The sequence below is a fragment of the Elaeis guineensis genome, chromosome 1 (genome assembly GCF_000442705.2).
Source record: "Elaeis guineensis isolate ETL-2024a chromosome 1, EG11, whole genome shotgun sequence".
Classification (NCBI taxonomy): domain Eukaryota; kingdom Viridiplantae; phylum Streptophyta; class Magnoliopsida; order Arecales; family Arecaceae; genus Elaeis; species Elaeis guineensis.
In genome coordinates this window covers 163936294-164006387 of record NC_025993.2, presented here as the reverse complement: position 1 = coordinate 164006387, position 70094 = coordinate 163936294, and the positions used below count along the sequence as shown (strand labels likewise).

The 70094-nt window shown below is 36.9% G+C and overlaps 4 protein-coding genes across 7 annotated transcripts in view; 1 reads left to right on the top strand and 3 right to left on the bottom strand.

The window, feature by feature from the left end:
- Positions 1–3076, bottom strand: part of LOC105039542 (probable WRKY transcription factor 2) — a 4814-nt gene extending 1738 nt beyond the window's left edge. Inside the window, exons 1-4 of the mRNA XM_073250878.1 lie at positions 2811–3076; positions 2177–2690; positions 969–1154; positions 1–295 (exon numbers count right to left, since the gene is read on the bottom strand). The exon at positions 1–295 is cut by the window's left edge and continues 562 nt beyond it. Of these exons, the coding sequence (XP_073106979.1) occupies positions 1–295; positions 969–1154; positions 2177–2635 (940 nt within the window). The 5' untranslated portion in view covers positions 2636–2690; positions 2811–3076. The remainder of the gene's footprint in view (positions 296–968; positions 1155–2176; positions 2691–2810) is intronic.
- A 6496-nt stretch (positions 3077–9572) lies between these two features.
- LOC105039514 (brassinosteroid LRR receptor kinase BRL1) lies at positions 9573–14139 on the bottom strand. 3 transcript variants are annotated; one of them, XM_073246650.1, is made up of 3 exons: positions 13916–14139; positions 13716–13815; positions 9573–13632 (listed from the first exon to the last, which is right to left on the bottom strand). In XM_073246650.1, exon 3 carries the CDS (start codon positions 13499–13501, stop codon positions 9866–9868), a length of 3636 nt encoding a protein of 1211 aa, XP_073102751.1. In that variant the 5' UTR covers positions 13502–13632; positions 13716–13815; positions 13916–14139; the 3' UTR covers positions 9573–9865. The 3 variants fall into 3 exon arrangements, with proteins under 3 accessions (XP_073102751.1, XP_073102754.1, XP_010913986.1); XM_073246653.1 differs by having other exon boundaries at positions 9573–13503; XM_010915684.4 differs by having other exon boundaries at positions 13716–14139.
- A 12585-nt stretch (positions 14140–26724) lies between these two features.
- On the top strand, positions 26725–28296 carry LOC105039513 (putative 4-hydroxy-4-methyl-2-oxoglutarate aldolase 3). The gene is made up of 2 exons (XM_010915683.4): positions 26725–26864; positions 27526–28296. The coding sequence occupies exon 2, from the start codon at positions 27526–27528 to the stop codon at positions 28024–28026; it is 501 nt and encodes a 166-aa protein (XP_010913985.1). The 5' UTR covers positions 26725–26864; the 3' UTR covers positions 28027–28296.
- A 7195-nt stretch (positions 28297–35491) lies between these two features.
- LOC105039512 (bifunctional aspartokinase/homoserine dehydrogenase 1, chloroplastic) lies at positions 35492–52662 on the bottom strand. 2 transcript variants are annotated; one of them, XM_073246644.1, is made up of 19 exons: positions 52415–52662; positions 51947–52012; positions 51375–51442; positions 50365–50739; positions 47509–47597; positions 47118–47421; positions 46721–46773; positions 46577–46629; positions 45333–45420; positions 45141–45254; positions 41458–41556; positions 41114–41308; positions 39822–39904; positions 37819–38044; positions 36826–36971; positions 36464–36599; positions 36156–36239; positions 35987–36079; positions 35492–35900 (listed from the first exon to the last, which is right to left on the bottom strand). In XM_073246644.1, the coding sequence occupies exons 1-19, from the start codon at positions 52516–52518 to the stop codon at positions 35655–35657; spliced, it is 2622 nt and encodes an 873-aa protein (XP_073102745.1). In that variant the 5' UTR covers positions 52519–52662; the 3' UTR covers positions 35492–35654. The 2 variants fall into 2 exon arrangements, with proteins under 2 accessions (XP_073102745.1, XP_010913984.1); XM_010915682.4 differs by having other exon boundaries at positions 46415–46629; positions 52415–52628.
- Positions 52663–70094: the final 17432 nt, after the last annotated feature.

The following is a 70094-nucleotide window of genomic DNA, read 5'->3' as shown; positions in this document are numbered from 1 at the left end:
TTGTGTCAACTCCTCCATCCTGTGGGTCATCAGGAGCTGGAGGGTGTTCCCTACCCATGACAGGATAAGTTGTGCTCTGGTGGAGCAGAGTTTTCTCAGTGGTATCTCTCTGGTTGGTTGAATCATATAAGCCATCTTTTCTTAAAAGAGAGTCATGTAAGCCATCCTGAAGTTTGAAATCTTGCTGAGGTTGGCATTGCAAACTTGGTTCAACACCTTTGGTTTGAGCAGGACAATCTGATTGAGCCAGTTCCTTGATATTTGACGAATGCTGGTGATTAGTTTTTGGGTCTGCCTGGAGATAGAATGAATCATTAAACTGATGGATCATGTGATGGAAATAATTGGAAAGTCAACTAAAATCTTTATCAAAAAAAGGCTGCATTTTGACATATCTAGGTATTTCATGAAGAGCAGGCAATAATTTGAGATCCAAATGGGTCCAGGAAAATTCTATTTTTGTTCAGGTATTTAACATGATGGTTTCGCTATAAAAATGATTAAAGAGGAGCATAAAACCAACACCAACTACAAAAGGGTATCTGTTTAGATAATTCGTTCAAGCACATGTTGATGGGAAGAACATAATACAAGCCTGCATATGCTTTCCTTTAACAAAATTCAAACAGGGTCACCATATCATGAGCAATCCTGACTCTAAACACCTCAAACGAACAGAAGGAAAAGGAAGTTAAGATGATCCATGCGAACATTTGGCATACTCCTTTCTGATAGAATACACCAATATTTTCAAAATTTTGCAATCTACTGACAGAACTAAGATGAAATGTACATGTTTTGCCTTTTGAGATACAAGAATGGCCAGAGAAGTTTTGGGGCCTTGTTATTTTGTAGCTTCATCAACTATTTCTCATGTTATATGTACTATCATCAACCACCATCTTTTACAGATAAAAGGGTAAAAGAAAATCTTATAACAACAACACAAAATGATCAAGGCACATTACTTTGTTTTCTGCACATGAAGTATAACGAGAGCTTGATCCAAGCTGAGGCTTGAAGGCAAATAACTGAGGATCCATGTCTTCAACTGTGTGACTATCTCTTTTATCAGGAGTGGTCCAGTCAGACATTGAGCAGTTATTAGTGCATTGTGTGAAAGGAAATTTGCCCCTAGTCGGTGAAGATTCAGCCTGAAAAAGAAAATAACAGAATTTATATGGAAAAACATTGAAAATAAATGGTCTAATCAGGCAGTTATAATGATCAGGTCTACTGGATTCGACAAATGAAATCATGAGTTTTGACTTTAGAAGAATAAATGTGAACTTACAGATTCACACATCAATCCTGGAGAAATATCTAATGCAAAAAAAGAATAGAAACTATGAACTAACATGGATGACTGTAACTAAAATCAAAAGACAAATTAGGTTCATGAGTTAAATTTAATTCTTCCAACAGTGCGAGTTTTGATAATACTGTTTCCATTAAGATTTCTGACGGATGAAAACGTTGGAAGTTGACACAACAAAATACTGATCTATGGTATTTGTTGTTCATTAAATTTGTTTAAAAGTTGAACTCAGGATGTACAGGGTATATGTAGTAATCGAAATTAATTATTTCATGAAAACTGTACCTCTCAAATCCTATGGATATGTAACTTAAGTTTAGTAATATGCACTCCTGCAGAAATCACCCCTCCAGAAAAGAAAAGAAAGAGAAACAAGAACTGTCAGTGGAGTACAACTTTAATCAAGCATATGCATGCCAATGTTCATGTGGATAAAATTTTCATAGCTTGGTAGAAACCTGCTAAATATGTTAGTAAATGCCAAATAATATACTCCAGTAAACAGAATGGTTTCACAATAAGTAGGGAGAGTGATTTTCTTTATAAAAAAAAAAGAAGGAAACCTTGAACAAGGATGATTTTCTACATTTTATTAATGAGCGTATATATATACATTAATATGTTAACATATAATCAAGTAAGCTCTCCATTCTAGAAAATTACTTCAGAAAACTGCAGGGATAGGTTCCACGACTCAAAAAAAAAAAAAAAGAAAAAGAAAAATCAGAACCTAAACATTATAGAGAGGGTGCTAGATTACAACCCGAACTCATCCAAATTAACTATTAACTAAATCTTCTTACATAATATTGCATATATCACAGTCTCAAAGCGAGATTGCCATGAAACCAACTTTACCATAGAATTAGAAAGAAAGACTGGAGAATTCAACAATGCTGCTGGACTAAGACCAGGAGGAATCGTGATATAAAGAGGACAGACATCTGTGGTTGAGGAAGAGAAGATCGCTTGTCTTATCTCAGCTGTATTAAGCCTTAAAGAACTAAAACCAGCTCTTGCTGCTATCCTTTCAGCAAGACCTCCTCGCATGCTTGATTTTTGAACATCCAACGAGCTCAGTTCTGATGAAGAGTCACTTGGGAATTGAATTCTAGTCTCACTCTCTTCATCCTTAGAATTCATAATCACATCCTGCTTGTCGGATGTCGAAACTTTTGCCTGATTTCCATTTTGCATCGAGTCTGAGGACTGAGTACCAAATTCATCAGACTTGAAATCTGAAAGAAATGATCTATGACTGGGAGTCCATGGCATCATCTCTCCAATTACGACAGCATTGTCATCCAATCCAGCCATGATGAGGAACAAATCCTTATCTAAACTCAGTGGAGCAAGTCTTGCTGGATTTACACTGGAAATCAAAAGTAAAATTAATGACACAAGCTACTATCTTCTTCACAAGATACTGTTTGTTAAATCAATAATGAATCGTATCAATTTTCCATGAAGGATGAAGAAATCATTAACCTACTTCAAGTCTTCTTTTTCCAGTTAAGATCAAGCGCGACAAGCTTTCTAGCCGATCCAAGAAGCTCTTCTTTTCCTTTTTGGAGATGATTGTTAAGAGGAAATGATGGAGACGCGCAAGGCCTGAATATTTGAAAATATAAAGGAAGAACAAAATTAAAAATAATTTAAAAAAAAAACAAAATACGCTCAAGAGACGACCAAAGTCTTATTGTCCAAAAGCTACTTAAATGAAATGGAGGTAAAACAAGTCCACCAACCGGGGAATGGAGCAGCATCCAATTGAAACAAATAAACCATAAGCGACCCAAAAAAAAAAAAAAAATCTTTTAAATGTAGACCGTTGTACCAAATGGAGTCAAAAAAAGGAAGAAGATTACCATCCAACAAAAAATAAAAGAAAAACCAGAAACACTTATATAAGTAAACCAAACCAAAACAAAATCAGTTAAAAACCAACTTAGAATAACAAAACCATCAAGAAAACGGAAGAATATAGAATTAAAATAGAAATATATAAAAGCTAAATTAAACAAACATATCACATCGAGGACGGAAGATACCAATGATTGGATATTCTCAGTCCAAGCGAGAAATATAAGAAAATATGAGGAAAGTTAGACAGACAGTGAAACTTATGTCATCGAGTCTTTTCAAATTTTATCAAAGAAAATAGTCCTTCCATACTTTTGCTCTGCAACGGGGGAGAAAGAGAGAGAGAGAGGAAATGGAGGAGGACAGTTTGACCGATTGACCGAGAAATGCGAAGGATTTGTTGGAACTTGGAAGGGCATTGATGAGGAGGTTTTTCTTAACTGACCTCATTTTTCTCACCTTCCTTTTTTTTTTTTCTCTCAATTTTTTAATGATGTCATCATTAATTTTACTTTTTATTTATTTTTTAATTGAAAACAGATTCGAGCTTCATATCCTGCGCGGCTTTGGACGGGGACGGCCGTTGATGACCAATCCAATAGACCAAAGTGTGTGAGGATCTATATGCGCCTTTATTTAGTCTGACTACACTTACATGTTTGAAAAAATTTTAATATTTTTATATATCTTAAAAATCTAAATAAACTTTGAAGACTGTTTTTAGATGAAGTCGTAAATTATTATGAGTGGTATGGTAATGAATTTGAATCGTAGTCCGATGATATTGCGGTATGATCTATTTAACATTGATAGTTAGATGATCGTGATGTTTATGATTGCACTCGATGCAATATAACATTTTATTGATAATGACTTAATAATATCATTGCCCAACGACTATCATTATTATTAAAAAAAGAACCAAATTAGATTTAGAGAAATAATAAAAACTACTTCATGACGGTTTTTTAGGGTTTGTTGCAACAGGATAACCGCTATATTGGAAGCTTGGAAGTTAGCATAGGGTGGGATTAACCAAAGTAAGGGCAGGATTTTTCATTTTTGGCTTGGAGCAAACGAGAATGTTCGGGGTGGGTATTGGTGTCAGCGTTTAGATGATGGTATCGGGGTGCTTTCTGCTATGTACCTTGGGTTAAGAGCTATCTGTCGCATGTCTCCAAGCTCTTCTTCCGACTCAATAGACATGGAATCTGATTTGAAAGTACTCCCATGTCTCTTTTCTTGTCTTGAATAGCTTCAGCATGATTCTTCTGGTCAAAAAGTGTTGTTGGTCAAAAAATTTTCACTTTAACTACGAACAAATCAGCTAATTCATAATTGTTTTTATTATCAAATGGGTATTTTAGAAGTTTCAGGTTAAGTTTCCAGGCCCTTTCGCCCCTTTTAAGATGAGCATTACTGAGCTGGGCTTTATATTTTGGTTGGTGTAACATGATATGGTGCCATATATCCTGACAGCTTAGCTCACACAACTCGTTGCTTGACCAAGTCGGAACACGCTTGTATGTAATGGCACCACACCTGGATAAAAAGCATACCCTGCACCACCACGAAAGAAGCGATGAATGATGGTCCGGATCAAAAACCAAACAAGTGAAGAAGCCAAGAAGACCAACTATTTCTTGTTCTACGTGACACAAACCAAGTACACGAAAGCTGAGAACGGACACTGAAATCCCTGCGCCTTCTAGTGAAACTTACACCAGCTAGAAATCCGGAAGACCAGACAAGCGGCGCGCCTATTGGTGAATCAAAATCAGTAATTATATAACACGTAATAATAGTAGTGCCGTTGCTGTTGGTGCGGATATATATAGCTGTTGTGTCTCCGAACCGATCCCTGCCGACGTGAACATATCAATCAATAGGAGTTTGCCGCATGAGCTTCATTAAGAGTGTCATAAAAGATATTTAAATCTTCCTTAACGGCTTAGATTGGCCTATGATTGTGTGCAGTTAAACTGATATATATATAATGAGCAGGCAATTCTCATGCAATTAGGGGGCACATTAGTCTTATTGGGTAACAAACGTCGACCCTTGTCTATATAGATAGTGTATGGGAGATCTCTAGATATATACTCTCTTGATTCTTTTCTCCTTGGTGCCATTCTTTTTTTTTTTTTCAAGTCTCCACTCTTATCTGAATTGGACAAATTCTGATAAACGAACTTTCTTTTCTTTATTTCTTACTGAAAATAAAATATTTAATAATTGTACTAAACGATCTGCTACTTCAGGATTGAGATATTTAAAGGAGAGCAATCCCCTATCGTGTAGCTCATACCTTTTTTACAAGAATGCTCAAAAAAAAAAAAGAAGAAGAAGAAGAAAGGCCAGAGTTTAAGTGCCACCAAAGATTGCACACCAAAAAGACGTGAGCTCTTAGTAAAAAAGAACATAATATTCTTCGTAAACATTTAATTAGCATTAGTACGAAACAGGAATATCAAAATAATGCAGTGTCAAGTATAACCTTGATAACACCATAAGCACAGAAAATTCACAAAGCTATCAGTTGCCTTTTAAGTATTGATCCTTGCTCTCCAAGCCTTCTTTCCTTCGTATCACTCGAAAGCAATCACGAATGTATAGCCAATAATGAACTAAATCAGGAAAAGGATTTGAGAGAAAGTGACGCAAATATTTTATTCGGAAAACTCAGAAGAAGTACACCGCCCTCGGACCATGAGATCATATGGTCCATAGTGTCTATTGTTTCAGTTTTCAAAATTTATGGTCATGTAATCTATGAGCAGTGTCGGTATGTGTTACGAACAACTTGAAAGCCAAAATATATCACCCTCCTTTAAAGTGGAAATATACGATTGTCTGGTAAATCATACTACATTCTGCAGGCCTTCACATTCATAGCAAAGAGACAGCCCTCTGGCCCAGACACAGTCAGCCGATGATGTACAATCTCCGTAAGTTTGTTAATTTGATTAAGTGCATCTCATTTGGGTAGGAATTAGGCCCCAGCGGCCAACCTCAGTCTACAGATCAGATTAGGGTTTAAATATAGAGGCTTTATGTTTCTTGGACTGGGTTTAAATATATTATTAGTCTTGCTCCACCTGAATGACGTTTAGAATGGAGCCCAAATTTAAGCTCGAAATAGAGTTCAAACTTAAACTCTTATTTATAAACTACTTAGAAAATAGGAATACCATTTTCAATTATGTTATCCATTTGATTTTCTGATAAACATGTTTCTGATTATTAGATGATTGCTAATGTGGAGCTATCGTATTTCATCAAAAAAATGTAAATCTATAATACAAAAGATGAGAAAATTAAGCTTCAATTGGGTTCAGATTAGTCCGAGTTTTAGCTTAAATGTATAATTCAGACTGATCCAATCATATTCGGTCAGATTTAGATTAAAATTTTGTAAAAATTTTTCTGCCCCACCGCCTCCAAAATATATATATATATATATATATATATATATATATATATATATATATATATATATATATATATATATATATATATATATATTTGGAGCCAGGCTTGAATAGGGAAGTGGCCCAGCCTATTTCGAGCCCTACAGCTCATCAACCTTCCTATGAACCAAATTCCTAGGTTGCAACTGCCAGATCTCCTCTTGTCAATCAGATGTCATAGTCTAACAATGAAAGATATGGTGAATACCTGAGAACTATATAATTCCACTACGAAAATACTAATCTCACAGTGATCATGTTGAAGGAATTCGTATGCAGACCTAAACAGGTGTAAGCCATTTCTACCATGACAATCAAAAAAGGTCGGCAATGCCAGCAATCGCGAATCGGCAATGCAACAAAAATGTTGAAGAATATCCAATGTGGAAATAGAGCTCGTTCAAGAATACCATGTAGAGGGGTTACTGTTCGAAGACGGGGGTTAGCATACAGAGATCATAACTGGAGTATCGATCTGAATGACTCGATGATCGTGGCATGGGGACCCCTCGAGAGGGAAGACAAGAATGAAGGGATTGGAGTGAAATATATATATATAGATAGATAGATAGATTCAGGTTAAGAGAGACAGGGCAATTATTTGGAATAGCACGGTAACGGCGTTAAACGACGAATAGAAAACTTTTAAAACCAGACATGATCAGAACGTAATTTATCCTAAATTTTTGATGTACTTGGTTGGCCCATTAGCCTATGCGAAGATGGGCTGGGCCATGTGAGGCCTTATATCCATTGACCTACGTGGCAAAGGAATGAAGGACTATTGCAACAAGCTCATGAAATCTGTTATGTATCCATCCCTTCAATTCCAGCGTTTCTGGAACCAGACTGCGGCCTTGTTAAGCTAGGATACGGTAATTCCAAGTGTTTTTTTGCCCTCCCACGTATTCTCTCCATTTTATTTCAGTTCTGTCAAACAGAGGCTCATTCAGAATAAATCTACCTGAAAGAAAGAGTCGTCTTCGCTGAGACACCAGCTTTCCACCTCTGATAGCTACCGGGCGTAATTGCATTCAAAAATAACGATCTGTAAGGACCTGTTGTTAGGATTTGATCAGGATCATTAGGACTCACTCCATGGAAACATGCTATAAAAGAATCCGACGAGTTGACCATAGAGGTTTTCCTTCCACTTGTCTTCATGGGGTTTTGTTTTATATATGAAAGTAGATCAGTGAATAAAACCCCCGTATAAAGAGATGGCAAATCCTTATCATTTCCCTGTCATTGTGGTGGTGTTTCTTCTAAACTCCATTTTCAAAAAGATCGAGTCTTTGTCTAACAAGGGACCACTTAATTAGAAGGAGGGTCATAGTCTTTGGGGTCCCTCCCCAAATTGCCTAAATAAAAGCGTGTACACATCTCCAATCTAGTCTCCTTGATTCTAAAGTAACCCTCTTCCATCCCCAAGCATTGGATGGCCTTACTTGACTCAAGGAAAAAGTACCACTGTTTTGTCCTTGGCTGGATGCTTCTCGATCATTTTTAGCTCATGTGTATGTCATGATGCGCACATGCACATAGCCACCACCATGGCCGATGGAGGCATCTTGGTCACCCAATACCTAACCTGTTGATAAAAACTATATACACGTCCCCATTTATGAATTGTGGTATAGATAGCGATAGTTTCCCTTCCTATTTCCTTGTCTAAAGTTTACTTTATGGAATAATGCCAATGATAATTATTAGTTTGGTTGCAGTTGTCTATAGATTATGAATCAATTGGGCAGTAAAGTATTCGTTTAATGTTGCGTGCATTAGATGGACTTCTTGGTGAGAGTGTACAGAAAGAATCGCATAAAGAACAATAAATATGCGGCAGCTTCCGGCAGGTGGGCTTTTGTTTGATAATTTTAAAATGCTGGTGCGTGTATACTGAATGCTGTATCTGCTTGCACAATAGAAGAAGAACGGGAACATGAGACCCAATGGATGGCGTTATGATCCTCCAGTTTTATAGTACAAAAAATATTTATTAAATATTCAAGATCTATCCGATGTACTGTGAATATGAGATTAAATCCATTCAAATCTAATCATGAGCATTATGATCAGCTTCAATGGGCTGTCTCTTAATTCACATAGTCTATAAGTCGGATTTGCTCAGATATTATGACAACATAACAACTCATTCAAAAAAACTAGTTGGAAACTATTTTGAGTTCTTTGATCCTATACAACTGTCTAAGATTTATCCAATGCATAGCTGATGTGGTAGACTAAATACGTACCCACACAAATTCTCACGAAATCATTTCTATTCTACATTTTGAGTTCCTTATAAAAACCAAGAACATCAAAACCTGTTTTTCCCAGGATATGTAAAAGAAAAACTATATTTTGCAGCATAAAATGACGGGATTCCAGATTACCTTTGGTTCCTTAATTAGCTCAAAAAAAGGGACAGGTATCAGTTAAAAGAACCGTTTAAACATTCAATACTAACGAGGTCTCAGTAGAATAATAGAAGTAAAAATTTTACTCGCAGATAAAAGTGAACTTTCAAATCCTCTGGACCTTTCAAGGGAACAAACTGCATCATAGATTTTGCAGCCCATCGGTGACTCATACTGTCAGGAAAATGCCTTTTTTTACAAGTAAAGCAATCTAAGTGGTCTGCAATCCAGGATTTCATTTGATTGATTACCTCCTATATATTTAGGCCAAGTCCATCCTTGTTCTGCAAAGAAATACCAAAGTAGAGATGTTCTAAATATTTTAAGTCAGTTGCCAATACAACTTCACCATTTCTTTCAGAAAAAAACTTTCATCACTTCCAAAAAAAAAAAAAAAAAGGACACGCACACATGGCCAAATTTGTGTCTTAGAAAAAGCATCCTTGTGGCAGGCATTCAATTTATCACATACACATACATGATGAACAAGATGGACATATAAGCCACAAAAAACTGTAATTTAACATATATAAGAATAAAAGAAAAGTGTACATGGGACTATGAAGTAATCCAAGATACCTTTCCTTCCTCCCTCTCCCATTGAACAACAAAGGATTTTTCTCTGATTTAGTCTACAAACTTTTCTTTCTCCTAAACATTCTTGTGCTATTTACAGTAATCAAAATGCTGTAATCACATGCTTAAAGACTAATTAAATGACTCTGGAATGGCAGCAACCAACACTCACCATTCCAAATGGAACAAAATTTGTGGCAGCACTATGTCATGCAGGTTTAAGGTGCTCTCTCTCTTGATTCATCAATGATGGTCCTCCCAATGGAAAATCCATCGAGGAAATCACTGTCGGTGTCGATCTGAAGCTCTCTAAACATCGCCATCACCTGAATCATGGTCGGCCTCCGGAGCGGTCGGTCATCCAAGCACTCGCAAGCAATCTTTAGATACTGGTATAGCTCGGCCTCCCCGGACTTGTTCCCCAGCAATTCAGGGTCAAAGATCTCACTACTTCTGTTCTCCTTCACCATCTGCTTAGCCCAACCAACAAGATTGTTGTCACCAAACTCCAATGGGTCTATTGGCTTCTTCCCCGATAGAAGCTCCAAGAGAACCACTCCATAGCTATAGACATCACCCTTGGTGGTGCATCGGAAGCTCTGATAATACTCAGGGGGCACATAGCCTGGTGTTCCTGCAAGGGTGCTTACGCTGAGGTGGGTGTCCAGAGCATTCATAAGTCTTGCCATCCCAAAATCAGACAACCGGGCCTCCAAATTCTCGTCTAACAGAACATTGCTGGACTTCATGTCTCTGTGTATGATGTGAGGAATGCAGCTGTGGTGAAGGAAAGCCAGCCCCCTCGCCGAGCCGATCGCAATCTTCTTCCTCGCTGCCCAATCCAGTCTGGTAGTATCCCCCTTGCCCTTGTCATGAAGAAGAACGTCTAAGCTCCCAAATTTCATGTACTCATAGACTAGAAGCCTCTCGTCGCCGATCTTGCAGTAGCCCAACAGGGGTACGAGGTTCCGGTGCTTGATCTTACCAATGGTCTCCATTTCAGCCATGAATTCCCGGTCCCCCTGGCCTGTGACATGGATCAGCTTCTTGATCGCGACGATGCTCCCATCCCTGAGTCGAGCCTTGTAGACCTCTCCAAACCCACCAGAGCCGATCAAGCTATCAGCACTGAAGCCATTGGTGGCCTCGAGGAGGTGGGCGAATGTTAGCTTCCTCAGAGGCTTCTCGAAGGTGGCCACATTGATGCTGAGAGGCTCGAGAACACCCGACAGCTTCCAGCTTGCAGTCCCGGAGGTCGGGAGGCTTTCGACATAGGAACCTCTCAGCTCCTTGGTCTTTTGGTGCTGCTTCATTTTGTACAGAGCCAGTATGAGTGACAAAATGATGAGCAGAGACAGAGCAATCCCGATCATCATGCTCCCGCCCAACAATCGCCTCCGACCACCCGAATTGGAATGGGGACCACGGTTATCACCGTTAGCCCCGCAAGGGGGCAGAGGGAGCCCACAGAGGCCGGAATTGTTCTCATACCGTGCAGCTGGGAATGTTGTGAGCTGCCCTGATGTTGGGATTGGACCGGTGAGGTTGTTGTTGGAGACATCCAAGTCGCTGAGGAATGTCAGCGTGCCAAGAGCCCCCGGGATGTTACCACTGAGATTGTTGTGGGAGAGGTCGAGTGCTCCGATTATTCGCAGACCTCGGAAGCTCTCCGGTATAATCCCCGTCAGCCGGTTGTGTCCCAAGTTCAGAACCTGGAGATAATCCATGCCCCCCAAGTTCTCCGGTATCGTCCCCGAGAGCAAATTGTAGGAGAGATCAAGGTAGATCATGCTTCCATTGCTCGTGAAAGAGTAGACCGTTGTTCCAGTGTATATCCTTGTAGAGGGACAGGAATGCACCGATGAGAAGTTTGCAAGCCTGTCAGGGCGGATGCTTTCGAACTCGAACAGCGCGCCGGCACCGGGGCAAATGTTCCCACCCTCATTCCTCAAGAATGCGAAGTGTTTGCCGGACACAATGCCAGGGACTATAAGCCCTGTTTGTGAGGCCAGGGCAGGCGGGATGGAGCCAGTTAGTCCATTGCTGTTGAGGTCGAGCCATATGAGACTCTGGCAGCTGCCGAGCTCCGGTGGTATCTCTCCGGAGAGCAAGTTGTCGCCCAATTGGAGGATCGCCAGGTTCTGGAGGTTGCCCATGCCACTGGGGATACTCCCCACGAGGCGGTTGCCGGAGAATGACACCCATATAAGATTCACACACTTGGTGAGAGATGAAGGGATGCTCCCACTGATGATGTTGTAGCTGAGGATTAGTGTCCCCAAGCTCACACTATTTGAACAGAGGTCTTGAGGTATCTCACCGGAGAGATTGTTAGCCCAGATAACCAAGTCGGAGAGATTCGGAAGCGACCATATTTCCGAAGGGATCGGGCCACTCAAGAAATTGAAGCTCAGGTCGATGGTCCGGAGACTAGTACAGTTTCCCAACTCCGGTGGCACCGATCCTCTCAACAAATTGTTGGGCAGCAGGATCCTCTGGAGAGAAGGGAGAGATGAACAGAAACCAGCTGGGATTTCGATATCACCGGCGAACTCATTGGAGCCAAAGTCAACTTCTTCGAGCAATGTACAGTTGGTCAGCGCCAGCAATGGCACCTGACCGGTGATGTTGTTGAAAGGAAGATGGAGACGCTTCAGAGCAGGCAGAGTACCGATCACTTTCTCGACGAAATCACCGGAGAGCTGGTTATTGGCGAGGTCTAGTATCTGAAGAGAAGAGCAGGAGACAAAGGTTGGCGGTAGCCCACCGGTGAGCTTATTCCCGGACAGGTTGAGCTCGACGACAGTCCCACAAATCTGGCCTAGCTCCGGTGGCATTTGCCCTGTAAAACCATTGTTAGCCAGAGATAGGTGCTTCAGATTGGCGAAGTTCCGCCAGAATGTTGGGATTTCATTTACAAAACGATTGCCGGAGAGATCGAGCCTCTCAAGCTGCCAGCAATTCGCCAAGCTCGGCGGCAGGCCGCTGCCGTTTAGGCCATTGTCGGACAAATCGAGCGCCTTGAGTCCACCACAGGTCCCAAATTTGAAGCTTGAGAAATCACCAGAAAGGTTGTTGTTGGAGAGGTCTAATTGCTTCAGCGAGGCCGGCGACTTCGATATGAAGTCCGCCGGAATCTCCCCGGAGATAGTATTGTATGAGAGGTCAAGCACAGTGAGATTAGTGCACGAGGAGACGCCCTTCAGACCCCCGGTGAGCTTGTTGTCGGACAAGTTGAGATAGTTCAGATTGCCGCAGCTCGAAAGCGAGTAGTTGAACAGCCCCTGGTTGGAAATCTGGTTGTGGGACAGATCAAGCACCAGGATGGAAGATCCGAATGGAAAAATGCCGCCAGGGATCAAGTTTCTCGATAGGTTGAGCGAGACCAGGCGCCGGCAAGAGGCCAGGAAGGACCCCGGAATGGTTTCGTTGAAGTGGTTCGACGAAAAGTCCACGGTCTCGAAGCCGCAGGGAAGAGAGGAAGCTCTGCTACTGTAAGAGAGATTGCCGTAGAAGGAATTGCCATGGAGATCGACGTCATGAAGGTCCGGCAACGCCATGAGCTCATCGATGCTGAGCCGGCCAATCAGGCCCATGTTGCTTAGGTTGAGGCCCCGGACCCGGCCGCCGGCCGGCGAGCAGATCACACCAGTCCACGAGCACGGGGCGTCCGAATTCGGATTGTTGGCGCTGCTATTAGCAGTCCAGTTCTGCAAGAAGCCATGGGGATCGAGCTCGACCGACGAAAACTTGAATGAGATCAAAGCGGAGACTTCGTCGGTCGCCGCCATGGAAGAAGGGGAACTACACAAGAGCATCAGTAGGAGGACGAAGAAGGCGAATAGGCTTTCCATGGCTGAAAATAATAAGTGGAAAAGAGCTCAGAAGAAGGGAATAAAAGGCGCTCTTTCACAGCTGCTGCTTTCTTTCTCCTTGGCTACCAAGACTCTCACATCCCGGAGGCCTCCAATGGAAACAGAGAGCTCTGTTGATTCCAAAAAGGAAATTTTTTTTTTATAAACAATCTGATTAGGATGCACCAAAGGATGAAGAGGATCGGATACTTACCAAAGTCTTGATCGACTAGACTCCGAATCTCCGTTGTTGAAGAAGAAAGATCAAATTTTGATACGAGCCCAGTTTTATTGTTTGCCCAAGAAATCAAAATCTACTGACAAAACCCCCGATAAACCAAAATTAAAAAAAAAAAAATCGAATTTTTAGAGGGAAATAGATGGAAAGCCGGCATCTTTGAAGCCACAACAGACCTTTGTGAGCTCTGGGCGGCCATAAAATGAGAATTTTGGAAAGAAACGGGGTGTGGGAACTTTCTAAACCTCTCAAAGAGGGTTTTTGATGGAAGGGTTTGAAGAAGACATGGATTCACAGAGCGTGGATGGAGAAAGACGGGGGAAGAGAGAGAGAGAGAGAGAGAGAGAGGGGAAGGGGAGAAGGTGAGGGAATCCAATAAACCCAGGTGGAAGAAAAGCGAATGGTAGGAATCGAGGGAGGATTTAGTTTTTAATCATGGGGTTTAAGGGGGTTTGTTTGCTTCTTACTTCAATGATCAAAAAGTAAAAAAATGCAGTTTAATTACCATAGATAAAAAATTTTTATTTTTTCAATCGATATCTCAAATACCGAGTCCGGTCAAACTCGGGATTTGATTCTCCCGAGCCCGCCCTTTTGGCCCTCTCTTTCTCGAATATATCCTACGTGCCATTTCACCTCTTTTTTTTCCTTTTTTTCTCATCCTTCACCACGATGAATTTTTAATTGCAAACTTTGTTATTAAGCCCTCACACTATTTAGTATCCGTTGCACCAAAGAACGATCGATTGCACTGTAAATAAATCTTAAAGCACTCCAAACATTTCCATTCTTCCACTCTATGTGGATCTTGAAGCAACCATCGCACGTTCTAATGGTAGATGTGTATGAAGGAAGATAATAAACCCTTCTTTCCAGTGAAAGAAACAATCTTGTTCTTTTGGTGCATCAGTTTCAAATCATAAATCTTATTTTAAGTTAGGACCGATGAGAGAGCATTTTATATTATTATATTCTTTAAGTAGTACAGGGTTGATATATAGATGGATCAGCTTAATATTTTGCAACTGCCATGAAGTTGGAAATTTCTTTGTTGAATTATGGAGAAGGTGGGGGATGCATGACATAAGACTAGATTGTCATTATTATTAGAAGTGTATGATAAGAAACTTTATAGATAAAGGCAACAACCTCGCAAGCAAAAGAGGTGCCACATCTTCTCTCACGGAGAACATCGAACAGTGCGTGGGAAGCTTTGTTATAGCTCTACTTTGGCCTGGGATGCTAAAGGAGAAAAAAAAAAAGCATGAAAGTTCTATCTCGGCTCGTGAACTTGTTTTCACGTACGTGGAATTCCTGTCTCGGTGAGACTCAGACATTTCTCAAATTGGTTCGGTGGTCCCTCTGTGCCTTGTAGGATAATAAAAGATTAAAGGGCATCACTAAATAGATAGTGAATAATAATTAGCCTTGTTAATTATATATAAAGTCCCACAAAATTTCTTCAGCTAAATATGCTGCAACTCTAATTATATTGATCTAATGCTACATTTTCTAAAGTTGATTTTAAAACAAAGCAATTATGAGGCTATACAGACATTATTCTCTAACTATTTTTTTTAAAAAAAATGCAATGAAGAAAACATGAACAATTTAATGCATTATAAATTAAATAGGGCAAACCAATTAGTTTTCTAATTACTCGATAAAATTTTAAAAATAAAAAAAAAAAATCAGTAAATTTCATTTAAAATGCAATGTCAACAAATAAAATACATACACATGAAATCAAGTGGAAAATTATTAAGAGACCACATCCTAGTAATTTCTCATTTGTGTCCCCTATGTTTCTCCATGGTTTCCTTTGAAAAGGTTGCTATAAAAAATGTTTTCTAGAGTTATTCCAGGTGAGCTATTAGAAACTTTGATAAATACCTGCCTTAACCGATAAGCATTGCTTATTGCCTCGGAAAAAAAGACTAGCATGCAATGCTCCACACATAGGTAGAGCTGTGAAGGGATCGGGATTTGGGTTGGACCATGCTGTATCCGCTTCCAAATTTGATAAGAAAAATTGAGCTTAGATGCAGGCTTGGTTCCATGAAAATGAGTACATTTTAGCAGCAATTATGCCTATGGCTAATAGAATACCCTTGTAATAATAGTTTATTTATCTTTTAGCCATAGTTGGGAAACATAGACTAAACAAGGTGGTGAGCCAGATCCTATCAGGTTCAAGTTTGTAACTGGATTGGTTGGATCGGTTTTTACAAATTTTTACTGTTGGACTGCAAAATAGAACCTTGGATCCATGTTGTGATTAGAACCCTCTAAACCACCAAGATATGTATATATCTTATCATTTTTTTTATTGTCATGACTTATTATACCTGTAAAAAATATATCTGTCATTAAATAGCAAGTAGATTTTGATATTCAATAATCAATTCGGTTTTGTAACTTACTATCCAAAACTTAAAAAATTTTTAAATAATTGGATGTCTCATAATATTATTTTGTATTTATGTTGCGATAAAGATTATTCATGTAGAATGTAGAACCATATGATTCATAGAGTGATCTTTAAATTAAAAATTATCAATAGTTATGCTTGTTTTTCCTACATTATATTTTTTATTTTAAATTTTTAATATTCTAAATATAAATCGAAACGAACCAGTTGACTGGGTGGTTGGAACGTTGTCCGGATGACTTGATCCCTTGCTCAGATCACTCTCCAGTTCAAGTTTACTAACTGTGCTTCTTGTAATGGTGTTCTCAAATTTTAGTGACCATTTTAGTCATTACCAATTGTTCATGTTTGGTAGTCCAAAAACCATAACTAATTGCATAATAATTGGGGACCCTTTAGCCATAGTTCAAAAAGATGTCATCAATTGTAAGACAATTAGTAATAATTTAGCAGCACTCAAAAAAGCCATCACTCTTTACAAAATAATTTGTAGCGGTTTAGCAACAATCTTAAAAATCATCACTGATCTTAAGACAATTAGTTAAGGTTTAGCGATGGCTAAATAAATGCTGCTAATTGCAAGAAACTAGTGATATATAGCAATGAACAACAATCTGTTATTTGTTGCAAGATAATCAGTGACGGTTTGACTAACATCCATTTAGAAATCATAACTTATTATAAGATAATTATCAATGATATAATAATAGTTCACAACAAATAGAACTATCAATTTGAGTTGGACCCGTCAGATTGACCCACCCCGTCATGTAAATAGAGCGGATTGGATTGATATTTTAGCAACCCAATTAAAAGCGGATCAAATGACCCATCCTGTTTAGGTCGGCGGATCGGGACGGATTGGGGCGGACTGATCCGTTTCTTTATATATATATATATATATATTTTAAAAGAGATTCTAATATTTTTGAAGAGGTAATTGATGAAGAAGAGGAAGAAGATGAATAATTGAATGATGAGGACCACAATAATGATATGGAGGATAATTTTTTAAAACTTTGATTTATCTCTAAATTAATTTGAAAATTGAAACTTAAAATTTTTGAAGTTTGGATTGTATTAAGTAGTTAGTTTAAGTTGGATAATTTTATTTTATGGCTCTAAGAATTGAGATATGAGATTTTGATAGGTTGATTTGAGCTCAAATTGAATATGAAATTCACTTTATATTACTGTTTATAGATTTTTTTTTTTTTGAATTTTGACAAATTGAACCGTTTAACCCGTGACCCATAGTGGATCGGATCGGATCGGAGTTTTTCTAACCCATCAGTTAAACAGACCAGCTCGCCCGACCCGTTTAGAGGTAGGTCGGGGCGGGTCGGGACGGATCGGTCCGTCTTGACGGTTCTAACAACCAAATATTACTAAAAATATATTTTAATATTTATTACTCAAAGTACATTTTATTGTAGCGAGTGATGTATAATTTCTATTTGAATATGTGTCAATCAAAATGATGATTTTATTTTGAGCAAAAAAAAATCAGGATTCTAGTTCCTTGACATTGTACTTATAACTCTTCATTTGCTATGCTTGTTCAATTTAGTGTTGGACTTCATATTGACTTCATTTCTGGGAGAAGTTTAATGATTTATTGTGGGTACTTAGCTAGGCAAGAGCAATGGATGTAAGTAATTATTATTTTTTCATTATTTAATCATATTGATGCTCCCTCCATGTTTTTAGCTTTGCATTGATTATCTTTTTCCTCAAGAAGACTCCAAGAAAATGCTAGGTGGTCAAGGGGATATGAAATAATTCACTTGTTAGATACTTGCATATACCACCTTATTTATTTTTTAGTAACTCTACAAAGACAATTGGTTTGCCATGTACGCCATGATAAAATTGAGCTTCTTCTACCACTGGCCATTTCTTTCCTTGGTAAGAGTGGATCATGCGAGATAAGCTAAGATACCATATCTCGAGGTTGTACTTCTTCTAATGAATGAACGGGGTGGTCAAGCACATTGTTTTAAAAAGAAAAATAAATTAAATGAAGTACACAAATCTAGCATGCCTTGATAAACCCATTAGTACATGAAATATTTTATAAATTAAATATTTTATAATCAAAGATTTGATTATTAAGCTTGATGTTACTTAATCGAGATACTTTATTATCCTTGGGTTAGACAGCTCATCCTACTATCAGCAACAACCTAATTCAACAAGGAAGTCCAATTGCACAAGATTAATAAAACTAGTTTCCAATCAAATATTGTGCAACGACCAGTCATTTTACATACACCGTTGTAGTGCACAAATTTTTGCATTGAAGCAATGATCCAGACATTGAAAGCAGCTACACCAAATATCGCAATATTGGAAATTTTAGTATACAACCACACCAACAGAACCATGAGATGAATGAATTGATTCAGTACATCAATTTTGTCAGCAATTGTGATGGTGATTATAAATTATATACAACAATCTATATGATACCCAACAACCAAAATTTTATATAAGTAAATAAACAAACACTAACTTTTCGGTTTGATGAACAGTGGCAGTTTTGGGATTAATTGGGAAGAGCGGGGATGAGAAGTTAGGGGACGGGCGGCGATCTTTTGGAGGTGGACACGAATTCCTCGGGAGTGACTCGTGGCTCGAGATGGGCATAAGATTCCTCCACGGGCGACCAAAATTAATCGCTAGAAGGCGACGGAATCCACGGAAATAAACCGCCGATTTTGGGCCGTCCGCTTTCGTCCAAGAGTGCTCGTCTTCTCCCCCACTGGATCCTTGGCCCCTACGGTACACGAGCGGCCCTAATTTGAATTTTTATTATTCCTAAAATACCCTTAACATCATTCCTAATGCCTCATTCGTTTTTGATTGGCCAGCAAAATTATTAGCTACGCTATATGCATCACGTGAACACAACTAATAATAATAGCTGAATCCTATGACCTCTATTGATCAAGTACAATACATCAACATATGAAACAGAGCTCGTGTACATTGTAAGATTGGTGCATGTAGTGTTACTAATTTTTTCTAGCATGAAGAATTTACCATGCATTTAATGTGACCTCTTTAGAGAATTATTGCTTATTAGTATTTTGTATTTATAGCCTTTTTATTTTTTTGACAAATTTGTATCATTTTTTATTTATATATTTTTTTGATAAACTTGCAACACATTGCATCACTAGTCTGGTAATCAAACGCTAACATATAAATGCATCCCAATTTTAGTATATTAATATTTTATTGTTATTATTATTATTATTATTATTATTATTATTTTTTTTTTTAGCGGTGGGGTGAAGAGTTCCATCATCCTTCCTTGGTAGGTGAATGCGATTATACAGCCTTCCAGATTGTGTTATCTTCCAGATCTCCAAAATGTAGGCAATCGGGGGCGTTTTGGGTATTACAAAAAAATAGGCTCGGACGGTACGGTCGTGTCGGACCGAGCCGCACGGGCGCGTACCCACCGGAGCGGCGGTGTCCTGGCCCCTTAACGAACCTGTCAGGTGCACACGTGTCGGTCCCACCTTCACTCCTGCGCCCTCTGTTTTACTTCCCTCCACCCCACCGCACGGGTGCTTGTGAAAGCCTCCTCACAACTAACCGGGAAAAAAAAAAAACAAGTCTTCACTCCAACTTTCTTTTAATTAATACCCCCATGGATCGCCAATTATGAATCCAAGACAAACAAATAGAACCTATCTTTTATGCATGATTGTGTGATCTCATTAAGCTACTCGAACACTCCTCACAGGCATCACATCTTCGGGGTCTTCGATTTGACCCGTCCCGCACCTACTATGATGTACAAAATATATATATATATATATATATATATATATATATATATATATATATATATATATATATATATATATATATATATATATATATATATAGTGATAATGACAATAATTTATTTTTTTTTGTCACCATCCAGGAGCGCGATCAATGGCAACAAACACCAATTTCTGGGTGCATAACTGGATATGAAATGATATGTTATTCCCATGAATTTTTCTTAATATATTCATTCCAAATTTGTTCTACATATCATTAAGAATACTTGCTTAAGCACTCAGCACAATAATTTCCTTGGCCTTAACGACTACATAAATTAAAATTTTTTTAAATAAATTCAAGTTTTTCAAACAAGTGTTGATCTATTTTGAGATTGCAACTATAGTGTTCGAACAGTGAAAACAGCATGATCAAAGATAAAGGCGGGCTCCAACTCGTCGATTATAGAATTCTCAAAAAATAAAAAAAAGAGAGAGAAAAAAAAAGTCATTATTTCACATGTGAGGATGCCCGTGCGTGCAAGGCCCTGCAGGTGTTTCTTACACGTGTCAAGCCATCCCGATTGGCGGAATACAAATGGGTGTGGGAGGTGTGCCTTTGATCCTCCCCTTCATCTTCCTAAACCCTAGCATTATTTAAACCAATTGGTGTCACTTTGATCCATGGATTTGTTTTGGCGAGGCAGTCAGGGCTCTGGTGATGGGATGATTCCTTGATATAGAAGAGTTTTCGTGCTATGTGTCACTTCCATCACATACTTTAATGAATAATTATATACATGAGGGGGCTTTCCCAATGCAGATGCACACATATCATACCACCATGAGCATGGTGCATGAATGCAATTGCATGGGTCTCAACTTTGAAAGGTTCCTTCCTCTTTCCTATATGACTTTTTCGTGGACACATTGGGCATGGTTGGAGTGGGGGGGTGTGTGGTTGGCATGAATGTTGGTGCTCCTTGTGACATTTCTATCAAAATAAATGAATTTAGGGCATGAATGTTTGAGCTTTTGCTTGAATGAGTTTAGGGCATGGATCCCCTTTTTCCAATTTTACCCATTAAAATAAGTGAATAAAACCAAATGATCTTGTAATTTGTGTATCTTGAAACAGGCTTCTAAAATTAATATTTTTTAATCCTATCCTGCTCTCATAGTATTAGCCAGGCATTTAAGTTTTCCATGGTTGGCTCTCATGGCTATAATAGGGATAGAAAAAAGAGGAGTAGCCTTGAACCTTTTCCTCCATTCTACTCCTTGATTACCCTATATTTTACATTTTTTTTTCACTGCGATACAAACGAACACTAGTTTGCTTTTCCTATTCCTTAAATCTGAACCATAATCTTCCTCCCTTTTTAATAAAAGATACTTTCATGTCATTGAGGTCATCTCTTTGGTCCACTGAAGACAAACACAAGAGATACGGTTTAACAAAAAAAAAAAAAATTCTGAAAAACTGAGGCAATAATCTGCAAAGATTAAACAATCTGCAAGTTTTAATGACCTGCAAAAGCTTGAAGTAAGTTGTTAACTCGTTCATTTTTAATCCATTTCTCTTCAGAGCAGGAAAGAAAACTCTAATACATTCTCTGAAATGTTGAATGACATCTTCAATGACAATATTTTATCATAGAAGCAAATATGGTATGATACCATAGCCTAGTTGTATTGAACTTCATCAACTAGTCAAACTATGAATTGTAAGGCATTTCACCTTGGTGATTGGGAGTTTTGCTAGGGCTCTGTCTATATTGAGGTTTAATGAGTGGACAAAGACTCAAATCTTATTTACTTTACCCCATAAAATTTCCTTATAAAATCAAAAGCTGAATTACATAAAGTCAGATTTGAGTCCAAAATTTGGACTTCTATGAAGTTTGTGATGCATGAGTGGGGTGTAAGTAGACCCCACAGAGAAGTAGGTAGCCTGTTTCACAAAAGTTAGGTGTGGGCATTATTTTCCCACATCCTAATTTAACGTGTGTTGACCCAATTTGCAATATACAAGCGATGTAGATCTTTTGAGATAATTCCTAAAATTTGAAGTCGCACAGAAACTATGTACTTTTAACTTGACTCAACCTTCAAGTAAACTAGAGTTGGATGAGAACTTACCTTTACTCCATTTCAACATACTAGATCTTTGATTTTGTCCTAGTCCTACTGTAATGCACATGCTGTTGCTTAGAAGGTATTCTTTTAGCAAAATATATTGAAAGAGATTATTAGAGATTGAATAAATACTCCAGATGTCAAGAAAACAACAAATGAGACCCTGCCAATCACAAGTTTAGAACATAGAAATAACTAGAAATCTAACTACCTAAATACATTCAAATGATTGTTATCTACGGTTCAGAGACCAACAATGTCCAGATAGCTAAGATTAATATTTAGGAGGTGAAGGTGATGTTAGCACTTTGAAGCCCCTCGGTTTGTAGGTGAGTGGAGTGCAACTGATGCAAAGACTAAGTCTTGGTGTAAATGGTTAGGAGTACCAACACTCACCATATGCTAAAATTTATAGGAATGCCTAAGTTATCTTTTTGCATTGTTTAGTCTCCTATTTGTCGTATATAGTGCTCCAAACTTGTTGATATTGGATGAGATTAATGAATTGATTAATGTACATTTTCTTACATGACCTGTCGATGTTGAACTGTACTGATAAAGTTGATTGACTCGATCAAAAATGATTTAGCAATCGCAATGAAAAATTTTTGGCTTGTGGCCGTCCAGTGATCGATGTGAGCTTTGGTCATGGCCGGTAGAAAAGAATGATAAGATCTAAATATTTTATACCAGTCCTACTCCCATTCTCTCTTGAGAATAAATTTTCAGGTATAATGATCGATACTTTATGCTAAACTAAACTTATACTAAACACTTTACATCTTTACTTTAACTGGTAGACGTATGAAAGAGCACCCTTGGGATGACCAACTTTCTCATGCAAGCAACTTGGTTACATCACCTAATAGAATACCTTGCTCGCAAAAAGTTCACAAATTAGTAAGCATATAGTAGCGTGACAAATTGAAAGTGTCTCAAAGTATTCCCTAGCTATTGTGGCTGCCAAGTGGACATATGGTCACAAGCATTCTAGAAACATGTAGGAAACGCAGAGGAAAACCCTAGGAAAATTGTACCATCGTTTTGTTCCACAAGAGAGAGAGAGAGAGAGTAGTTTTTCCACCCAATATTCAACCATGGTTATCAATGTAATCCTTGCATAGGATTAGTCTGGGAAACTCCATTGAAGAAACGAGTATATGGAAATCATGACTTGGTGGATATGGTCAACGTCTTTTTCTCAGGAAAAAAAAAAAAGAAGAAATCACTTCATGTACCCATGGTTACAAAGTAGATACCAATGATCCTTGTTCTAGTTTCACATGAGTTGCAGTAGACTAGTGCATCACACCCTAGGGTTCGCACACCTACAAGTACCTGATGAATGCTATCATTGAAAACGAGCATGGCCCAGCTAATGCATCAAATGACTAGACTTAAAGGCTGCTTTTTTTTCTGAGTGAATAAGATTGCTAATGGGCTATATGTTCCAACTTAATTCATATGAAGACAACATTTGAAATTTTTTAAAATGTTACCCAAACTTTTGAAACTCGAAAGATTGTCGGCATGCACCATCACTAGCATGTTCCTGGCCTCATTACACCTCCTACTCCTAGTCATTAACTACTCTGAAGGAGTGATAACCTAATAATCATAACGTACGTCCTCCCCTCCAAATAAACTTATAGTTTTTTTTTTTGAAAATTGAGAGGTGTTCTATAATTATTGTTGGTCTGTCTATCAATTTCTCTGGAGGAAAAAGAACACCTCATTGGAAGATCACTTAAAATGCATGAGAAACTATAGGAAATTACCAGGAAATCTCGTATGAAGTAAAAGATTTTGCATTGGACCTTTCCCTGTTCCTTTTGTTGCTTTCCAAGAAGTTGTTACTCCCGTTCTCATCCGTAGCACCCTTTAAGACACACGTGACGCAAGGTAAATACTACAGCTCTTGGCTATGAAGGACTTCAGAGTATATGCACCCTTATTCTATGAGGACAGGTGCACAAGGTCAAAAAGGCCTGCTTAAGGTCCACTGTAGCCCATTTACTAGGTGGGTCCTAGATTGGAAAGTCCATGAAATAATGGGTCCCATGCGTTTCTTTGCCTTGGAAAGTCCATTGGCACGCCCAAAGGGCACGCTTAGATTTCAAAAGATTGATGCTTTTACGTCCCTTTCTCTCTTTCTATTTAGCCGCAAAACTTTTTCAAGTTTCTCTTGCTTACACAAAGATACGTGAACATAATACTATTATTTGAAGACCTCTTATGGATTCAAGTTCGACGGCGTTTATGGCCTAATCTATGTTCTGTATCTGAACCTGTACCTTGGGTTTGAATCCTTCGGTCGGGTGAAGTAACGACCAAAAGCTCAAACTATAACTAAATAGACCCAATGAAATAATTGAAATGGCCGCCACAGCTTGTAAGAAATCTTGGTTCCAGCAATGTCCAATTAAAGGCATGTTTGGTTGACAGGAGTTAGACTTTGAAATAGAGATGGGAAATAATTCTCTTGTAACATTTATCATATCTAATATATAGTAGGATGGAGTAGAGAGAATAAAATGGCAGCAAACACAACATAAACATGGACCTTATAAGTTTGATATTAAGATAAAGATATTGGAGAAGTAATGCTTTGTGTCACCAATAATTAATTTTCTAGTCAGTTCCAATGTAGCCGAACCGATAGGTGCAGCGCTCGGTTCACAAGTAGAGCTGATCATGGGCCAAGTCTGGGTGCACAAATATTAAATTGTAAATAGGCTTGGGCCGAAGCCTGATGTCTGGCCTATGATCAGCTCTATTCACAAGGTGCCCGTCAACTTATGACAAAGGGGGATGAAATATTAACATTAGCAGGAGCAAGTGAAAAAGTAACTGAAAAGTGACACATCGAGCCATTTTTTTTTTTCATATTTAATAGATTATGGGCTTTCAAGATGATTGAGTTTGGGCTTAAGTTGGCCTTTGGAGTGAACCTGAGCCTAAATGAATCATAAAGATCAGAATGAGGTCGACCCAGAACAGTGAAAATGGTTGCAGTTCATTTATAAGGTCCTAGATTTAAGAACTGGTTCCCTATTTTTGTATTTTTTTCCCCCTTAAATTACAATTTCTGACGCTCAAATAGAATGGTTTCAAAGTTGTTAATGCTATAGTTAATAAAGTTGCTAGAGGAACCATCACCTTCCTACTCCAAAATCATGAAATATGTCACGAACTATCCCGATCTTTGTCACACAATTTAGGTGTGTCATCAAAATTTAGTCTGATACTCAGCTCATCATCAAGAATTATTATTATTTTTTATTTCCAGTATGTGTGTGTGTGTATTCTCTTTTATTTTGTTATATTTGAGTCTTTTGGATAATATGGGTTTCTTAGGCAATTGGAGCTCTATTGGATTGTAGACAAGGCAGGCCCATGCCCATCACCTTGGCCCATAGATCAAAATACCAGCGGTGGTGGTGCGCCAAGTTCTAAATGCATGACTTTAGGCGTGATTTTTTAGGTCTACCTTTTTTTACCTTTTAAAGCAAGCAACCTTAGCTTCCCAAAGGACTATATTTTGTTGCTACGGACTTCTTTTTGCATACCATTTGCTATGCCTTTTAATGACAAAAACCTCATGAGTTTTTCTTTTGAGCAGACCGTAGTCGAACTGCATCTTTTAATGATAGAACACCACCACATAATTGGCATGGACTTGAAGATAGGCATTGCCAAATAGCATTGGGACTGGAAGAAGACTGCTTTATATACGAGTGACAATATATTGGACAGTGTCTAGTTAAGAGAAGTTGGGCTCCGAAATGGAAATATAAATGAGTGACTTTTCTTTAAGGAAATAAAAATTATGGCCCAACCTCTCAAAATCTAATTTCTATACTTCCTTAGCATTCAACTTCCATTCGAATTCTGATTAAAAACCAAACAGATTGGGAGATATGATTATTTTCGATTTCTATTTCAATTTCAAATACATTTTGAGAGTAATACAATCTCTAGAGAACTAAAATAGCAACTAAGGTAAATTTATATTCGCCGCCTCACCAGTGGCAAAAGATTTCTAATTTATTTTTTTAGATACCTTCGCTTACCCTAGATTTAGCAAATTTGTCTACAAGCATATACTTTTCTTTTTAATAACATATTTTATAACAAACAGTTCAATTATGACTTGGTATCTCTGGCCATCAATTTTGACTAGACCTTGATTTTATACCAACCCATATCAAAGATCAAATGTACATTCAACCAAAGCATATATTCTACAATAAGTTAGTCCAGCTAACTCTTGACATGATGATACATTGAAGTCAAGTTTCAACAGAAGAATCTTATTCAATATCTTGATTCCAGGAGCTCCTCCATTCCTCTGCCTCGCCCTCGTCACTGTTTACGATTTCAAGGTACTCCAATGCACGTTAGAGGATGCCTATTGGATGGTTGCGAACAATTTGGCTGCCGATACCCTTCCAAAGCTTCTAATCTCACGGACTTGGACCACACGATTAGGCCCCAAGATGAGTACCGAAAAAGGAAGGTTCCCCATCCGTTTCCCGAAATCGCAGATGCTTTTTTTTTTTTTTTTTGTCACCGAATACTTTTTCGACCAGTTGGGTTTTGGCTATTTAAATGCTTTTGGCTCTCAGACTACCGCCTCTACCTCATCCCTTCCCCCTCCCCCAAATGGGCACAAAAAACAACAACAAACTTTGATGGTTTTGTATTTCGGATCACAGGAATTCCGGATAGACCCCATCGTTTGCTCTTCGTTGGTCGGTTTGCTATTCCGAGGTATGTCTCAAAATCGCGACTTCCCCGTGCTGAATGCAGCGGGGTTTGTTCCTGCAGCTCCACTGTCTGATGTTTTGCCTACGAAAATCGCTTCCTGATGTTAATTGTGATTTCTTTTTGTTATCGTCGGATCTTGTGCGGGATCCTATGCCCATGTTTTTACGTTATATCATGTTTTCTGAATTTCCAAGTGCGGATTAAAATTGCAATTTCAGATGGATTTGTGATAAAATGGAGAACATTAGCACCTTTACTGTTTTGTTCATGTTCTAATTAATGACATCCTTGCGCTTGGGACAATGAGACAGCTAGTGAGTTTAATGTTCTGATGATAATTGCCGCAACATGAATCGGTTGTCATGCTATTCTTCTTGCATGCGATGATTTTTCTTCTGGAAACCCTGAATAAAAATTTTTATTTTTTACTTTTATTTATTATTAAAAAAAAAAAGAAAAAAGAGAAGAAGATAGAGCCAAAGGGTCTCTTTGAAACACAGAATATTTAATTATCTTCAACATATTTGTATGAAAATGAGTATTCTTCTTGGACTACAGCTATTTTGTTCTTTTATTTCCTTGATATGCTGTTTTGAATTCAGATTCTCAACTATATCATAAAAGACAAAGTTCCATGATTGTATTTGACCCTTCTCCCCTGCAGATGGCTTCTTCAGCAACTGCTGAACTTTGCGATGCGAACCCATCCCTTCTTTCAGAAGGGGAACTGCGAGTTCTTCCGCCAATCTTCCAAATCTATGGCCAATGCCGAGCCTTCTCCGGCCCCATCGTCACGCTCAAGGTGTTCGAGGACAACGTGTTGGTCAGGGAAATACTCGAGAATCCGGGGGATGGAAGGGTTTTAGTTGTGGATGGCGGGGGGAGTACGAGATGCGCCCTGGTCGGAGGGAACCTGGGATTGCTGGCCCAGAATATGGGTTGGGCTGGTATCCTTGTGAATGGTTGCATCAGAGATGTTGATGAGATCAACGGCTGTGGCATTGGAGTTAGAGCTTTGGGGTCCAATCCCATAAAATCAAACAAGAAGGGGCTTGGTGAGAAGCACGTGCCGGTCAACATTGGTGATACGGTAATCCATGAAGGAGAGTGGCTATATGCTGATAGAGATGGCATCCTCATTTCCAAGTCAGAGTTGTCCGTGTGACTACTACTACTGTGGCTCAACCAAATCAAAGGTATCCCTAATAAGAACAATTTGTTCACTTTCTTTATTGCGCCAAGAATATTGAGTGAGACTGCAAGGGCGATTTATCCATTGTTGTCGTGATTCCAAAGTGTAGTGACTCAAAAGTGAAGATTGTGTTCTTGAGATGCAGGAAACCTTAAATTTTGTCTCATGAAACATATTCCCAATCTTCATATTGTGTACATGATGACTTATATTCAGGGACCGTTTTCCGGTGCTTGTCTGTGAGATTCTTCTACTTGAACCTGCATAAAACTCCACTCGTGGCTCATGCTATAGGTCTTTGATTGTACGGACAGCAGCTGGCATGCTGCAGGATGGTTTATGAAGCAGCCACGTTACTCAATTCAAGAATGGAGCCACGAAGGTAGGAGGGGTGGCAGGAAGGACAAAAGCAAGGTCGGTCCTGATATTTTTTAGACCTAGGGCTAAATAAAAAAATGGACCTTCTCTATTAAAAATTAACATACTTTAAATATTAATTATCATTAAAAAATTAATCTACGTGCAATAATTTTCTATAGATATATTCGTTAAGTAATGTATAAAATTTATCATTAATCTATTTAATTATTTTTTTTATTATAATATTGTAGAAAGTCATCTTTACACCTTATTGGAACATCAAGGTCTAAGCTTGGGGCGGTCGTTCAGTTTGATTTGCCCCAGGGCCGTCTCTGGACAAAGGAAACCATTTGGAATGTTTTTGGAGTGTACAGGAGATAGACATGGTGAGGATGCAGCGCTGGCTCTAGTGCAAAAGAATTTAACAGCGTTGACGCAAATGAATTATTAAATTTTGATGGATTATGCATGGGTCTATAAAGCTGTTATAGTATCTGGATAGGACGATGCTCCCGAGTATTTAAAGGGCCTCGAATAGAAGGTCAATGGGCCAATTTATTGCATCACCGTTCAAGCTATTCCGCTTCTAGTGCAGGGGCTGCATCTTTCGCATGAAAGAATGATGGACCTTCTTTCATGACATTGACCATTGGATCACCTTTTGCGCAGATGTCAAAGCTGCTCCATTTCCAAACTTAAAACAGGTCCTGAGCTAGCACGATCATTCGGATTTGTTGTCGTTAGCTATATTTTTTATCCAAAAAATCCATGTAATAAACCGCAACTATCACGTCAGGAGGTGAATTAGTAGGCATTCTGCCGTTTAGAGCTCTGTGATCCCCAGAATTCATGCCCAGAAGGTATCTGAAACAATATGGGCCGGCAGGAACTTTCTTGCTAAGCGAAATTCTTTGTGCACCACAGATGGTGTAGAAAATCTGATGTGGAGTGCACTATCTCGTCGATTGATCTATTTAGTCAATACTTTTCAATGTGCATTTAATATCAGTATGTCAATTTTTTCGTTTAAAAATTTTGTATGATGAAAATATCTTCATCCTTTAAAAAAAATATGACATCCTGTGACGATATTATGATATTTTATATTCATAATATGTCTAAAATATCATAATTTTTTTTAAAAATAAAAATATTTTCATTATTCAAAATTTTCAAATGAAAAAAATCGATCTACAAGCACTAAATACGCGTTAGAAAGTGGTTAGACAAAAATACTTCTCTCATATTATGATATCTTGGGCCATATTATGATATTTTGGACTATATTACGCCACAGAATGTCATAATTTTTTTCAAAAGATAAAGATATTTTCGTCATACAAAATTTTTAAACGAAAAAGCTGATCTGCAGGCATTAAATACGCGTTGAAAAGTGACTACGTGGATCAATCGGATGAGGTGGTGCACTTCATATTGGATTTTCTATACCACCCACTAAGGGTGAGCAAAAATCGATCCTGAACCAATCAAACTAGTGAAACCGAACCAAACCTGCGGTTTGGTTTGGTTTAAAATTTTATTTAGTTTGGTTTGGTTAGTTTTTGACGCATAAAAAATAGATTTAGATTGGTTCATTTTTGTTAGTAAATAAAATCGTTCTCAAACCAAACCGAATCGATTTTAATAAAATAACTTTATTTTGATTAGATTGTTTTATATTAGAGTATTAATATATTAAAAAAAATTTTAAATTTATGGTATTGTTTATCAATTTGATTTTGTGTTGATTAGCCTTAAATCATAAATAACTTACTTACTAAATTGTTTATTTTTTTTGTAATGTGTTGGAGTTTTTTATCTTAATCCTTAATGATGGTGTTTGTTTAAAAATTTTATTTTATTGAGTGATAATATCTTATGTCAATTTAAATTATTTTATTTGATAATTTTTTTTGATGATGCTCTTATATGAAAAAGAAAATAAATCTTCATGAATCACAAAAAATAATAATAATAATATAAATCGGTAAACTAAATCAAACCAGACCGTTTAAATCATATTGGTTTAGTTTGGTTTCAATCTTCTATTGGACTGATTTTATTTTTAAAAATACCAAACTGTTTAGGACTGGTTCGATTTAGATTTGAGCATAAAATCGGTCCAAATTGAACTATGCTCACATCTACCACCCGCAATGCACAAAGAATTTCTCTTTTTGCTGAATTAACCTTACCATGAACCAGCCCGTATTTGAGATGTATTAAGAACTCCAACGCGACCGTGAGTAATTTTTTTTATTATTTTTTTAATCAAGGGGCAAAAGCAGTGTCAACATGCAAATAAGCTAAGGCCTAGCAAATAATTATCCAAAACTATCAAGAGTGAAAGTGGGCAGGACAATATCCATCCAGATCCATTTTTACATCCAAATCTATTCATATATGAATAAAAATCTAAACATCCGATTATCAAAAAAAATGGATATAGATATGGATGGACAATCTATCGATTTATATCCAAATATTCAATTTCATTTGTCACCATATTTAATTTTATATAACATTTATAAAGTTTTAATGAAAATATATAATCATATTAACATATTATCATTCACTTGTTAATATTTTTGATTGTGATTATCAAATTTAATTATCTGACTTATATCTATATTTATATTTATATTTTTAATATCTAATTTATATTTATATGATTATATTTTTTTATAATAAAATGAATATAAATTTTTATATTTAACTAACATGTAAATCTACATCACCTGTATTTATCAAACTGGCATCAGCCTCAGGGTCGTTAACAAACAAACCGGCTCAGGCTCGACTCGAGCTCAGCTCATTAAAAGCTCGGCTCAAGGTCAGTTAAGCCAAATCCGAATCCGAATCCGAGCCAAGACTCGTTTAGGTTTAATGGATCAAACTCGGACCGATAAGATTGAGACTCGGCTCGGCTCAGCTCGGCGGCTCGATAGCAAAATGACGTCGTTTTGTCAATCCTAAAATCCTCAACATCCTCCCTTTCTGATTTCAACCCGTAGCGGCCAGCGGTTGCCTCCTGTCTCTGCCTTCTCTTCCCTCTGCCTCCCTTCTCATTTTCAGCCAGCAGCTCCTCAACCCACCCTCCACCGCACCGTCGCCTGTCCCAACTGTGCCGCCATGGTCCCATTCCCTCCCTTTGCCCATGATCTGTCCCTGCTTCCCTTCTCGTCTGGTATACTTCCCCCTCCCCTTGTATATTATCATCGAATCCTCATGCCATCACCCATCCCAGCTACGCCACCACCGTCGCCTTCGTCTAGCACCGTCCCTGCTTCCCCTCTCCTTGTCGATCTCCGTTGCTCAAGCCTCCCAAGGAGCCATTTTTTCGGTGCTACAAGTTCCTTTGGCCTCTCCTCTTGACATCAACCTTGCTGTTGGTGGTAATAGTATTTGGATTTTTTTTTTTTTTTGACTTTATGCATTTTCATCTTCTTTTGGCTTGTGGGTATTGCATGTAGGAAGAAATTGCATTGTTGCTAGAATGAGTTATTGGATATTGTTCTTAATACTCATTTGGTTGTTTGGACTTGGGAGACCCGGGGAGAACGGGGTTTAGGATTTTACCGCCCAGTTACAACTTACAAGACCAGGTTGATTGACTAAATTTGTGAAAGTATCTTGTTTGATAGTGTTTCTTTCTGGCTAATGGGTTTTTACTAGTATGAGCTAGAAATTTCAGTGTTGTATTTCCCACCATTTTGAAGCTGAGGTTATCCTTCTTGAAGCCTTTTCTTCTATGAATCTAACTGTTAATTTTAGGCTACGGTATCCCTTTGCTTCGTATGCAGAATCTTATGGTAATGTGTTCTCTATTTTTGCGTTCCTATTGTCTCTCAGCTATGCGGACAGCACAGACAATATTCTTGAAGGCCTCTAAAAATCACCTTCAATTGAATAAAAGGAATGGGACGAAAATATTCTGTTTTCTAAAATGTTAGTCAGTTTATTTGAACCGTGTTTGCCTGGAGCATATGAATAGTATAAAAAGATTTCTATGTTATACGGTAAATTTTTTTTGTATTTGTTTTCCAGGGATGTCATCTCTTATTGATGATTTGTTGGGTAGTGTTCCATTTAATTCATTCGAGGACTCTTATGATGGTAATGATGGTGTGGATACATCCAATTTACCCCATGATAGTATAGCTTATGATGAAGTATGTTGTAACGAAGAGGATGCTAGGAGGTAAAACAGATGGGGAGGGACCTGAGTCTGACAATCCGATTGGAAAAAAGACTAAGAAGAAAAGATCCGATGTGTGGAAGGACTACAAAGTGATAGAGTTGCCTGATAAGTCTTTGAAGGCATAGTGTGTTCATTGTAAATCAAAGCTTTCTCCCTCTATTGGTGGACCTACCTCTCATTTGAGTAGACATTTGAAGAGGTGTATGCAACATGCCATTGCAAATAGAGCTGGAAGTAAAAAGCAGAAAATTTTGAACTTCCAGATGGCTTCTTCTTCGGTTGAGGTTTCAAGTGCATTTGGTTTATGCATGATAAATGGTAAGTATGACCATGCCAAAATGAGAGACGCTATAGCCAAGTGGGTGATGATAAATGAACATTCTTTTATCATTGCTGACGAGGATGGCTTTAATTTGATAATGAAGGTTTCAAACCCACATTATCAGGCGATAAGTCGCCATACTGTGAAGAAAGACTGCGTGCTAATATATGAGAATGAGAAAAAGAAATTGAAGAACTTGTTGAGGACTATCAACAAAATTAGTTTGGCAACAGACTTGTGGAGGTCTAAGGCCCAAAAGATTGGATATATGGTTGTCACTGCTCATTTTATAGATCAGAATTGGAAGTTGTAGAAAAGAGTCCTTAGCTTTGTTCACATACCTCCTCCTCATCATGGCATAAGCATTGCAGATTGCTTACACAAGTGCGTGAAGGAATGGGGAATTGAGAAAAAATTCTTCTCAATATCAGTTGACAATGCTTTTGCTAATGACACAGCGATTGGGTTGTTGAAGGATATGTTTTCTAGAGCTAGTCTTATGGTAGCTCAGGAAAAGTTGCTTCATGTGCGACGTTGCGCCCACATCTTTAATCTTTTGATTCAAGACGGTCTTTCTTTGATACAGAAAGTCATTGAAAATGTCCGTGATAGTGTGACTTATCTGAATCAAAGTGAAAGTAAATAGGTGACTTTTCGTAAGATAGCACAGCAGCTATAAATACCTGATCGAAAGCTTATTTTGGATTCTAAAACTCGTTGGAAATCTGCATATGAGATGTTATCTATAGCTGTCAAGTTTAGGGATGTCTTCCTTAGATTTCAAGAGAGAGATTCTGGTTATTTATGTTGCCCAAGTGATGGTGATTTGGATAGAGTTGCAGCTATTAGTAGCATTCTTGAACCTGTTGTTGATGCTACCAAAATCATCTCAGGTAGTGACGATCCTATAGCTAATTTATTTCTGACTGAAGTTTCTCAGGTGAAAGAAGTACTGGATGGCAAAGTCGATGATAAAAATGATTTCATTAGAAACATGGTCCATGCCATAAAAGAAAAGTTTGATAGATATTGGGGGGAGTGTAATTTAGTGATGGCTATAGCTGCAATTTTAGATCCTAGAGCCAAAAAGGTTTTTATGGAGTATAGGGTCCCTCAATTATATTTTAGTGAAGATATTCAACAGAGAATTTAGTGGAGAGAGCTTTGAAAGAAATTTTTAATGAGTATGCACAATGATATGGTGCTTCACCTAGTTTGCAAATAAGTGGTGAAGTTAGTGCTTAAGATGTATCTTCTTCCACCCGAATGGCTTCCTCTTATGCAAAAGATTTTCAGCGGGTGACACAATTTGTTAAGTCACGTGTATCCACTCAAGTCAATAAATCTGAATTGGATGTGTTTTTAGACGAACAGTTGTATGTATGTGAAGAAGATTCTAGTTCATTGTGTATTAAACTAGTGGAAGGCAAATCAGTTTCAATATCCTGTATTATCTAGAATGACAGCAAATATTTTAGCGATTTCCATAATTACTGTAGCTTCCGAAAAAATCTTTAGTACTGGCACCAGATTCATTGATACTTATAGGGCCTTATTGGCACCATTAATGGTACAAACATTAACTTGTGGGGGAGATTGGCTTACGTGTGCTCTTGAAGAAGAAAACAAAGATTAATTTTGATTTTGAATAAATAAAATTTAAATTTAAATTTAAATTTTTAAAAATTTGATCTAATCTTTTTTTTTTCACCTTTTGCGGATTGAAAAGGAACCTATTGTTATTAGTCTCCCATGAAAACTACATCCTTGTGATGTAATATTATTAGTGTATGTGATCTTTCACATTGATATTACATTTTAATTAGAGTTGTGGCAGTATATTTGTTGGTCCAAACAAATTTTTTTTTTAATTTTATAAATTGATAAAAATATGAAGAAATTAAATTTTTATGAAGACTAATGAAATGATGTGCATCTTATATTTTTTTTTTAATTTTCTATCAAACATTAATATGCAACGAGCACTTTTCTATCAAATATTAATGCACTCAAGATTTGAAACACTTTCCAGTATAATTTATTTAAAATTTTTTATTTTTAACTATAATTTGTAATGTTGTTCTTTTTTATATTTTTTATTTTTAAATATTAATTATTCTTAACAAGGTCGACTCAACTCAGTAAAGGTTCAGCTCGATTTGATTTTTTGAGCTGAACCCAAACCACCCCATTTCACTCTCGACCCAAGCGCGAGTCAGATTCTTATAGGCTTGTCGAGCCCAAGCCAAACTTCGAGCCAGCTCAAAAAAGAACCGAGCCGAGCCAAATCGAGCCGGTCAAAGCTCTGGCTCGGCTCGGCCGGGTAACACCCCTAAATTCAACCCCGAAAACCATTATTCATAATAAGACTCACACAATGACGAATCCAGATCAATGTCAAATTTGGCCCACAGACCTAAACCATTTACATCCCATGCCCTTGATGCTGCCAGCTCAATTTGATTATACCAGCTCAAATCTTTTATATGGATATCTTTCGTTGGAAAGCCTACTTAAGGAACATTACCAAACAGCATTTAGCTGATGATTAAATATTTCAACAGAAAATTTTCCCTTCACCGCATAAATTAATGTAGCTGAAGTATAAATTAGAACATTATGACCTTGTGCATGCTTTGCTTACTACAGATTTCAAATGACATGGTAAAGGACCTTGGAAACAACATGAAAAATATTCATAAGATCACAACAAGGTTCTTACGATGGAGCGCCCAGATAAGAAGCCAACCGCAATATATCACTGAAAATTCCACCAGCTGTAACTTCTGCACCAGCCCCTGGTCCACGGACAATCAGAGGCTGTTTGTTGTATCTTGTGGTGGTGAAAGCTATGATATTATCAGAGCCTGATAGCTGTGCAAACGGGTGCTCCCTCTTGTATCTCCTTAGCTCCACCATTCCTTTCTCATTAACCATATCGACAACCCCCACATACCTCAACACCTTCAGATCAAATAAAACTCCTAAATCATCCAAGAAACTTGATAACATATTTCCAACAAGGGGAATGGGGGTACTAAGTTACTAACCTCTCCTGCAGCCTCAGCATCATTTCGTTCCTTTGTCATGTCCTCATCAAAGTTTGGTAGTTGCTGCATGTATTCCTCTGCCGATGAACATGCCTACAGATTAACTATATCTTTAGCAGCGTACATTCACCTGTTAGAGAGTATTATAGCATAAATTACATGTTCTTACTCTTAATGGCTCTGGTACCAGGCTTTGGACCGGTATATCAGACAGCTCGAGCTTTAAACCTGACTCTCTTGCAAGGATAATGACCTGCAGCAAAAATAGCTTTATTTCATAGATGAAGCGACAGAGGCCAGGAATACTAATTCACATGGTAAACTCATCAAGTCCTGAGAATAGAGCAAAGATGTTAAGAACATTTTTGAGGTCGTCTGTCTCTTCTTTTTGGGGGTCTGTTTGGAGGGAGGTGTGTGCAGGTTCAACAATATCACTAAAGCAAACTTTCTCATAGACTAATCCACATATATCCTCACCTTTCTAGCAACATCTGTTCCAGATAGATCATCTCTTGGGTCAGGCTCTGTATATCCAGCCATCTTTGCTTCAGCCACCACTTCACTGAAAGATCGTGTTCCTTTGAAATTGTTGAAAATATAACTCAATGTTCCACTGCAATATCGTCAGTAATTAAGAAAATAATGGGATCAGCAAATTAGAAGGCTTCATGAGTTTTGTTTGGGTCACAGTTATCAAACATAAAGATAGAAAGCCAGTATCTTCTCGTCCACCACTTCATCAAATGGGTCATTCAGCATATCTTCATATAATATGATTTAAAACTAAATATAAATGTTCTTCTCATGACCCGGATCAGATACATGTTGGGCAAACTGACCTGAAAATGCCCTCAATACGCAGAATCTTATCACCAGTTTCAAGGAGACCCTGCAAAGTGCTAATGATTGGGAGACCAGCACCAACAGTTGCTTCATAGAAATAGTGTGTATAAGAAAGCCGTTGTAGTTTCCTCAACTTCAGATACTATAAATTGAGAATGCATGTTAGAGAGGGTTCCACAAGGGAAAGCAAAACATTAGACAGAATATTTGGGTTGCCAAAAACTCAATCTATTTCATTTTTATTATGAAATCTTTGACAAGATGTAAGGGGGGAAATTATTAGAATGGTAATTTAACTGGGATTCAATGGTAAAGTGCTCAAGTCTTTCAAGCCTCAATAGATTCGAGTGCTAACATATCTATCTACTCAAGATGCTAATTTCCCCAAGTCATTAGTTCTTGAAGCTAATATTATTTCAACAATGTAGTAAGGTAAGAAATGGATATATTCTATAAATCAAAGGCTACTTTAAGGTACCGGTGCAGCTACCAACTTGGTTTAAAATAGACATGGGTGTTACGAAACATATAAAAACAAGGAAGGAGTCAGTCTAGTCAGTTGGATAGTGTCATGGGGAGCTTTGCATCATAATGAATATCAAGGTTTGCTATATCATACTGGACCGGGCAAATACCGGTACCATACCGGCTTAGTACCGGTATATGGTATGAGGGGGTCTATCGACATTTGATACATCAAACAAGCCCCATACCGACACAGTAATAGATTGGCACTAGTACGGGGCCCAGTACCGAGACAACGAACCTTCATGAATACATTGAAGTAAATATTTTTGTAGCACAAGGGATTGATCTGTTCATTGATGACTATATTGGACTGCAGAAATACAACATAGGCAGGATAACCAACAAAGCCAACAGGATAAATAATTAAAATAAAAGGGTAAAGATTAAAATATAATATATCTTACAGATATCACTGGAAATAAATTAGAAGCAAGTTGGGTCCATCCAAAGAATATAATTACCCGATCAAGTGGCCCTGAATTTGCCTTTTTGTTTGGTGTAATAACATGAATTCCTTTGTGTAACCAATCATAGTAACGGTTTGCAACATTTGTATCTGCTGTGCAATCTACCAGAACTGTATTTGGGAAAAAATGATTTCCATGCACATGCTGAGCAAATTTGTCTAGGTCAGCTGCTTCTGATTTCTCTTTATGAAGTTCTCTCCATCTGGTTAGGTCTATTCCTCTGTACCAAGCAACAGAAAAAAGGGTTAGAAGATCAATATAATATGCATGGCAGCGAAACTTGCTTTGCGTGAACCGACCATTGACACAAAATCGAGGGAAACATTGAAGGAGAAATTTTAAACCAAGGCAATGACATATCACTACATCAGTTAGTAATATATATTGTATAGCAGACGGAGAAAAGCTAAGTTCTAAGAGTAAGAGCCTCAGTTAAAACAAGTCAAAGTGCAAGAGCTGTCTGGTTGAAATTTTAGTAGTAAGCAATCAACATTCTGAACATCATAGCTAACAAGAAAGTTACTATAACAATGACATGAGAAGTCAAACTAAATACAGCTCTGATAACCCCAATATTGAGGGTTAGAAAATAATTTATATTAAAGTAAAATCTGCCGACCTTTAAAAAAAAAATCAAAATACTCAAAAATAAGCGAGCATGAAAATATGCAGTGTTCTGCAAACACTACTTACGTATTACTCAAATATATTTCTTCACAATTAAACATATATGACACTCATGCATCTCTCAGATTGAGTTATCAATACACGCAAGGCATAAAAAAGGAATTAAAAGACCCTGACAAAATCAGATGGGATTTGCAAAGCGGAATTCTGCTCCTTTTGTTTCCTACTCTGCTCCTAATCAAGACATGGCAAAGCAATTTTCACGATGAAGGGTTGATGTGGCTAAAGGAGTTACAGGCATTTTGGCTCTAGTACCATTCTCTATGATGCTGTTAATTGTTACTCATAGGAAAGTAAAGTTAATCAGATGAGTATGATGAGTCATGTGTTGGCATTTCCTGGCATCAAAAAGAATATCAAGTGGGCTATCTTCGAAGGAATGGGTGCTATTGAAAGCAAACATGTGGACATAATCATTTTAGATAGACAAATACCACAGTAGTTGGCAGACATATCCTTGAAGTGGAGAAAACCTGTTATCAATTCATTTGGTTTATCAAGTACACTGCAGGGAATATGTAGTTCATCTTAACCCTAATAAAGAGGAGAGCAAAACCACCAAGATCATTGGAAGAGTACATACGCAGTTGGGGGAAATCAAACCAGGACAAATTGCCGCACCATCACCATGATTGTGGGGATTGAGGGTAAGATTAAAAAAGTTGTACTGATAGCTAGAAACTTGTGTTCTGCAATGTGGGTAAAGCTGACGTTGTCAGGTGGTAGCTCATGAACTCAATGAGTCATGAAGAGCATCACTGTAGCCTTTGCTACAAGACTATATTTCATATATTTTACTTAAACATAGCAAGCATCCACTTTCTAAGAACATTCCACATATTGCCAATTCTTTTACTCCACTTACTGCATATTTTCTACTTCTGACAGGTTACTTATAGCCTTTTTTCTTACTATCAACAAACTTCAAGACTGCTAAAACATCACTATTTAAACTAAAAACCAAAGACACAAGTATACCCAACAAAGGGGGTACAGTAAATGCTAAACATTGATGTAAGCATTACATTCATACAAAAGTTAACAAGAATGAAGAATAAGATTTTGACCTCAAAATTTACAGAGACATGAAGGATCAATCATGCAAAACATCAGTTAGCAAAAATTGCTGGTGACTGATTCTTCAGAGTTCAGGACAAAATGAAGAATGTGCAAGCAATAATGTGAAACACACCACATGCATTAAAATGTTGTTGAAATGATGAAATTTTAGTTTTCATGCTTCAATTGCAGTACTGCTAAATTAGAAACTTGAAAGGAGAACATAAATTCACCCAATAACAGTAGCTTACGTATCGCTCAAAACCATTGTCCTCGAGCCAATGATTCCCATAACCCGCAAATCAATATTAAACTCTTCATTTAGATTTGCTGCCTGCAAAGTAACATACATAACTTCCATGTGAACATGAATTTTCATTTAAAAAAGGCAAATTCATCAATGTTGCTGTGAATTTTAGATGCATTAGATAATGATATAAGAAGTCGGAAATAAGTGCATTTATTAAAATATGACATTATTAACCTCAATGATATGTGTATGATAGAAGAATATAGTTAAGCAATGTGTGTATACAGAAATACAAGAAGTTAAGCCTGATAAGAAAGCATGAGGGATGAATTGTAAAGTGTGGTTCTTTAGAAATATCCTGGAGGACAATGATCTGATGATTAGTTTAATAAAACAGAGTGCTGTAGCTGTTGTTGGCTGAAGTATTAAAATAATTGAATTTCAGTTAATGTTTGAATTCTGTATTTAGCCACCAAGGAAGGAAAAAGAATGAACCAACACCATGAAATTTGCAAAAGCTGGCACCTCTTTCAGTAAACTAATCAATTAAACTTTGAACCCAGTGACGTCAAGAAACGACAGAACAATGCTTTAACTACTGGTCCATAATAGCTGTATTGTACTGGACCGGTGGGGAACCAGACTTAGAACATCGTTCTTACAGATACTATCTGCCACCAACTACCATTGTGTTGGTAATAATGTAATATAACCTCGTACTGTACCAAACCAGCACCCAATGAATACAGATACTCATGCTGAGATGTTAAGGAGTACAAGCATATAGTCCCAATTGTGCTAATAGTCGATGGAAACAAAAATGATTGGATACTATCCAACACTTAGCTCTAAATATATCATCTAGCAAAAGAGGTAGCCAGCCAGGCTATTGGATCATAAAGAATTAACTGACAAGAGCAGTACACAGCAAATGCTAAAGCAGACGTAAGTAGACTACTCAATTTGGTGATGTCAAGGAAATATCAGGTAAATTTAAAAACCAGAGTAATCTTGTAATTGTACTGTGATTAAAATATTTACAGTTTTGAAGGAAAAATGTAAGTGATATAAATTCATGACATGGTGGTTCTACAAAGTCTGAACAATCAAAAAGAAAAGAAAGACAGTGAAACGATGTATCATCATGCCCCACAAATCACATTCATCAACTTGAAAATTACATCAATAATATGCAATAGAAAGCTATAGAGAGTTATAGTCTAACAGAACAAATTTAGGCCTAAAGTTTATAGAAGACGTAATCAGGAATATGTAATCCAACTTTTCCAAGACCTGATCCCTTAGCTGGTCAAGCAGTGTGCCTCCTATCAAGCCTGGTCCAATGATTCCCACAGCTAACGTTGTTCTAGAGAGATAGAATCTTGAGTGAGCAGCCCTTAGAGCCCGTACACAATCTTCTTGCTTCAGCACCACAGTAATATTGAACTCACTGCAACCTTGAGCTATAGCACGTACATTTATGTTAGCCTGAAAGATAACCATAATCAGAAAACACTAACAAAATCTAGGAACATACTAACTACTAAAAATCAGGTCAAATGATGATTACAAAATTCTATGAAATAAAAATCAGGTCATTTTATAAATAGTGTTTGTTGATATATTATATCAAATACCTTTGCCAGTGCATCAAAAAGAGTTGCACTAACTCCAGGAGTACTTGCCATTCTCTGGCCAACTGCAGCCAAAATGCTACAATTTGGAATAACCTCAACCTGAAGCGAGTTTAGCCAGAATAAAGTTGAAATAAATGAAGAAGAAGAACAAATAAAGTGGAGAGCATAGTGCCATTAATTGATGGTCAGGAATACATTAGAGAACTCATTATAATTTGTCACTTACAAATGCTTGATTACATGGTCTGTTAGATATATAAACCCAAACCAACTGATTGCACTTTACATGAAAAATTGACCCAGCAGATTAGCAGAGAATTTTGACTTTTGAAAGATCAGGTACATCTAATTTAGCTCATAACTTTTAATATTGTCCCTTAAACTGGAACATCCATATTGAAGAAACTGTGCTTGAGATAAACCTTTAGTTATGACCTACCAATTTGACCCGTTCATCTCTATTTAAATTGCAAAATAACCATCTTTAACTTTCAACCTTATTACAGGAATAATTGCAACTCGTTTAACATGCTTATAACTCTCACAGTAGACCAGGTTATTTGATATCGCCCAGTTGACGTAATTTTGCATTTGACTTTGCAACGAAAATATTTCACTTTCTTTTCCAGGACACGAGATTTCCCCAATAAAAATGCAATATGTTTTTTCAAAACAAGAAAACCTAACAATCTAATATCTGAAAACATTCAGCATCTAGATTTATAAAATGCCTCAACAAGGAGGAGCATAAAAAAAAATGAACATAAAACTGAAGCATTAAGACAGGATTTTCTTGAGATATGCATAAACTGGTTAAAGCGCAAACAGAGGGAGTACATATTTTTTTTTCCTAAGTACAAGAATTATCATGATTACTTGTCACTCTATATACCCCTCCTCCGCAACCCAACCCCGCGCCCCCCCCCAACTGAAAAAAAAAAAAAAAAAGAGAGCACATGCACACACCTCCCAAAAGAAAAAGACGCACAAAAGAAAAGTTTATCGGGAGTTTGAGACTTCTGTGCAAGGTTGGCTGAGCTAGTATTGTAACCTGTAACAGTCAAGCATCAATTCGGTACCAATAGGATACTACCATATTGACACGACACGAGCAAAATAACCATCCCATACAAGGTTTTCCCAATCCAGAGTTCTACCCACAAATTTTGAGAGATGGAGAGAGGAAAGGAAAGAGGGAGGCCAATGTCCTACCAGTGGCTAGGTCGGGAGATTGAGGGCATCGAGGCTGCTGGTGACAGTGGAGACAAGTTCGGTAAGGTCATTGTGGGTGTTCTAAGCAACTGGAAGGTGTTGAGGCAAGAAACATTGAGGGTGAATAGGCTCACTATAGGCATCACATCTAAGCCATGGTAGGGAAGATATTGGAGGGGGAGAGGAAGAGAGGGAGAGAGTGATCCAAGAGAATCACTAGACCCAATATGGACCACTAAGCCACTACAGGTAGCTCTGGACTGGTCCAGGAGTGAGATACAGCCATATCAAAAAACCAGATTTTGTGCCAAACTTTTGAAGGCCCTAACTAACCCGTAAAATGCCTGCGTAAGCTGCCTTTTTCAAAAAATTAGATAACTTTTTGAGCTCTATGGCATGTACCTACATTTAAAGAGTTTGGAGCACCTAGTGACCAAGGCAAATTCCATCACTTAGGTCTCGAAAAGCGCTGATCAAAGTAAAAAATTCTCTTTTTGGAAAACACTTCGACCAAATAAATCTCTTAATTCAAAAAGAATTAGGCGGCATGGCTAAAAACAAAGGTGACATAGCAATCGAGATCTATTTCTACAGGAATTTAGCTTTTTCATGACTATTTCCAATAGTCATGTTTAATTTGGAAAATTTATAACCTCTTTTAACTAGGAGAGGAATCCATCCAGCACAGATTGCGCAAGGGTAGAACTCACTAATACAAACAGAGATCTTGTAATTCAATTTTATCATCCTTAATGAACGAAAAGATAACCTCAACCATAATTTCACCTTTTTTAAAATATATTTTTAAGAGGCTTGAATTGAGAGGATTGAAGGAATTTTTTCCTTCTCCTTGATTGGATCAAGTTGGTAGTAGAGTTGTCGTCTTCTAATTTGGGAGGCTCAAATTTATGACTTAGACTTTGAGGCAGCATAAATAGACGAGAGAACCATTATCAGTGCTTGAGGTTCATCGAAGGACAAAGATGAGTATAACTGTTACTTCTACCTTGATGGGTGATGATATGAAGGGATATCTCATATAATTAGAGAAGAAGCTTATCCAACTAACCAAGATTGTATCTCAACTCATGATGCCTTCAACTCAAGCATCAACAACTCTTGTAGCAAAGTTGTTTCCAATGTCTAGATACAAGGACCAACCGTCAAGTGAAGAGAATGAGCAATCTACAAGTACTCAAAATCTCCCTATTCAACCTTTCAAAGTCAAAGCTCCAATTGAGTCCCTTTATAAGTTGGAGCTATCAATACAAAGAATCTTGATAACTAGTTAGACCAATTCTAACTAGTTAGAGACCTATTCACTATCTATACATACACTAGAATCCATAAAATAGATCTTACCTATCTCAAGCTTTCCAATTATGCCCTTACCTAATGGAATTTGTACATGAGAAAGAATGTCTCTAGTCTAGCATGGAGCAAATTCAAGAATCTGATCAAGAAGCAATTTCATCCAATCAATCAAAAAGATCAGTGGATCATATGGAAAGACTTGGGATAGAAGTATAATCAATTCATCCAAAACTACACCACTAAGTTCTATAAGCAAGCTATTTCCCTCGGGATCTCCATTGATGATCACATAGTCTTCATGAAGTATGTCCGAGATCTCCAAAGAGCTGAAGCTCTTAAAGTTGAAGACATTAGCAAAGCAAACATGAAGGTCATGGGAATAAAGGAGAAGAACAAGCTAAGGAAAGGTGAGAAAGATGACAAGCCAATGAAAAGTGGCAACAAGCCAGGTTAGAAAGGGGAGTAGAACAAGAAGCAAGCCAACCAAACTTAGAAGGATCACTACGATCACTATGGGATAGTTGACATAGCAATAGAAGTGCTAGAAGATATAACATAAGCTGTAGCCATAAGGAAAGAAGACCAAGGAGGATCTGAAGAAAAAGGGAAGATGGTCCTCAACGTGAATGAGGTTAAGGAGATACCTCAACATGAATGAGATTAAAGAGCTACATCAACTCGAGAAAGTAGACCCAAAAGTGAGTCTAATGAGAGGCAAGGTCAACACAACAATTGGTGCAAACTCGCAAAAGTGTGAAGGGCTCTTCCACTTAAAGATTAAGGTGAAGCAAACTAGCAAAGTATCATTTACCCTGCCTATAACTTTTTAATTATGAGAATGTCCAAGAATATACACTTCATAAATAATCTTCCTGTTGGTCTCCCCTTTTTAACAAATTATTCAGAATACAGCATCAATTGACTCTCATAGAAAAATGATACAAACAAGGCATGAAAAATATTGATTTATATAGCAGGTACACCATCAAGTTCATTAGAAGGGCCTATCACAAGCAAGAACTGTGTGGGGTATCCATTCAGACTCCACCATACAACTGCATTTGATAAAAGGGTTTCCAGTAACAGACGCTTATGTGGTGACATACATAAAGGACTTCAAGCACACGTCTGAGGTGGAAGAAAAGGAAATTATTTACCTGAGAAAGCCTCCCTGCATCCAAAGCTTGGCGGAATCTGGATTGTAAGGCTGCAGAAACAGCTTTGACTTCATTTTCGGGCACAGCAAAACAAATGGAATGCTCGCTGCTAGCCTGAGTCAAACTAATAATTAGCAAGAAGATGATAAATAACACAGACCCAGATAGGCAAACAGAAAAGTTAGCAGATACCTGAGATATCATGATAACATTAGCTCCCACATCTTTCACAGTACTAAAGATAGCACTGGCTGTACCAGGAACACCAGCCATTCCAGTTCTGCATAACAATAAGCTAAACTGAATACATACATTTATGTATATATATACATGTATGTATATATACATATATGTATACATACATATGTACATCTATATATATATATATACTTATGTATACATCTATACATACATACATACATCCATCCATCCATCCATCCATATATATTTACATACATACATATACATATATACACGCACACACACATACATACATACAGATGTGTATGTATATACGTACATACAAACACACACACACATATGTAAGTATACATACATAAGTACATACGTACATAAGCATGCATGCATGTATGTATGTATGCTTACATATGTATATCTATATATGTGTATACATAGATACATATATATGTATATATATATATGTATGCATGTATGTATGTATATCTATATATGTGTATACATAGATATATATATATGTGTGTGTGTGTGTGTGTCTGCATGTATGTATATATGCATGTTTTGCATGCATATGTACATACATACATACATATATATGTGTGTGTGTGTGTGTATGCATGTTTTGCATGCATATGTACATACATACATATATATATGTGTGTATGTGCACGCGTGCGGGTGTACATCCATATATATATGTGTGTGTGTGTGTGTGTATGCATGTTTTGCATGCATATGTACATACATACATACATACATATATATATGTGTGAGTGCGCGCGCGCGCGCACACACACACATATATATATACATGCATAGATATATACATGTATAGATACATGCATGCATGTATGTATGCATGCTTACATATGTATATGTACATATACGTATACATATATACATGTATGTATATATGTACGTATACAGATACATATAAATGTATATAGAGATACATATATACGTGTCTATATACGTGTGTATGTGTGTGTGTTCGTAGATATATGTATACATATGTATATGTATGTATGCATGTGTGTGCATGCATGCATGTTTGTATGTATCATAAAAAACCTCACCCCTCAACATTAATAAGAGCCAAATTATCTATGGTAGCAAATGCTTTGACAACAGACTCCAAGCTCTTTTTATCGCCATTTTCATTCACAGGTTGTTGGCAAATCATTGTTCCAGGAGCAGAAAGATTGAAAATATTTCTAATCACAATGGGAATGCCATGCCTCATTACTGGAATGATGGTTCGTGGATGCAAAACATTTGCCCCAAAATATGACTGCAAAAATAAGCAAAGTTTCAAGTTACAAAGTATTTCTAGCACAAAAGGCAAGTTGTTTCAACAAATAACAAAAGAAAATGGAGCTGACCATTTCCCAGGCCTCCTGATAAGACAATGTTCTCAATATCACAGCCTCACCAACTGCAAATAGAAAGAATTCTTCAGCACTGACATGTACTCATTATTACGTATTTCAGTAATTGATATGCAAGTATCTACTATTTAAAGTTTTAAACCAGTTTTTCAAGCATCCATTCTTTGATATGTAAAATAAAATATATAAGCTGCTTGTTGAAATTTTTGTCTTACTTGTGGATGCTTCTAAAATGGGGTACTGAAACATATCTGATATATATGACTTGTAAAAATGTACACATTTATAATGATCATCCAATATGAATCTAAATGTGATTTATATTTTGAATTAATATTACTTATGCACATTAACATAAAGAAATAATATACAATTAAGAGTAAGATGAAACCTTTTCGGGGATCTGCACTGAATACACCATCAACGTCAGTCCAGATAGTGACTTGGCAAGCCCTTACAAGTGCACCCAGTATGGCTGCTGAGAAATCACTTCCATCTCTTTTCAAAGTTGTTGGAATGTTTTGGGGTGTACTGGCAATGAAGCCAGTGGCAATTATTGTATCAGCTGGACATTGAGCAAACCACTTCTCAAGTCTCTTCTCAGATTCTAAATAGTCAGGATCCACTTGATTAGAACCAGTGGGATTAACAATAAGGACATCCCGTGTATCCATCCAACTGCAAGGCCTTCCAGACTGCACCATAGAGATAAAGATCCTATTAAAAGGTAATCTTGAAGTTCTGTAGAATAGGTGGCTGACATTGTTGTAAGCCTAGCAAACCTTCTTTATAGCATATGACAACATCTGAGCAGACCATAACTCTCCATGACCAACAACAAAGTCAGAAAAAGATTCCGTAGCATGACCAGCTGCAAAATTTGTTATGAATGTCAGGAAGAATCATCAATAAAAAAAAAAAAAAAAAAAACAAGGCTTAAAGAAACAATCATGTTAGAAATATGCATGGATATGTACAACAAATGATGGACAGTGTTGGTAACTTGGAGAAAAAGGTCAGAAGCAAAGATCATGGACTATCTGCTTTTTGAACAGGACTACAAAAGGGGTTGGAAGGGAACAGAAGTGCTGGAATAAAACCACCCAGTAGAACCCAAATGGTGCTCCTGAATTGTCATAGTTCAACTAGAGGCACCAAATCTTTTATAGACTCAAAGTCTGTTCCCTTGTATGAGCTTTGGGCATTTTCCACACACCTTTATTGCCATGTTTGTTCTAACTTTTCTACCCCAACCTTAAACCAAATTAAATCAGCAACAATTTGCAGCAGTGCTAGGAAACATCATGGCCTTTAGAATCAAAACAAACTGATAAATGACATGATGCATAAGTACAATTCACAATTCAATGTGCCAAACATTTTCTAATGAAGGTAATAGAAGTCAGAGAAATTTTTTATAGACTTTTGGTGCAACAATAAAACCACCTTGCCATAAGATGGATAATGTTGGGGTATGTTTGATTGGGAGGAGTTGGACTCTAGAATAGAAATGGGAAGGAGTGACTCCCATTCAGCCTTTTTTTTTTTTTTTTTTGAGGGGAATAGGAATGCCCTAATCCCTACTCTTCTAGTATTCAAATCCCCTTCCAATTCCAATTTCAGTCACAAAGCAAACATGCTGGAGGATATGGCCATTCCAATTCCCATTCCAAACATTCTGATTCCAGTCACGAACCAAATGCACCCTTGAAAAAATCCGAACGAGAAGCCCTACACATAAATACCCTGGAAAGTGCAAACAAAAAGGTATCCTAGATATTCAATGGAAAATATTTTAAGGTGATAGTCTAAATAATGCACAAGTTAGATTTATATGTGAATGTGTGAATTACAAGATATGGTGAAAAAGAAATGCAACAAGCCGCAGGTCAATCAAATAATACCTAAGAAAAGAGCCATCAGATCAAGTTTCATACACATTGCATGGAGAAGGTTGTGGACAAAAAAGACACAAGTGATGTAGATAGAAAGAAAATGTATATAGTGATCCTTAAAAGCATCCTCTTGGGCAAATCTCATGCCATTCATGGGATGTTACAACATAAAGCAGTGGAAGTTCAGTTAGTTTCCTTTTGCAATAGACTTACAAAGTTAAAAGGTTTTGAGGTGCTGCCTCTTTACCCTTGAAATTTGTCGAACCAATAATCAAAATGAAAGATGTGTAGTTAGTGCTTGCATATGTGTGCACATATATGTGCACACCCATGCAGACATGCGTAGATGCAGTTTAGTTTGGAGCAATTTGCAAATCTGCAGCTGCGCTACAACCACCTGATGGAGCATCCAACAACCCCTTGTGAATGGCTTTTGCATGAAAGTAGAGGCAAACACATTTCATAGGGTCACTGGATGCCCCATCAATAGGCATGTAAAAGTTCACAGCAATCTGCAACTAAATCATATCTTGCACATAAGCCCCCAACATGATCTACTTTGTGAGGTCAACCATGGTAGTTGGTAGTCACCATGTGAAACCTACCACACAATCCCACATCCTTCCATCTCCATGCATATTTTCTCTCTTCGCTTGATCAAACAATCAATTGCACATGCATATTCTCTCTATGTAATTGCTTGACAAACTTAACAAAATTATTGTCTTTTATAAGGGAAAGAATTAAACATCAATAAAAAGTGTGGATAAACACCTATTCCATGTCACATAGTCTATGTCATCCATGCACTTGATTTGAGCATCGACCCTTCATGCATGAAGTGTGTTCATCTTCCTTCCTCTCCGATTGATCTCAATTGCCTACACTCATGACCAAACTGTTAAGAGATGTTTTTCATCTCAGGTGATATGAATTATATCAAACACTCACACCGTGGTACCTTTTCTCTCTAGTTTTTACCCGTCTCTAGTTAGGTATGTTGATTTTCAGCCATTCTATCTCCTCAAGCAAGGTTTGCAAGTGAAGTGAAGATATGATGCACTAGTCATGTATCTAAGTGTATTATGTAAATACGCATGTATGCAACTGCACACATGTAAATGCGTGGATGTGTGTGCACTCAACTAACATGTATCTATCACAACTTCCAAAAATTAAGGTCTTTCCTGCACGAGCTTCATGTCAATCTCGTGCAATTGTTTTCATTTGATAGGATTTGGTATGTGATTTATGTATAAAAAGTATCACCTGTATTTGAATCAATCCTATTGGGCTCGTTGTTGGCATTCAACAAAATCACAGTGTTACACATAGAGAAGTTGCAGATATGTAAAACAATATAAAGCATTTTGCATCTTAAGGGTGATATGTTTAAGAAATGACAGTGTCAACATTCAAAGGAATAAGACAACATGAATGAAACTTAAAAAAGTAATCCAAGAATAAAAATTCAGCATTGAGAAATTCAGACCGCCAGATCTCAGGATAAGTACTACCAAGAGTCATAGAACTGGAAGATCAATGGAAGAAAAACAAAACAGACCACAGATTAGCATATCATGTTCTGATTTTAAATGACCCATGCATTTTGAAGACCATGAAGAACATGGAGTAGGAACTGAAAAAGGGATTCAACAGATTACTCAAAAATGCAGAAAATTTAGCAGCAGGACTTTGTTAAAAGAAACTTTAAAAAAAAAAAAAAGTTGGATGATTTGGAACCTATGTAGATGGCACGAAGCATTGCTTTTAGGTTACTGATGTCAATTTGCAACTGAGATAAGAATCTAGTCAGATCCTCTCCATCAAGGAGGTCCTTTGCTGCTAACATGTGCTTTTCAAAAACATTATCAATTGCTGACACATAAGAATCATCCCTTGACTGAGCCTTGTATACAAGGTCATACATCATGTCTGTCACTTTTGACATTGCAGAAACTACTACCAACTTTCTCTCTGATGAATCATTCAGGACTATGTCTGCAACATTCTGAATTCTTTTGGGGGTTCCCATACATGTCCCACCAAATTTATGGACAGACCACATGTCACCTTTAGGAAAATGAGCATTTTCAACAGACTGTTCAACCGAAACATCTGTCAAGAACAGAAAAGGTAAAAATGAGTAATTAATGTTAATTAATAAAAGGCTATATGCAAAACTGAATAGTAAAGATACGTTTTCACTGCATGCAGGCCTTGTGTGGAGGGGTTTGGGGGGCAGTGACCGAAATGCACCAGCACAGGTTGACATAGATCAGTATGCACAAGAAGATAGAGGTAAATACCAACTGTACTATGCTCATACCAGGCAAACACAGTATTTTTTCTGCAGTACAAACTGGTACTTAGAAGCACCTAACTGCTTGGTTAAAAGGAAAGGTTAGCTTTGAAATCAATAATAGTATATATATAAAAAGAAGGAGAGCTATTTAAGGAGGCCTAGCTTGTTGAGTATTTAAAATATGTTTAGCAAAAAAAAAAGGTGGGGGCGATAAAGAATGATAGTAAGAAGGCTAAAGAAACTAAAAATAAAGTTGCAAGAAAGAACTGGAAAGGTTGGCAGAGATATCAGATATAGCCTTTCATAGGATGGAAAAACAAAAGTATTCAGAAAGCCAAAAACCAAATATTGGGATAATGTTAAGGTTTAGTGGCTTTGATCAAGGACGAAAGAGCTACATGAAATCACAAACATTAGTTTGGAATTATTCAGCTAAGATTACAAATACCTGCAATAGAAGCAAAGATACGGTTATTGGATCCATCCTTTCTTATGCTTTCTGAAGCACAATCTATCCTGAAACAGCAGTAAAGGCAGATCAACTAAACAAATTTGATGTTGTGTACTTCTGAAGAAACAAAAGCAACAACTTAGATTGTGGATCACTTATTTACTATCTAAGCCATATTTTGTGGTAAAGAACACATTCCTCATCAAGAAATGACTAGATTGTTTAGCACCTACAAGTCAACACATAATAACACCCAAATAAGTCAGAAAGAAAGAAGGGGTTACCTTGAAAGTAAAATACTCCATAACGTTCACAAAAAGGGCCTTTAAAAAAAAATTCAAGAATACCGTGCAGATTGACCGTGAACTTACAAAGGACACAGATTAGAGATGTACTTGATTAGTCCGACTCACTCACAAACCCAAGAAAATGAGGAAAAAATCAAAATAAGAATTTGGTGGTTTTCCAGAACTTTATACCGTTCACAAAAAGTTTTATAATTTTTTAGCAAATAAAAAGGCACTAAATATACAGCCTTTTAACAATACGAGCAGAGAGAAATTACTCACCTAAGAGCACCGCCAAAATGCCAACCTCTGGTTTTTCCGCCATTGCGACCTTGCAAAAGAGCACCGCTGCATTACCCACATGCATCCAAATCACATCAATGAACACGAAAGTACGAATCAAGATTCGAAATATGAGCACTAAAACGAATAACAAAGAACCGAAAAACTAGAATCCACCGACGATCATTGATATTCGGTGCTTAGGAATCGCAAGAAATGGGTTCAAAGTGACACGAATCCAAATCACATGGATCAAATGCCATTATACCAATCAAGATTCAAGTTTTCAACAACAAAAGGAACCAGAAAGAACTCAGGACCAAAACCCACACGTAGTCTTCGATTATTGATGCTCACGAATAACAAGAACTAGTTTGAAGCGATAACTTGGACATATCTTGTAGTATATACTAAAATTCGACGTAGAATTGGAATCCAAGAACAGTTCTGGAGGAAGGAAAGCCGAACCTGATGGGAAGAAGAGGCGGCGGAGAGGGACCGTCGGAGTAGAGCGGAGACGAGCGGCGGAGGGTGGAGGAGGGGCACGGGTTGGAGATCGCGAGGGACCTCATCTCTAAGCCGGGGAATGGTGTGGTGGCGGCTTCCGAGAGGAGAGCCGAGCGGCAACGGGTGAAAAGAGAGCGAAGAACTAAAACCCCTTGCCTGCTAGGCTCCGGCCACGGACGTGTAAGCCTCCTAAACCTGGAATGGTGATATTTAGCTGCGCGGTCTGGAACAGCGAACACTAGATCTCAGCACGTGCTCAAGATTCCAAGCCGATTAAAAGCCAAGCCCATAAATGCCCCTAAAATAAAGTAAGGCAGCGTTGGTGATTAATTGGGTCACCACGGTGGCCTAAGATTATCAGTGATTTAAATTTTATAGTGATCTAATCATCAATAATCTAAAATTATTATATTTGATGATCATGACCCGATGATCAAAAATCTTCGAATATCTATAAATAATTTATTTAATATTTTAAAAAAATCTAAAATTATTGGTTATATAATACAAAAACTAACCATAATGTATTCCATAAAAATATATTTAATAATCATATATAATATATTTTAAATAAAATATTACCATATTTATAAATATATTAATAATTAATAGATTTTATAAAAACATATTTATTAGTCCTATAAATTAATAAACCTATAAAAATATATAATTATTATTATATAATTAATATTTTTATTTATACTTATAGTATATTATTTATTAATTTAAATATTTGTTTTGATTAGAAAAATAAGACAAATAGAAATAATATATTAAATATTTTTATTATATAAATATAAAGTATGATAAGATATTTTTACTCTAATTTAAAATTATTATTGAATCATAATATGATGATAATATAGTTAATAATATATTATAATATAATATATATTATAATATATAATATATAATATTAAAAATAATATAATATTATATATAATATTTATATAATATATTGATGATATATTAATATATTAATTTTTTGCTAGATTGAGGGATATTTTTATCCTTATATCTTGGCTTAAGATCGCTGCCTAAAGTTGATTTTGGATTTTCGACCTTGAGAATAGGCATCCTATCACTGAATTGGGAGATGATTTGAGGAGTCGAGATGATTTGAAATCACTGTTATATAGGAGTATTATGATACAACTAATCACTTCCATCTATATCACCTTTGATCTTGGGTGGATCACTCCATACTAAACACTTTCGGGAGGTGTTTCGATAGGATGATCCATCTAAGATCAAAGGTGATATGGGTGGAGATGATGAGATCGTTGTATTTGGTTGCGCTATGGTGATCCCACGTAGCAATAATTTTAAATCATTTTTACTTTTCAAATTACCCCCTAATCCAGTGATGTGATATCCATCCTCGAGATTGGGAATCCAAGATCACCCCCATGCAATGATCTTGGACTAAAATATAAGGACAAGAATATCCTCACTCTAATAAAAAAAAATGATACATCAATATACTGTTAATATATTATATTAATATTATATATATGATATTATATTATATATGATATTATATATGATATTTATGATATAATTATATTATAATATGTTATTAATCATATTATTATCATATTATAATTCAATAATAATTTTAAATTAAAATAAAAAAATCTTATTGTACTTTATATTTATATATTAAAAAAATATTTAATATATTACTTCTATTTATCTTATTTTTTAAATCAATATAAATATTTATATTAATAAATAATATATTATAAGTGTAAATAAAAATATTAATCTATAATAACAATTAATATATTTTTATAGGATTAATAATTTATAGTACTAGTAAATATATTTTTATAGAATATACTAATTATTAATATATTAATAAATATAATAATATTTTATTTATAATATATTATATAAATAATAAATATATTTTTATAAAATATATTATGAATAATTTTGATATTATATAACCAGTGATCTTAGATTTTTATAGAATATCAAACAGGTTATTCATGATATAATCTTTAATTATTGGACCATAGCCTATCTTAAGATCATTGATGATTAAATCATCATAAGATTCAAATTATCAATGATCTTAGATCATCATGATAATTTTATTTGGATCACCAAACACCACCCAGAGATGGATGCAGTTCTCAGGTTGGTTGAGGTGCAATGCTGGATAAAATTTCTATTTTACCCTCAACAGTTCGTTGTTAGATGGCTTGTATTTCTTGTGGGGCAGAAAATGGGGGCGCACATCGTTTGCTTTGATAAGAAAGGGCATCACGGCAGGGATGGCCGACGGCGCTTGGATGCCGAGGAAGGATCGTGATGGAAGCGTGGCTTGTTTGGTGGGTCGTCATTATCTTGGTTGGACGGATATGTTTCGTATACGTTGTTGAGACTAATTTAAGGTTTTGGTACATTACTTTTAACGTAATCCAGCGAAATCAGCCCGGGGGTTATACCTTACAGCCTCCGGTAAAAGATACTTCAACGATCTGCACGTGTTTCTGTCTCGTCCGGCCAATGGATTGCGAAAGACAGCCAGTGAAGTGCACCTGGTACGTTAATTTTGTTGACGATTTTATTTTGATGATGTAAAGGTCCACTTGTGGTACACAGTATTTGGAAAATGTGATTAATTTAAAACATCAAAAAGGAGGGATAGAGGATGAGTCAAAGGGAGGAGGCCAGCGCACGATTTCACACAGTATCCAGAGCGAGAAAAGGCTGCATGCATGCAAAGTTTGGCACTCTCGTATAAAATATCAAATCAATTATAGCTTTTAAAGTTTTTCTGGTTAATTTTGACCTACTTGACAGCCTGCCATGATCGACCCTTGCTTTATGTAGTCATTTCTTCTCATATTGCCTCACCGATGTGCTATCTTGTTAATTTCCATGGGCATTTGCTCTATCTGTGAGCTACTCCAGGTATTATTGTGGATTTATAAGATTCTCCGGTATCTTGGTCCATGACTAATGAGAATAGATTAGGCCTACCAATCAATAGAAATCATGCTTTTGCTTGGAGCACAAATGAATGCATAACGAGCTTTGAAATTCATTTTTGAGAATGATTAGTTTTGGTCAATCTATAGGCATCCTAGTCCCAATGCAGATCCCAAACTTATTTTGTTTGGTGTGTCCAGCAATATAGTGGGCCTAATCAGTAGCCTATGGTCAAGACCTCCGAATATTTGCATATCATTTTTTAGTTATTTGATTGATGTTGCTAGATAATTCAAAGTGCTGTCTGCCCATGACTGTGTTGATTTGGATCTGTCACGCCTCCGATCCGAGATTATGAATCGAGGGTCATGACAACCGCCGCATACTCATAGAAAACTCTTCCCATAAGCATGCAAGGCATCTTATCATGCTATCCTAAAAAAATAGCAAAATAATTAGATAATGATTTAAATCCAAAACATAACAACCTAAATTTTTTCTTTAATGTCTCAATAAATTCAACAATGATTCATAGTCCTTACATCAAATTCAATAAGACTTTCAACCGAAAATAAAAGTATAGAGATTCTGCTTCTGATCACTCTTTCATTTATATCTTGTATCATCTTAATTCCTCAACATCTGTAAAAACAGTAAAATAAGAGGTAATGAGCTAGACAGCCCAGTAAGCAATGATCACTTCTCAACAGATTTCATCAGGCATTTAAGTAAATAATCATTTATAGAAAATAAGCATATAGAGTTCATCAATCCGAAATCAATTTCAATTATGCAACATAATTCATGCCAAATACATTTCTTTTTCGAAAATTCAAGTTTCTTTCGAGATTTCAATTTCTTTCATTCTTAAATTCTTTTCGTCAACCATGAGCTATGACCACATTTTCCCTGTGGCAGGGTCATAATACCGCGTATCTGCTTGCGGTAGGCTACGAATCATCTGGCAGCCATGTCCTTTGGAACCGCTGGTCTCTCTGGCGGTTTGTCGCTGGTCTCTCTGGCGACATGTCGCTGGTCTCGCTGGTGACATAAACCCTCAGGACAATCAATTGCCAACGTATATGCCCCCATTGGCAGGGTCATTTACATAGTCAGGTTGTCAATTCATAATGTTTCTTATATCATAATTCTTCATAAATCATATTTCATATTCTAATTTCGATAATAAAATATTTAATCATGTAGTATCGAAATCAATCAATGTAATGCATCATGAAATCAATATGTTCAATCATGCTTCATCATAACATTTCAAATAAGATATTTTCATAACAAAATACCATTCATCCAATTCATGCATCGTTTCACAAATCATGTCAGAAAAAATACATTATAATTTACCGATAAATCTAGAAAAAGTGAAACATTACTTACCTCAAATGCATTCCAATAAATCTACATAATTCTATAAATTTTCTTCCAAAAATTCTGTTTGTAGATCATATCGCGATATCCCATGATCAAACATCCACAATCCTATACAGAATCAATTTCAATAATTAGAAAGAATACGAACACCATATTTCAACGGTTTAGATTGGGTCCGATCATCTAATTTCATCTAATCAAAATCTAATTATGACCTAAACGATCTAAAGTTTGACTATCAGATCAAATCGGATTCGAAGTGATAGGACCGAGGTTTCTTCATCGATTTCATAAAATCAAGTGGAGAGAGAAAATAAGAGGAGAGAGAATTCATGAGGTACAATTCGAATTGATCAGGTGATATAATCCAACATTACGATTGGTCCAATATCTCGAGCGGTGAAATCAACATGATCAAATCATGATTAAATCGGGATCATGGATTATCAAATTGAGAAATATCGGATTTGATCAAGGTGGGTGCCAATATACTGTCTGACAATCATGGATCAGGGTTCTTCATTAGAATCAGATCAGGACTATTAAAAAAAATTTCTTCATTCACTAACCTTTTTAGAGAGAGAATCAATCAAGAGAGAGAATATTTTAGAGAGAGAAAATTCTAGAGAGAGAAAATTTTAGAGAGAGAAAGCTCATCTTGAATTCTTCAGACAATATGATTCAACAAATTCTGATCGATCAGATCAAATCATGTTAATATTATTATGTAGATAATTTAATAAAATTATAAAAATTAAAATCTTAAAAATACCTGATCTGATCAAAGTGGATGTCGATGTACCGTCCGACGATCACAGATCAAAAATCCATCACTAGGATCATTTAAATTCATCATCATTCTTCTCAAAATTTTAGAAATCTTAGGAGAGAGAAATAATCTAGAGAAAAAATTCTAGAGAAAAAAAATAGAGAGAGAAAGTCCAATTCTAGAGAGAGAAAATATTAATTCAAGCTGAAGAGAGAGGGAAGAGAGAGAAACTTTCTTTCTCATATTTTATTATTTATATCATTATTTATTAATTAATTTAATAATTTTTTTTTCTTTTCTTTTCTTTTCTCTCTCTTTTTTTTTTCTTTTTCTTCTTTTTTCTTCACGGAAGAGAGAAGAGAAAATCTTATTATTATTATTATATTATTATTATATTATTTTTCTTCTTCTTTTTCTTTTTTTTCTTTTTTCTTTTATTTTTTTTTCTTTTCTTTTCCTTCTTTTTCTTTTCTTTTTCTTTTCTTTTTCTTTTCTTTTCCTTCTTCTTCTTTCTTCTTCTTTTCTTTCCCGTGGGTTCATTTGGGCTGAAACAGGGGACCATGAGGTCCCCTCGTTGGCTGGCCGACCGGCGGCGCAGCCGGCGTGGGGCGGCCATCGGCAGGAGGGAAGGCGATCCGGCGGCAAGAGGAGGCCAAACCGATGGTCGGCGGTGACCACCGGCGACAAAAAAATGGCAAAAAGGAAGATTCTTTCGCAACAAAATCCGACGACTCCGATCGCCGGCGAGCGTGCACATCGGCATGGGAAGGAAGGGGGAGGAGAGAGGAAGGGGAGAAGGCTTACCTCCGATGTCGGCGAGGCTTTTCCGACGAGAAATTGGACGGCACAGGGACGGTCTTCTGCGGTGGATTTTTCGACGATTGTCGTCGATTGAGCTTAGGATTTTTGATGGAAATGAGAGAGGAGGGATCTCCTCCTTAAATAGAACCGGAGGGAGCTCATCTCCGACTCTGATTGGGAGCCGGCGAGAGGAGAAAGAAGACTCCCTTTGGGAGTCTTCTCCCCTGTTTTCTTTCTATTTTTTTTTTTTTTGGGCTTTGTTACATGGGCTAGGATTTGTTATCGGGCTGGGCCATCACATTCTTCCCCTCTAAAAGAAATATCGTCCTCGAAATTTTTCTTGCTTGAGTCTTCATAGTTTCTTACTTGAATCTCATCCTCATATATTTCAATATTCTAATTCTTGATATAAATTCATTCTTAAATTATTTCATAAGAGAAAAATCGGTACATCAAATATTTATCTGAAACGGAACCATTCATTTTCTTATTTATCAAGATCAACGTCTCAAAGATTTTTAATATTTCAAGATTTTAAAATTATAATCTCATTTCTTATAAAAATCATGTTCAGTATCTCACGACTCAAATTAAAATTAAATCTATCTCTTGTAGATAGAAGAAAATCAATGTCTCTATTCTTGCATAAGAACTTCATTCATCATCATCATTCATTTTTTTTTTAATATTATCCACTCTTAATTTCAACCCATCATAAGATAGGAAAATATATTTCTATGAATCATATGATGACATCCTAATCAATCAAAATTCAAAACTATTTTCTCTTATTCGTATTTTCAAAGGTTAAAGATTTATCATTTCAATCTCATTCTCGAATTTTTGATATTTTATTTCTCGATGCAACTTCATCATTAAGTCATTTCATAAAGATCAATATCACCATTGTTGATTGAATCAATATCACTATTTCTAGTCATCGAAATTTTCTTACTCAAACCCTCAAACTCTTAAATATTCTAATTCTTGAAGCAAATTTTTATCATTAAGTCATTCCATAATAAAAATTAATAACTCAAAAATTGATCTACATCAAAACTATATTTTTCTTATAATCAAAATCAATGTCTCTATTCTAAGTAAGTATATCAATTTTCTTCATCTAAACATTAACAACTCTTAATTTAACGATTCATTATCAAATTAAATTATAAATAACTTCAATCCATCTTTTGTAGAATAATCGTCAATATCAATAGATAACCTCAATCTTTTTCATTCAGTCAGAGAAATAATAACGATCAAAAGAGTCCAAACTTCAAATTTTATTATACCCTGAAGATAAGTATTTGAGTATAATAATCTAAGATCGAAATCATTATTCGATAAACAATCTCAAATTCTTCCTAATAAATAGAAAATTATAAAATTTAATTCTATGATGGAGAAAATTTATCTCTAAATATTCTAAATTTAAAATAAAAAATCAAGGGTCCACTCATCCTAGAATTAGGATGCTAAATATTTTTGTAGCATAGTAGGTAGAAGCACTACTTTTAAAAATCACATTAGGATATCTAAGATAATTCAAAATTTTAAAATATTATTTTTTGTAATATCAATAAATTTCTTGTATCAAACCATATCATCTATCATAATTCTTTAACTCAAAGGGTCAACATTCCTGACTTACTCAAAGTAATCCAGATTACCATGCTTCCGCTGCGCATTCTGATCTAACAATCAAAATTTTTTAGCTTCATCAAAAAAATTTTGATCAAATTATTTCTTTACTTTATCAATAGAAAAGATCTAAAATTTTAAATTTCAATTGAAGTCAAAGATTAACTTTCGATTCTCATTCATATTTTTACTGATGTACAATAATCTTGATTAACCCTTGAGTCCAATATCATATTTAAAATTATCATATAGATTTACTAAAATCAATATGAATCAAATCTTAATTCTCATATCAATTCAATTCGATAATTTTCAAACCAAAAATCTTTATAAGTCAAATCAACGAGAAAATCCTTCAATGCTACACCAATTTGAACATTATCTGAATATATAAGAATTTCAAATCATTATTTTGTTTTCTAAAATTTCTATTATCAGGATCTTCAATATCTATCAAATATCCTTTCATAACAATCATACAAGCTTCAAAAAATCAAATCTCTATTTAATAGTAGATTCAATTAGGGACCTCGTTAACAAGAGCAAAGAAAACTTCGTATCAATTCCTAAATCCAAAATTTCTAAATTATAAATTCACATGGATCCCTTAATCTGAAATAAATATAAATCAGATCTTTTATCTTAATCTAAAGATATCAATTTTTCATTAGCAACCTCAACAATAATATGAGAAAATTTCTTGATCAACTTAGATACAGAATCTTTAAATTGAAATTTCATGCACATCATGTAGTCTCTAAGAGACATAAGATCCATTATTTAGATCTAAGGATGATGATTCAAGATTCCAGTACGATGAATATTCTACAACCTCATAATCGATTTCATCAATAAGAAATAGGTTTCTTTGCAATATCCTCAAATATGCATTCATCCTATTATGCCATTTTATATATAATCCACGTACCAAATTTAATTTCGATAAATATTCCAATCAAGCATCATAAAAGATTTTTTTTAGTCCATCCTGGAACAATATTTTATCATCAAATCTTTATCTTGTCAATAATAGTCAACTTCTCAACTAAAAGTAATATCATAGTATTATTCTCACATCGAATTTGAACTTACGATTTACTTAAATAACCAATGATCAAATTAATAACCATAATTGCACAATAAAATTTTATGTCCATCCTTTTGTGATTACTTTCGATCAAGATCTAACTAATCATATCATGATCAATAGATCATCCATAATATTTCAAATTCTATATGTCATAATCTCTTGTGATCTTTTTATACATAATCTCAATATTTAATTAAAATTTTTAAATATTTCTCCCACTACAATCATCAAAGATCTACACTATAATGTCCCTAGTGTCTATCCACTTATACCCATTCTATATCTGATTCTATGTTTCATGATTCATCCACTTATGCTCTGATACCATTATAATTGTCACGCCCCCGATCCGAGATTGTGAATCGAGGGTCTTGGCAACTGCCGCATACTCATAGAAAACTCTTCCCATAAGCATGCAAGGCATCTTATCATGCTATCCTAAAACAACAGCGGAATAATTAGATAATAATTTAAATCCAAAATATAACGATCTAAATTTTTTTCTTTAATGTCTCAATAAATTCAACAATGATTCATAGTCCTTACATCAAATTCAATAAGACTTTCAACCGAAAATAAAAGTATAGAGATTCTGCTTCTGATCACTCTTCCATTTATATCTTGTATCATCTTAATTCTTCAACATCTGTAAAAACAGTAAAATAAGAGATAATGAGCTAGACAGCCCAGTAAGCAATGATCACTTCTTAACAGATTTCATCAGGCATTTAAGTAAATAATCATTTATAGAAAATAAGCATATAGAGTTCATCAATCCGAAATCAATTTCAATATGCAACATAATTTATGCCAAATATATTTCTTTTTCAAAAATTCAAGTTTCTTTCGAGATTTCAATTTCTTTCATTCTTAAATTCTTTTCGTCAACCATGAGCTATGACCACATTTTCCCTGTGGCAGGGTCATAATACCGCGTATCTACTTGCAGTAGGCTGCGAATCATCTAGCAGCCATGTCCTTTGGAACCGCTGGTCTCTCAGGCGGTTTGTCGCTGGTCTCTCTGGCGACATATCGCTGGTCTCGCTGGCGATATAAACCCTCAGGACAATCAATTGTCAACATATATGCCCCCATTGGCAGGGTCCTTTACATAGTCAGGTTGTCAATTCATAATATTTCTTATATCATAATTCTTCATAAATCATATTTCATATTCTAATTTCGATAATAAAATATTTAATCATGTAGTATCGAAATCAATCAATGTAATGCATTATGAAATCAATATGTTCAATCATGCTTCATCATAACATTTCAAATAAGATATTTTCATAACAAAATACCATTCATCCAATTCATGCATCGTTTCACAAATCATGTCAGAAAAAATACATTATAATTTATCGATAAATCTAGAAAAAGTAAAACATTACTTACCTCAAACGCATTCCAATAAATCCACATAATTCTATAAATTTTCTTTCAAAAATTTTATTCGTAGATCATATCGCGACATCTCATGATCAAACATCCACAATCCTATACAGAATCAATTTCAATAATTAGAAAGAATACGAACACCATATTTCAACGGTTTAGATTGGATCCGATCATCTAATTTCATCTAATCAAAATCTAATTAGGACCTAAACGATCCAAAGTTTGACTATCAGATCAAATCAGATTCGAAGTGATAAGACCGAGATTTCTTCATCGATTTCATAAAATCAAGTGGAGAGAGAAAATTAGAGGAGAGAGAATTCATGAGGTACAATTCGAATTGATCAGGTGACATAATCCAACATTACGATTGGTCCAATATCTCGAGTGGTGAAATCAATATGATCAAATCATGATTAAATTGGGATCATGGATTATCAAATTGAGAAATATCGGATCTGATCAAGGTGGGTGCCAATACACTGTCTGACAACCATGGATCAGGGTTCTTCATTAGAATAAGATCAGAACTATTAAAATTTTTTTTTTCATTCACTAATCTTTTTAGAGAGAGAATCAATCAAGAGAGAGAATATTTTAGAGAGAGAAAATTCTAGAGAGAGAAAGCTCATCTTGAATTCTTCAGACAATATGATTCAATAAATTCTGATCGATCAGATCAAATCATGCTAAGATTATCATGTGGATAATTTAATAAAATTATAAAAATTAAAATCTTAAAAATACCTGATCTGATCAAAGTGGATGTCGATGTACCATCCGACGATCATAGATCAAAAATCCATCACTAGGATCATTTAAATTCATCATCATTCTTCTCAAAATTTTAGAAATCTTAGGAGAGAGAAATAATCTAGAGAGAAGATTTTAGAGAGAGAAAGTAGAGAGAGAAAGTCCAATTTTAGAGAGAAAAAATACTAATTCAAGCTGAAGAGAGAGAGGGAATAGAGTGAAACTCTCTTTCTCATATTTTATTATTTATATCATTATTTATTAATTAATTTAATAATATTTTTTCTTTTCTTTTCTTTTCTCTCTCTTTTTTTTTCTTTTTCTTCTTTTTTCTTCACGAAAGAGAGGAGAGAAAATCTTATTATTATTATTATATTATTATTATATTATTTTTCTTCTTCTTTTCTTTTTTTTTTCCTTTTTCTTTTCTTTTTCTTTTTCTTTTCTTTTCTTTCTTCTTCTTTCTTCTTCTTTTCTTTTCCCGTGGGTTCATTTGGGCCGAAACAGAGGACCGTGAGGTCCCCTCGTTAGCTGGCCGGCCGGTGGTGCAGCCGGCATGGGGCAGCCGTCGGCAGGAGGGGAGGCGATCCGACGGCAAGAGGAGGCCAAACCGGTGGTCGGCGGTGATCACCGGCGATAAAAAAATGGCAAAAAGGAAGATTCTTCCGCAACAAAATCCAACGACTCCGGTCGCCAACGAGCGTGCACATCGGCACGGAAAGGGAGGGAGAGGAGAGAGGAAGGGGAGGAGGCTTACCTCCGACGCCGGCGAGGCTTTTCCAGTGAGAAATTGGACGGCACAGGGACGGTCTTCCGTGGTGGATTTTTCGGCAATTGTCGCCGATTGAGCTTAGGTTTTTGGTGGAAAGGAGAGAGGAGGGATCTCCTCCTTAAATAGGACCGGAGGGAGCTCGTCTCCGACTCCGATTGGGAGGCGGTGAGAGGAGGAAGAAGACTCCCTTCGGAAGTCTTCTCTTCTGTTTTCTTTCTATTTTTTTTTTTTGGAACTTTGTTATATGGGCTGGGATTTGTTATCGGGCTGGACCATCACAGGATCAAAGTAGATCTTGAATTGCATTCATGGTCTAAACGGCAAATCATGCTATGTAACGAAGCGATATTGTATCTTTTCTATGTATCTTTTTCTGAAGGAAAAAAAAAAAAAAGGCAATAAAGAGCTACCCCTTAATTTATTTTTTAACAAGAAATAGATACGTATTACATAATATATACAAGAGAGTAATGGTAAAAAAAAGATTAGATTCTGAAAGGTGATGCCAAGCTTCAAGTCCCTTCCAGAGGCTCTGTATTTTTTCTTTGTATCATTTAGTACAAAAAAACAATAATGGTGGAACACCTCAAACCCTTATGTTATTAGCAAGTGAAATGAGAAACAAATGATCTCATCAGCAACAAAAAAGAAGAAAAAAAAAATAGCCCAAGCGAAGTGTTAAAAGCTAGCAGTTAAAGCAAAAAGGATCTCAAAAAAATGTATGTTTTTAAAAAAAAATTATAATGGCACCTCTTTAACTTTGAATGCATCCCTAAAATATTCCTTCAACTTTAAAAAGTTTTAAACCTTCAAGTTTTATAATCGTTCCAACCAGCAGGTAATGATAGCCTGCCATTTCAAATAATGAAGATGTACTCTCTCTTTTCTAGCCTATTTGATTGTCTTGTCAACCACCATCTTCTCATTCCAACTGTCCGTTTTGAACCTTTTACTCTTATCCTCCATTCCCCAGCGATTATCCGGCAACCACTAATGATCCGAACCTCAATTTAACATCAATTAATTATCTCTCTATTCTTACGCACCTCCCATGCTGTCAATATTTTCTCGAGAAAAACGAAAAGAAAAGAGAGATGAATTACATTCTCATCATGCTAATATACCATCTTTTCTGGTTATATCTCACTCATTCTTCCGTATATTAGGAAGTAAAGCAAAAAGAAAATTTTGTTCTCAAACATACTATTTCAATTCTAAAATTTAGCTCGTAGCAAAAAAAATAAGTTAGATGCAAGATACGATAGCATCATAGACTAAGACCTCCAACTATTCATAGAAAGAGTTATTATCGATTTATCTTGGCAAGAAACCTCTCCAACTATTCCGCAAAGAAATCCATTCTCTTTCTTTTATAATGAAGCATGAAACTCAATCAGACAGGTTAAAAAAAAGATAGTCAAGGGAAGAGAAACCTTAAATTGTTTTCTTCTCTTCTTCTTCGCACCTCTATTCTCCCGTAATCCCTCCAAGCCCTTCCCTCTCACCCTCGTCAGGTTTTCAAATGGAATATTGGAAAGGAAATGGATGCTGCCCCATATAGGAAGGGCCTGACTTTGCTGGTCCACGACCCCCATCGCCCATCCATGTTGGTAGATAATTTAAAGTGCTATAACTGTGTTGCTTTAGATCAAAGTAGATCTTGAATTGCATTCATGGTCTAAACCGTAAATCATTCTATATAAAGAAGGGATATTGTATCTTTTTTATGTATCACTTGGTACAAAAAACCAATAATAGTGGAACACTTCAAACCCTTATGTTATTAGCAAATGAAATGCGAGACCAGCGATCTCACTAATAAAAAAAGAAAAGAGGTAAAAAAGTCCAAGGGAAGAGTAAAAACCTAGCAGTTAACGCAAAAAGGAATTCAAAGAGGTGTATCTTTTTTTAGAAAAATTGTAATGAAACCTCTTTAATTTTGAACGTATCTGGTTCTTCAACTTTAAAAAGTTTCAAATCTTTAAATTTTTTAATCGTTCTAAATTAATCCTCCCACTCTCCGACCGGTAGACAACAATAGCTTAACATTTCAAATGATGAAAATATCCTCTCTTTTTTTTTTTTTAGCTTATTCGAACATCTTTTCAAGTACCCTCTTCTCATTCCAATCATTTCCTTTGAACCTTCTACCCTTATCCTCCATCCTCCAATGATTATCCTGCAACCACCAATGATCCGAGCCTCAATTTGATGTCAACTAGTCCTCTATTTTATCGACAAAAACCAAAAGAAAATGTGAGGGATGAATTCCATTCTTGTTATGCTAACGTATTATCTTTCCTTCTTATATCTCACACATTCCTCCATATCTCAGGAAGTAAAGCTAAAAGAAAGTTTTCTTCTCAAACATACTGTTCCAATTCTAAAGTTTAGCTCGTAGCAAAAGAATAAGTTAGATGCAAGGTATGAGAGCACCATGTAGAGACAAAGACCTCCAGCTATTCATAGGAAGAGTTGCTGTTGATTTATCTTGGCAAGAAACCCCTCCAATGGCTCTCATTCTGCAAAGAAATCCATTTTCTTTCTTTATAATGAAGCATAAAACTCAATCGACCGGTTAAAAAGGATAGCCAAAGGAAGAGAAACCTTAAATTGTTTGATGCAACACATGTGCTCTCCTTCTGCTCGTAGCCTCCTCTTCTCCCACAATTCCATCAACCCTTCCCTCTCATCCCCCTAAGGTTTTCAACGGAATGTTGGGAAGGAGCTAGATGCTGCCCCATGCGAGGAAGGGCCTAACTATGTTGGTCCACGACACCCCATCTCTCCCCCCCGCCACGGCCTAGGCCCAATGTAGTCCAACCTCTTAGATGACCTTTGAGAGCTCCTGTCATGCGAAGAAACAACCCGCAGGAGGAGTCAGCAGCAGGCCATGGCCCACAGGCCTGCAGTTGGGTGCGATCGAGGCACCCACGTGGCTTAGTGCGCAAGCGCGTGTGCAGCCCGTGCGGCGCGGCGCACGGTGGTCCACCACGTCAGCGGTGATGGTATGGTCCAGGGTGGCCGCATTGATCGAACGTGGTCCACATGTGCGGTCGACAGCATTTTTCAGGCATTTCTCACAATCTATAGCCCTTCTGTGGACTGCTTAAGGGTCCACGGCATTTTCACACAGCTTACAGGGGATTTTTGAACTGTGTGTGGTTCTGGAGTGCGATCGGATGGTTCTGAGGCGTTGCGGCTTTGATCAACTGACTGTGAGGCATTTTGAGTCCTGATCGAAGATAGAGATCGGGTTGAACTCCGATTTAGACTCTGTTTCAGGCCTTTAAAAGGACCTATGGGCAGATAGAGGCTTAAGGTATTCGGTAAAGAACCCAGAGGCAGTCGGCAGAGTAGATGCAGGCAAAGCACCAAGGGTTGATAACAAAGTAGAGCGACAGAGGGTCTCTTTGGGTTACTTTGAGAGCTTCTTTTTGAGGGAGTAGTACTTCTTGTTGAAAGAGAGAGATTTATGTATGAGGGTTGAGGGTGTGATCTCTTCTTGTAAATTTTTTTTTCTCATAATAAAGCTTGCTTGCCTCATGGAGGTAAGCCTTGACTTAATCCACGTATTTGATTATGTTTCTTATTTTATTTCTTCTTTCTTTCTGTTGTATCGACATCATCACTGGTGTACCGATCTTGGACTTGAAAATCAATCCTGGACTTGGGAGATTCGTATTCCATATAAGGGATCTTTCTAAGAGGTGGTGCTAGACCAAGCGATATCGCGACGACAATCGGTATCAGAGCAGCTCTGGTCACAATAATTGGTATCAGAATCCGATTACCAGACAGCGTCAGATCATAGGAGAGGGCTAGACTGCGATGGTGTTGATCCAGATCGAAGAAGATGGAGAAGATAGGCTCAACAAGATAGAGAACTATAGGTTTGATAAAAAGAATAATTTCTCCTTGTGGCAAGCGAAGGTGAAGGACGTGCTCATCCAACAGAGATTGATCGATGCTCTCATGTGCGAAAAAAGTCAACTACCATGGAGGTATAGGATTGGAGATGGCTTCAGATGCAGACGGTGAGTATGATCTACTTGTACCTAGTGGATGACGTGGTGATCTATGTACTTGACGAGACTTATTGGACGGCGATGTGGTTGAAGCTCGAAGAGATGTATATAGCAAAGTCACCAACCAATGCTCTCTTCTTTTGAAAGCATTTTTATCAGCTGCAGATGATCGAGGGATAGAGCATGCAGGAGCATCTCAGCAACTTTCAGAAGATCCTCACCGACCTTCTCAGCATTGGCGATAAAGTTGAGCAGAAGACCAGGGCATTGGTCTTGCTTTCATCGCTTCCCTCTTGTTTTGAGTCTTTAGCGGCTGCTCTTCTAGTGGAAAAGAGCACCATCAAAATGAAAGAGATAACTTGTGCTCTACTCTCGAACAAGATTCTTAGATGAAAGAATCGAGCCTCGAGTTCAGGTGGCGACTGGACTATAATGGCGTTTGGAGGTGGTGGTGGCAGAAGATGAAGCGGAAAGAGATCGCGAGGTGAGCAGTCCAAGTCCAAGACGAGGGACTTGAGCAAGATCACATGCTACCAGTGCGATGAGTTGGGACATCATGTCAGAGATTGCTCGCAGCTCAAAGATCGGACGAAGGCTACAGCGATGGTCGTTCAAGGTAGCGACATCGATGAGATCGATGATTGTGTACTCATGATCTCAGAGGATGTATCTATTTCTTCCTATCAGTGGATTTTGGATTCTGTATGTTCGCATCATGTGTATTATAGAAAGGAGCTGTTTGACTCTCTCAAGAGTAGTGAGGGCACTGTTTGTTTGTTGGATGCATCGAGCTGTGCGATCGAGGGTATCGAGATCGTCAGCATGAAGGTATATGATGGAACAGTTAGAAAATTGGGTGAAGTTCGATATATACCCAATTTCAGAAGAAAAATGATCTCACTAAACAGACTAGATTCGACCGACTACAGGTGGAGAGTTGATGGAGGGATCCTAAAGATCTTACGTGGTAGTAGGATTGTGATGAGAGAAAAAAAATATGGAGGACATTATCTCTTGGTGGGAAGCTCAGCACGAGGTGGAGCTTTCGCAGCCAGTTGGAGCTTAGTGTGAGGTGGAGCTCTAGGTGCAGATGGATTGGACATGAGACATGAGACTCGAAAGGATGACAGACGACTTCACAAGGTGAAGTTTCTATTGCCACAGGAGACTACTCCGAGCAAATCTTAGGTTAGAGGAAGCACAGCACATGATAGAGATGAGATCGAACGGTCTGACTCGACTCTCATATTTATCCATCCATGATTAGCAGGTATATGTCTCAAGGCATAGGGGCGAAATCATCCAGAAAGCTCTTAACATTAGGTGGAGGATGAATATCGAGTCGAAGAGAAGAATTGTTGAGAAAAATGACTCGAATTTGACCACAAAGAGTCCATAGGTGAAACCACAATAAGAAGTCCAAAAAAGAAGCCCACGCAAAGAAATGGCCCTTTGGAGGAGTCTGCAGTAGGCCATGGCTCGCAGGCCTGTAGCTGGGTGCGGCCCAGGCACCCGTGCGGCCCAGTAGACCCACACGGCCCAGTGCGCAAGCATGCACGCGGCCCTCATGATGCACGGTGGTCCACCACACCAGCAGTGATGGTGCGGTCTATGGCGGCCATGTGGATTGGATGCGGTCCACATGTGCAGTCTACAGTATTTTTCAGGCATTTCTTGTGGTCTATGGCCCTTTCGTGGGCCGCTTAAGGGTCCACAGCATTTTCACGCGGCTCACAGGAGATTTTTGGGCTGTGTTTGGCTCTAGAGTGCGATCGGATGGTTCTAAGGTGTTGCGGCTTTGATCAACTGGCTATGAGGCATTTTGAGTCTTGATCGAAGATAGAGACCAGGTTGAACTCTGATTTAGACTCTATTTCAGACCTTTAAAAGGACCTATGGGCACACAAAGGCTTAGGGTGCTCAACAGAGAACCCAGAGGCAGCCAGTAGAGCACCGAGGGTTGATGATAGAGCAAAGCATTAGGCAGAGTGGCAGAGAGTCTTTTTGGGTTACTTTGAGAGCTTCTTTGTGAGGGAGTGCTTCTTGTTGAG

Excerpts from the sequence above, each read along its gene's own strand:
- LOC105039514 (XM_010915684.4), bottom strand. The coding sequence starts at position 13,501 with ATGGAAAGCCTATTCGCCTTCTTCGTCCTCCTACTGATGCTCTTGTGT.
- LOC105039513 (XM_010915683.4), top strand. The coding sequence starts at position 27,526 with ATGGCTTCTTCAGCAACTGCTGAACTTTGCGATGCGAACCCATCCCTT.
- LOC105039512 (XM_010915682.4), bottom strand. The coding sequence starts at position 52,518 with ATGAGGTCCCTCGCGATCTCCAACCCGTGCCCCTCCTCCACCCTCCGC. Across the intron at positions 46,774-47,117 it reads CAGTGCAGATCCCCGAAAAG|TTGGTGAGGCTGTGATATTG; the intron begins GTTTCATCTTAC and ends TTCTATTTGCAG. Across the intron at positions 39,905-41,113 it reads TTGACCAGCTAAGGGATCAG|GCAGCAAATCTAAATGAAGA; the intron begins GTCTTGGAAAAG and ends GTTACTTTGCAG.